The 70,675-nt window shown below is 45.4% G+C and overlaps 2 protein-coding genes across 4 annotated transcripts; both read left to right on the forward strand.

Annotated features, from left to right (window-relative positions):
* The first annotated feature begins 5,843 nt into the window (after positions 1–5,843).
* ZFX (zinc finger protein X-linked) lies at positions 5,844–29,900 on the forward strand. 3 transcript variants are annotated; one of them, XM_086477331.1, is made up of 8 exons: positions 5,844–5,877; positions 11,700–11,788; positions 12,247–12,813; positions 22,846–22,995; positions 23,190–23,333; positions 23,426–23,560; positions 26,130–26,270; positions 27,759–29,900. In XM_086477331.1, exons 2-8 carry the CDS (start codon positions 11,728–11,730, stop codon positions 28,943–28,945), a joined length of 2,385 nt encoding a protein of 794 aa, XP_086333457.1. In that variant the 5' UTR covers positions 5,844–5,877; positions 11,700–11,727; the 3' UTR covers positions 28,946–29,900. The 3 variants fall into 3 exon arrangements, with proteins under 3 accessions (XP_086333457.1, XP_086333464.1, XP_086333473.1); XM_086477338.1 differs by lacking the exon at positions 26,130–26,270; XM_086477347.1 differs by lacking the exons at positions 22,846–22,995; positions 23,190–23,333; positions 23,426–23,560.
* A 26,521-nt stretch (positions 29,901–56,421) lies between these two features.
* Positions 56,422–66,733, forward strand: LOC104340489 (organic solute transporter subunit alpha). Its single transcript, XM_086468330.1, has 8 exons — positions 56,422–56,500; positions 57,977–58,128; positions 58,245–58,318; positions 59,921–60,079; positions 63,021–63,132; positions 64,037–64,183; positions 65,963–66,068; positions 66,546–66,733. Exons 1-8 carry the CDS (start codon positions 56,422–56,424, stop codon positions 66,731–66,733), a joined length of 1,017 nt encoding a protein of 338 aa, XP_086324456.1.
* Positions 66,734–70,675: the final 3,942 nt, after the last annotated feature.

Genomic DNA, 70,675 nt, shown 5'->3' on the forward strand with positions numbered 1-70,675 from the left:
AGGTACGCGATTTGCATCCATTAATCCTAGATACGTAATTTTGCATTTGGACACATTAAGACATAACTTAAATGGTTCCCTTTACAAAGTAATCCAGCCTGTGTGATACTGTTCTGCATTATGGTCTTTTCCTCATCATCCGTACTCACTCCAGCATCTTTGTCACAGCCTCAAATAAAATCAGTGGCAATACTATGATGACTTCTAAACCACGACGGAAGCGTGGGCTGTAACTAAATCCAACTGTTTGGTTATTTTTGTAATGTTACTTGTTTCTTCTGATCTGTCAGACCATCAGCTTTTAAGCCGTTTAACATATTACACTGAAACTAAGAGAGCCACACTGGTGTGTAGCATGAAGCACATTACCAGAGTCTACTCCAACTATACAATTTTGTGCTGAAGCTTCTCACCTACTCACGTAATGAAGGCCAAGACCTTTTTTCCTTAACTCGCATTTACTGGTATTAGTTATATTCCTCTCCTTTTATTCTTTATCAAAGAAATCTTGTGTTTTCTTTTCTATTATTTTGCCGAGGACTGACTTCACCATAGTGGGCTGGCTTATTAGTACCTGACTCGTCCTGCTCAGACAAATGGGAACTGGCCCTGATAACACCCTTTCTGAAAAGGCTCAAGCCTTTTGAGATTTACATTTATTATTGTATATGGACCAGCCACCTCCTCCGCTGACAAAGGCAGGCAGGAGTCTATTTTGAGGCATGTACCACTCTACGTTCTCCTTACGCTTGTGCTTCTCACGAGGCATTTTCTACTGATTACTGTCCAGAAACAGCTTACGAGGTCTAACAGACTTTTGGTCTGACAGCCTTTCCTTTGTCACATTTACTTTTAAGACTCCAGGGTTATCTGGACCTGCAGATTAAATAGTTTCACTAGACTGACTGCTTATCCCTCATACTTCCTTCACCTTGGGGCATATTTTTACAAGGATTCCTTTTCAGTGTAACTGTCCCAAACACACTATACATGAAAAATGCTCCTAGTGGAGTAGCAGCCCATACTGCAAAACACCACTTTAGTTGACATGCTTTATGCCACTCTCCTTTCTTCCCCAGTAAATTTTAACAAAGGAACTGACCTCGCTGGCAAACCTATCCCATCAGAAGTTCACAAGTTAATCCTTGCAGAGTTGCTTGTAGACTGCAAACTGCTTTATTTAATCTTCACAAACTACCAACACATTTTGCTGGTTTTGTCACATGGAAAAGAGAAGCACTTATTCCAACACCCCTTTTTCATCCACCAATGGAAATACAACATTTGCTAAAACCTGTTGTCACTAAGATACTTCAAAGCTCTTTGTCGTCTACAATCCTTGTCAGGGGAGTTGCAGTGGTAATACAAGCAGTATGAAAACAAGCATACTAAATACTCAGGTGTTTGGGTTCTCAAGAATCCACACTTTTTAAAAAACGTGTGTAGTCTTAGATACATACCATGGGTTGCTGGGATGAATAGCTGAGATGTTACTAGTGAAGGTAATCCATTTTTCCTGGACATCACAAACGGTTTGGTGGGTATCAGCATTACAAGTGCTGCCCCAGAATCATATGTGCAAGTTTTTGTATTTAACTACACCAAACTCCAGTTCCTTGTGCAGTTAGTTTTAAAGGTGGACCACAGCCAGCTAAAATGAAAAGATGTTTTCTTCCAACTCTTCCTTACAGTAAGTCGGCAGCTACTACAGTTATGAAGTAAACCTTTTTGCCACTGTTACGCACAATCGTGCTAATGCTCCTCAGTCATTTCTTTTCCATCAAATGATTGAAGGTAAATAGTGGTGCACGTGCAATGTTATTAACCACTAAAATAGAAAGTTATGGAATACTTTAGATCCTTGGATAAGATGACAGCATTTCCTTTTTATAGACAAATCTCGAACAGAAGCTGGAAGGCAGAAAAATTATTTGTAGAATTTCCACGAACATATACTAACAGAAGACTATTCTGGGAGAAATTAGAAAACCCCCCACACACACTTTCTTTCTTACCCAGCTTCCAATTTCCCTCCATCACCACAGCTGCATAGGAAAAACATGAACAGATCACTTCAGCAGGCTCAGTAGGTTTACTGTACAGTCAAGTAACCTTGCTTCCACTCAAAGCACTCATGCCAGCTGATGGGTTCATCGAGGTTGTAAAATTGTTACTGTTAAAGGAAATGTGATAATGTATCTGGATGACAAAATAATTCAATTTCCTTGTAGATCAAGAAGCAAACGCATCTTTACTTAAAGGCCTTCAAAGCAGTCAACACAAAGCTGACGACCCTCAACTTAGCACCTTATAACCCAGGGCTGTTAGCAATAGAGGTGCTAGAGGAGCTTGAGAAATCTGGCACGCTGGTGTTTGCTAAGCATGCTGCTGATACCTGGAAAGGGATCTAAACAAGACACAAAACAAATAGGAAGGAACTGTGACTGAAAATGGCTCTTTACTAATTTTTACAATTTATTCACATGTAAATTATCAGTGAGACGGATGCAAACATTATCAGCCACACCCACTTGCAGCTGTACGGATTGTTCATGACTTGAAGGACATACTAGGTTTTTTTTAAGATCACCTACACGGAACACAATTGTAACATTGCAACAGCCAATGTGATAATTAAGTGTCCAAGTAAGACATTACCAGCATGTATCTTCAGAATTAACACCATGACTGCCAAGTACAATTTTAAGAGGATATTCAGCAAAAGCCACTAGCTTAATTTGCTTTTGTGAGGGCAAAGTCAGATACAGCACGGTACCTAATGCTGAGTGACACTAAAACAAGCTCCAGGGAAAAATATAAAGAAACACTGGATCATAGGTAAAATCAGAATTGGAAAGTAAGGGCTCTGTTCAGTGAATAATCATGCTCTACGCTTTCATATCCAAGCTACAGTCTGTCTCTGGTGTATCAAATCTGACCCAACCTAATGAAGGTTAGATATCCTATTGCTTACAATGTAATTTTACCATTTGCCTACACCACTCCAAAAAGTTCAAGTTACAAAAGCCATTGGTGCAAACAAGTTAACCCATGTTGCCACAAAGTGGTGCAAGCGTACCTGTTGTATCTGCCTCAATTAGCTGTGAGAGCAGAAGTGGCTGTGAGTATCAGTCGTAAACGTGGCTTCCTTTCTGGCAGCTCCACCGATGGGCGTTACCCTATTCCTGATCATACCAGGCTGTTTGTGGTCTATTGGAAACCATAGTGGCTGGGGACAACACTTAGGTGATGGCTGCACCAGGACAAAATGTCTCTCTAATGACTCAAAAGCTGCTGGCATCTGGCTCCCGAGTAGTAAAGGGGGGGATAAGGTGAATCTTTGAAGGTAATGTGCCCTGTATTCTGGACTTCCATTCCCTATGTGAATGACAGACTGATTACTACGTCCTGGGAACCAAAGACCTTAGAGGATATCCTGCTGTTCATTATAATTTTCTATGCTCTTTACATTTGCTAGAAAAACTGGCTTAAAAAACGTAGAATCGTTCAAGTTGGAAGGCACCTCTGCAGGTTGTCTCGCCCAACCCTCCTGCTCAGAGCAGGGTCAGCTACAGCAGGTTACTCAAGGCTGTTGGGTTTTGAGTATCTCCGAAGACACAAAGACTTCACAATTTCTCTGGGAACCCTGCTCCACTGTTTGAACAAATTCAGAGTCTTTGAATTTGAACCAATTGAATTTCCCGTGTTTGTGCCATCACCTCTTGTCCTTTCACTCAACACCACCGAGAAGAATCTGGCTCCGCCATCTTTACCTGCCCCATCAGGTATTTGCACATATGGCTAAGATCCGCCCTGAGCCTTCTCTTCTCCAGGCTGAGCAGCCCCACCTCTCTCAGCCTCTCCTTGTACGTCAGATGGCTCAGTCCCTGAACCATTTTAATGGCCTAGCTCCTATGAAAGCATTGTATAATACAAGCTATTAGAGACATGTTCCAATCAAGGCTCTTATCAATGCATAAATAAAAACAACAAATAGTTTGACCATTTTTTACATTTCTTATTAGATCTACCTTGCTGTTGATTATGAATCTACTGCCACCTTTCTCTGCTCTTGTTCTTTTGACCTCTTCCATCCTGACAGGAATATTTACTTAAGACTACTGTACATTAGTATTACACATATGTCAAGCTCAGCAATTCTTTCTAAGGCAAATATTTTAGGACCCTCTCCTGCAATCCAGATCTGGGCTGATTCTACTGAAGTTTAATTCCACAACCTTCATGGAATTAATTTTTTAAGTATTATGGTTCCTCTTCTGTTCTCAGTATCATGGTTAGAATTTGTACAGTGCAGGGTACATGTTTACCATATGCTACACTGAAATAAATAAACTACAACCATCGCCCAAACTACTTTTGAAGTCTGTGTGTTAAGATAGAAAAAGATAGTGCATAAAATTAAAGCTGAGTCAAAGCTGAACCCAAAGGCTCTTTTGCAACATAAACACAGCACATATGCTGTTCATGGCCAGATAAGTCACATTTGCATCATTTGATAAGTGCAATAGCCAATTTCCTTCCAGTTTACTTAACTGGTAAGAACAGCAGACGAAGTAGCCTCCTCAAGCCTTGACCCCACAATTATGCAAGAACTCCAACCAAACTGAATGTACCTCCTCATCTCCATGAGGTTACTCATGGTATGCAATTTCTGATGCCTCGAAAACATTAGGATGCGTCTTTCATGGATCAACAGCAACTCTCTTCTTAAAAAAAAGAATAAAATTCTGATTAATTTTCAGGACAAGTACGAGAAAATACTGCTAGCCAGGGCTTTGGTTTTGACGCCCCCCTATTTCCAATTTTCTACCGTCCACAAAAGGCGACCCCCTCGACCCCCGGTACCACCGTTCCAGGGGAGCGGTGCGGGCCGGGCGCAGCGGCAGCCCCCGACAGAAGCGCCAGCGGCCGCGGGGAGCGCCCTCCCGCCACGCGTGGGGGGGGGGGGGGGGGGCTGGCCTCCGCGGGGAAACCCGGGGCTCCGGCTGCCGGCCGCCGCCAGCCCCCAGCACCGAGCCCCGCCGCTTCGTCGGTGTTACTGTTGTGATCCACAATAATTCCCACTTGTGGCCGCGCCCCGCGCCGGGGTGACCCGAGGCCACGCAACCCCCGGCCCAAAGCCCGCGTCCGGCCCAGCGCGGAGTTTCCGCACCCTAAAAAATCCACCCCCCCGTCCCCCGGCGCGCAGACGCGACCTAAACACGCCGGCGGGAGCGCGGAGCCCACCGGCCCGCACCCTGCGCCGGGGCCGGGCCGGGCCGCAGGCCTGGCGGCGGGCGCCGCGGGATGGCGGCCGCGGGAGGCGGAGGGCGGGGGAGGGTCGCCCGGGCGGCGCCAGCATGGAGGGGCCGGGAGGGGAGGGGGGGGTCCCCGGGGCAGCCGCTCCGCTTCTGGGGCGCACGCCGAGCCCCGAGCGGCGCTTCGCGGCCGAGCTGCGGCGGAGGCGGCGGCAGGAGGAGCTGCAGGGAGCCGGGCGCCGCCGCGCCTCCCCTCCCCCCCCCCCCCCGCCCTGCCGCCACCACCACCCCTACCCGCGCCGGCTCGCCTTGCCCAGCAGCGGCCCCCGGCCCGCCCGGCGGCCCCGGCCCCGGCGGGCGGCTGGCCCGAGGCGGCGGGCAGCGGCGGCGGCGCGCTCCCTTCCGCCTTTTCCTGGGTCTCTCTCGGGCAGTGACGTGACGTGCTGACGGCGGGCCCGGCCCGGGGAGCTTGGCCGCTTCCACTCAGCTCCGAGCTCGGCCCCTCCCTCCCCTCCCGCCCGCCCGCCCCGCCGCAGCCGCCGCCGCCGCCGCCGCGCTCGGCCCAGTCGCGCTGAGAGAGGCCGCGCCGAGGCGAGCGCCGCCGCCCGCCACCCGCACGGTAAGCAGCCCCGGGGCTGGGTCCCGCCGCCCGGCCCGGCCCGGGCCTTCCTCTGCCCGCACCAGGCCGCAGCGCAGGCCCCGAGGAGGCCGCAGCTAGGCCGCGCCAGGGCTCTGGCAAAAGAGCGGGCCGCAGGGCCTGGGCCGGCGGGTTCCGCGCGCTCGGCGCGGCCCTGGGCAGCGGGGACGGCGGCGCGAGGGGAGTCCAAGTGGAGGGGGGGGGTTGTAGGCCTGGGGGGATGCGGACGAGGTCGGTGCCAGGCCCCGGGCCCGGCCGAGGGGGGTTCGGAGAGTGTCTGGAGGAGGAGACAAAATGGCGGCGCGCGGGGGGGGGGGGAGGCGGAGGGCGCCGGGCGCCATCTTGAATTAATCGCTCGCCATAGCCCGTGTCTCCGCGCAGGCCGGGCCGGGCCGGAGGGGGGAGCCCCTGGCCCCGCTCATCGCAGCGCCGGGCCGCAGGCTCCGGAGAGGGAGAGCCCGTAGCCTCCCCACCCCCGCTTCTCTCCCCCTCTACCCCGCCTTTCTCTCCTCCCCGCCTCGGCGCCTGCCAGCGAGCGAGTCGCAGGGGAGCTCGGCGCTTTCCGGCCCGTGGCGGCTTCCTGTGCGGCCGCGCCAGGGCTGCCAGCCGTGCCCCGTCCTGCCGCGGCGCGCCAGCCCCGCAAGCTCCTCTCCGTCCAGCCGGCTGGGAGTTTGGGCAGCGGTGGGGGGGGGTTTGCCCTCAGGCGCCTTCACCCAGCCGCCCCGGGAGGAGCCGGGTGTGGAGGCGCGGGGCCCCCCCTTGGTGCTGCCTTATCCTCCCCTTTGGCTATCCCCTCTCCTGCAGAAGCCCCCGACGGAGTCGAAAGTAGTTTCAAAGGGGCGCCTGGGAGTGATTATTTCCCTAATTTGGGTTTCGTTAAGAATTAGTTTAGGTGGTGTCTGATGCACGACGTCCCTATGAAATCTGGAGAAAACCCGTTTATTTAACCAGTTTCTGCAAATACCCACGCCACTGAACTACAACAAAGAGGAAAAGAGATTTTTTTACAAAATCGCAATGAAAACAGCAGTACTGATAATCCTGCCAAAACTGAGGTTGCTGCATCAAGAAAGGCTAGATTATTACTCTGTTGCATTTGTAACGTCATTTTTATTCTTTCATTTATTCACGTCATAATAATGGGGGTTATTTCCAAGATAAGAATTAGACGCTATAGGAGTATAATTTTTTTACCTTTCACATGTGTGCAATTGAGAGCGTCTGTGTACATTACATTCTCCAAAGTGGGTCACGTAGGGAGAGTTATGACACTGCAGCAATAGTGTGGACTGAACCCACAGTCGTCTCATAACCACAGTGAAGCTTCGAGTAGCTCGGGGCTCTAACCCGATTGAGACATGCAAGGCGTGCTGCAGTTTTTAATATGATGTAGCAAGGCATGATGGGAACTTGGTTGTGGTTGTACACCAAGTCATCTACGCTGGTAGGTAGGGGCTGGGGCTTGGACTTGGGGAATTTTTACTTTTCATGCCTTGATTTTTCTGGGAAGGGTCAGAGTTTTGCTGCATGGGTATTTGTTTTATGCCCTTACCACAAATAAAAGGATACACTGTTCTTTCCTTAGGAGTAGGGAAAGGACTATCTTAGTTCTTTTTCATAAGCATGGCTTTTCTGAAGTTTCCCCTTTTTATCTTTTTCCTTTTTTCCGATTGTCTTTTTTTTTTTTTTTTTGGTGAGAGCAGAGAAACTGGCAGTTTCTGTGACGTATTAAAGCTCTTCTAAGGAACTCTAAACTTGCTTTTTCTTTTAAATGTGACAGGTTGTCTATTTCTTTTTATCTTATCTTGATTACCTTGGTAGGCCTATTGAGTCAAGGATTTGTAATGTGGCAAGACTAGTGCACTGTCTGCGTTGCTTCTCTTGACTGATTGTACTCAAAATCAGATTTGCAGAAAATACCCATTTTTATTTTGGGAGGTTGTTTTATTGCTAATAGCTTAATACCATTAATATATATATTTTTATCTGTTCTTCCACTTGAAACTATTGCCTTGACTTGCATAAAACCAGAACCAGCTGAGATTCTGAATAAATAGGTAAAAATCAATTTGTAAGAACTTTATAAACGGAATTAAGTGTATTTCTGAGTTATATTAAATCTCGATCCATGTGAAGCTGGTGTAGACCCAAGCCAAGTAAAAGATGTAGATATTTAGTTCTTTTTGGAGGTATAAAACCTGGGTTTAGGTGCCTAAGCTTTTTCTGTCGTAGTGGTAAAAGAGCAGTTCCCGAATTACTGAGATGTGAACAAAGAGCCACATAGATTTGGGTGTTGAGAAGGACTAAGTGTAGGAACATGGCTGGGCACCTGCTTCTCCTTGAGAGTTTAGGTTCCCAAACCAGAACTGAAAATTGATTCTGCTTTGGTGCCAGAACCTGCTCCTGAGGTAAGCGTTGGCTGGAATGTTTTGAAAGAACTGAGAGGAGTTTATGCCCTTCTTGAAATCTTGCAGGAAAATGAACTGCTGGAATTTCTTCTTTGCCTTATGGTGCCACAGAGCTTAGGGTGCTTGCCAAAGAATTTGAAGGTGTTCGGTGTGGTGCTTGCAACAAGAAGCTCTGGTATTTCTCTTTCATCATGGAGCTGCTGGTTGGTACACAGCTATGTGGCATACCTCCCTTTATGTGGCTGAATCTTGGGCCCCCCATGCTGGCCCACTGCTCAGGACAAGAGCAAGCAGGAAGAAACACAGTGTTTTCTTATCTGCTGGTTAGAATGCTGAGACCCTGAAACGATTTCAGGAAATTTTTAGGGTTGTTTTTTTTTTTTTCTCTATCCATGGACAAATGCCTTGATGCCTTTTTGGACTGCAGATTTTGATTTAGGCACCTTTATCATTTTAGATAGTTCAGTTAAATCCTGTTTTAAATGCCTGAATCCTCTTCTGGTCCTAGCAAATTTCAGTGAAGGTGGGGTCTGTGCCTTCGTGGAGCACTTTGAAAGTCTTTATGATCCTCCTGCACAGGGCTAAGAATTTGTGTACATGAGTTTGTTGTCTGGGTCTGGGTGCAAGAGTGCATTGTGGGAAATTTTAGGAAGAAACTCATTCAGTGAAAGTTGCTGTTTTTTTTTTCTTCTTCTTTGGAACAAGTACCAGAGCATAAATCTGTGGCCTTTTTAAGACTTGGTTTAAAAACCCGTGTGCCCAGGAAACTTCTTCAGTTTGTATAGACCCTGAGTCCTCATTTTGCAGCGTATTTATGCCCTTGTAGGTGAAAAGGCCTCGCCAACACAGAAGAGGCCACACTGTTAGGCAGGGTGTGCAGCTGAAGGCCCGTTGGGCTGTCGCTGCTGGTGGCAGTGTCTTTATGAAGCTGCACCGTCGTGAGCACCACAGAGACTCGTTAATTTTAGCATCTGTCGCCTGGAATCTGGGCAGCAGTGACAGTAGCAGTAGAGATGGCGTCACTGTGGGAAGTAGTGGTGGCAGCTTCTGGGCCTCATGGGTGAAGTGGATAGACAGAAGGACAATGGAGAGCCTCACTCAGAGAGACAGTGAGGAATTTGGGGAGAGGATAGGATAGAGAAAGTACATGCATGAATCATAAGAAGTAGGAATTTGTGGTGGAGTGATGGTCAGGTGGGTGATGAAAGCAGGAAGCAGAGAAAATGAATGCCAGTTCTTCCAGTACCTAGTGGTGAACTGACACTTCGAGCTTGTTGGGTCTCCCGTCGATCAGAGGCTAATATATATGATAATACAATCCTCAAAAGCACAGGCAGAATCAGCGTGTTGACTTTTTGGAGAGAGCTGGACAGGAAGTGCCACCTTCTTCTGTGTGTGTTGCCCAAGGAGAGAGGCAATTTATTTCCGCCAACCCTTACTCCCCCGCCGCCTCCTCCAAAAAATGTCTCTGAATTGCTGATACAATCTTTGCTACAAATTGATGAGCAGCACGGTTTTGTGTGAATGATGGGAGCGTGCTGTAGTTATAAGCTGGAGTGATGAGATGGGTGGGTGAGGAGGTAATGAACGTAATAATAGGTACAGGCACACAAGAAGTTGGAGAAGAAGCCACAGAAAAGAAGAAACTGAACACTGACGACTACACAGAAAAGATGACAAGATGAATAGGAAAGACATTTGTAATAGACTGGTTAGGTGGATACTGAACAGATGGAAGTAAACCGATTTGGGTCTGCATAATTCTTGCTTAAATGTATGAAACCTTGTTTTTCTGTTCTTGTTTCTGTGACATGACAGAAATTGATTGCCATCAGTCAAGCTATGTCTTGTATCTGAGGCCGAGAAAGGCTTTTCTTCTGTTCTTGATTCAGAAAAAAAGCATTTGTGTGAAGAGCTGTTCCTGTTAGTAGTGGGTGCTTCTGACAGAAATGGTTGACAGTCAGAGTAATCGTGAGGTAATTTATGTCCAGCACAATGATTTGTTAGCACAGCTGTCTTTAAAATACATCCCACAAATATGGGACCCCTTGGAAAATTATTAGACTGCGACTGCTTTTCCTCTAGTTCAATTTCTGGCTATATTTCTCTCTCAACTTGCAAAAAATACATTTTCTGATATGTAAATTAGGTGGTTAGCTGCAAAGCATTGAGAAAAGTTGCTTTAGAAAAATGGTGAAGTCTAGAAAGTACTTGCTACAGATGATGGTTGTGGGTTTGTGTTTTGGGGTAGTTGCAGGTTTTTTTCTGTCGTATAGCAGTTTCCCCCATGAAGCCTTAATTAACAGAAATGTTAGTTGATGTAATTTGAAAAGGTTACGATTCTTACGGAAACCTTGGGCAGAATCTTAAGTTTTGCTTTAGGTCTTTTGTGAAGGTATCACAGGAATGGGGAGATTTCCATTTGGTGGAAGGAGAATTGTATCTTCCCCTTGTTCCACTGTTGCCTCTTGGGGTTTCTGCACTTAGGAAACTAGTTGGACTAAGTGCAAGGGAGTAGTACAAGTTTATGTTAGATCACATTTTACCAAGCTAGGTTTGCCTGATCCTAATTATAATGCACATATGTAAGCAGCAGAATTTAGATTGCACTTTCAGGTTTTAGTAAGTATTTTAACTTTGTGGTCTTGTTTGGTTCTTTTTTTAAGAAGATTGAAATCTGAAGTTGGTACTATGCATTGAGGAAATGTTAGCATTCTGTTCAAAGAAATTTGGTAGAATATGACACTCGGTAATTTTTGAGAACTGGTGATATTTTTTTTAATACAAAAGCAGGTAGGTACTTTGCCTTGAGGTAGGAGGTTTTAAAATATTCACACATCTGGGGTTTGAAAACATAGGATGTTATGTTCTGGAAGCAGTTTGACTCGATGATTTCGATTCATGAAGTGACATAAGAGTAACTTCCTCCTGACTGCCCAAGTATGAACACAGGGGACATCAGAAGTGGTGTGCATATCAGATATTGCTGGCTGTCTACCTTTAACTAACCGTATTGAGCTGTAGTGATTGGGCAGTGCTATGTTGCCCACCATCCACAAAAGACTCAAGTGTTGACTTGGTTTTTTCTTTGTAAGATTATAAAGAAATCACGTCTTCATATCCCTTTATCAGCTGCTTCTGGGTTTGTGGAGCTGTGGAGTTTTGAGAAATGTACCTGGAGTATCGGAGCTCAGACTTGTCTTACTCAGACCCTGGTGTTCTAGAGTAGTATTTCTGAAATCCCAAACAGAGGTGCCCTGAGTGAAATCTGGTCCATCTTAAAGTTGAGGGGTGTTACTGTTACTTCCATATGCCCAAAATTTCTGCTTTTCAGTGCACAGGCAGCCTTCATAGCAGAATACAAATTAAATAACCTCTCTTCTTTACCTTCTACAGACACTGTGACTGATGAGAGTTAAAGGCCATGGATGAAGATGGGCTTGAATTGCAGCCACATGAGCCAAACACATTTTTTGATCCAACAGGTCTGTCAGAAGATAGTATGTAGATAAGAGTGTTCACATTAGATGCAAATGACTGTTGTTTATTTTGTCTTTGCTTAAAAATGTATGCTGCATCACCGCTTTTGTATATTGAGTAGTCACTTTTGATTTTTGGTTGATTTTGTTACTCAGGGCAGTATGAATGAGCTACTGTGCTGTCAAGTAATAGCTGTTTGGATATTGGGAGAGAGTCTAGAAATGGTAACCTTTTCCAGGAGAGAAAATGTTGTTCATCTTAATTATGTTAGCACCTACTCAGGACTTGCTTTATCAGCTCCCCGTATATCTGCCTATCTTAATTGCTCACAGGCTATTATGCCTGTTTTACAAAATTGCAGAATAGTGTAAAAGTCAAAGTAAAATAGAAGTAATTTCAATTATTAACCACCTCATCTAAGTTAGTTTTACAATTTAACTGCTATTTTAATTATATTTTTCAGGAGCTGATGCAGCACATATGGATGGGGATCAGATTGTTGTGGAAGTACAGGAAACAGTATTTGTTTCAGATGTAGTTGACTCAGATATAACCGTGCATAATTTTGTTCCTGATGATCCAGATTCTGTAGTAATCCAAGATGTCATTGAGGATGTTGTTATCGAGGATGTTCAGTGCCCAGATATCATGGAGGAGCCAGATGTATCGGAAACTGTCATTATTCCTGAACAAGTGCTGGACACAGACGTAGCCGAAGAGGTTTCTTTGGCTCATTGCACTGTCCCAGATGATGTTTTAGCTTCTGACATAACAGCAGAAGCAATGTCTATACCAGAACATGTACTGACAAGTGAGTCAATGCATGTACCTGAAGTTGGACATGTAGAACATGTAGTTCATGATAACGTTGAAGAAGCAGATATTGTCACTGATACTTTGGGAACAGATGTTGTTTCTGAGGAAGTCTTGGTGGCAGACTGTGCATCAGAGGCAGTGATCGATGCCAATGGAATCCCTGTGGAACATCAAGACGAGAAGGGCAACTGTGAAGATTACCTTATGATTTCCTGTAAGTGTCTGGGTAAAGCCATCAAAATTCTTATGATATGGGCCTGGGTGGTGCTTGGAATATCTGAGGGCGGGCTTACGACGGTACCAAACCCAGATTTTCTGTATCATTTAATGAAATGCCTATCTCACAAATGTACTACTCAAGTTGAGGGTATTTTTAGGAACACGTACCAGCTAAAAATTCTGGTGAAGCTAATGGAGAGAAATACTGGCAAATGCATGTCTGATTATTAATTATTTCTGTAGCGTTTCGTAGCATATGGACAAAAGAGTAAGAATTCCAGTAGGCTAAATGTCATATACTTACTCAGAGTAAGAACTGAAGAAAGTAAATGTGACATTGTTTGAAAACACATGCATATGCAGGTTACTGAGATTACTGCCGAGACATTAAGAAAAGAAAAAACCCACCCCTATTTCATGGAAGAGGGACAGTAAAAAAACTCTATTTTTTGGAAATCCAAATGACAATTTGTTGGTCTTATTTTGTTTTTTGCTAAGCCCCCACGCCTTCCACCCCGTTTATAGTTAGATACAGGCAAAAATATCCGTTTCTTTACTGTTAGGATGTGTTTTCTTCTCTTGGTTAAGCAAAGGACAGAGGTATGCTGCTAACAAAAAGAGTAGCTGTTGTTGCTTACAGCTGAGAAGCAACCATGAATATCTTAATGTCCCTTAGGAACAGTGGCATAATCCATTTGAATCATATTTCAAAAGACTTAAAGTAGAGGGTGGAGAAAACCAGAGCATATCATCAATCCTTTTTCTACTGAGGATATCCATTTGTGTGAACTAGAGCTTACTCTAAGTATATTATTTATTGTAATGATTACTCAATGCAGCACCTAGGAACGTCAGAGTGTCACTGCTGAACATTTGTTTGTCATAGAAATAGAAAAGCTTTGTTAGGCTGGTTTGTTTAATTGCCATTTCAGGCACTTCAGTTTTGTCTAGCATTAAATGACTCCATTGATGAGGCATACTTCATGCTCTGCTTCAGTTACCTTTTTTTCTTTTCTTTTTTTTTTCCTGTTTTTTGTTTTTTTTTTTTTTAACCTTTGGACACTTTTTTTTTTTTAAATGTATGATAACTTGTTTTAATTTTATATTCTGTACTTGTGGATTTTAATGTTGCTTCTCCTTACCTAGGATCACTGCATTTCTTAATTTATCATCTCTTGAGTTCCTTGAGTAACCTTGTGCAGCCATGTTTTGAGTTAATATGAGGTACAGTTAATTCTCTATTATCTGGGAAAACAATGAAATGGGATAATGCAAAATATGGATAACACAGAATTTTGTAAAATTAAGCTGCAAGATCGTACTGAGGTGAAATAGGTCAGGGATGCTGCTCTCTGAAATAGTATTTATCCAAACTTAATAAATGCAGTATGTACAGTATGGTACAGATACGACTTTCTGATTCTGGACCCGAGTTAGATCAGATGAAAGCAGCTCAAATGCTTCTGCACCTGCTGCGTAGTTAGGCCACAAAGTGGGTAATTCACCTATGAATAATTGAGGCCTGACTGTCTAAAGACTCTGGTGGTGACCCTTACCTGTTTCTTACCCCTGACTGTAGCTCTTTAAGATGCTGTTGCTCCTGTCTCTGTGCTCACCCTTCCCCTGCAGGCTGTCATCCTGGCCTCTGGGGCTGCTCTCTTAGGAACACTTTGCAAACTGTGTCTGTGTAAATTCAAGTGAGAGGGTGGGTAGTTAAGTGTCCGATCCAACCATTGCCGGGGCTGGATGATGACAGAATGTCTTGGTAGGTGCCATGTTGCATGATCCCTAAAATACCCACCCAGCTAGGAAGTCTTCTCAGGTGTACCAGTCATCAACAGGTGGTAACTGACAAAAACCACAGGAATTTAATCGTTCAGTTGTGCTGGGATATTCTCCATTTTCAGTCATGTATTTCTGCAGTTTCATACATTATTTAATATTGAACGCCTCTTGATAGTCTTGCAGTGTACCCTGTTTAGTTTCAGAATCTTAAATAAGCCAGCATTTAAAATAATTGTTATGCTACAAAACAGTCATCCTTTCTGTTTGTGTTTAAAATGTTAAGTTCTACAGTTCTTTTTAAAGGGAAGTTCCCTATTACCACCTACTGTGTTTAAAGCCTGCGTAACAAGTTCTTCTGGTTGTGAAGTCAGTCTAGTGCTTTTCTGTCAAGTAAAGACTATCTTGCCAAATACTCTCTTTGTTGTTGTATGGAAAACATTATTTGAATTAATTTCCTTTTTTTTTTTGCATTGGCAGTACATGTGTTTATTGATCTGTTCACTGTCTTGATTCTTCAGTTGAGCTTAGTATTGGTGGTTTTTGAAAGGTAGTAACATCTGCCTAGTTCTTGATATTTTATTTTTTTTCTTCCTAACCTGTAAATTTGTACTTGATTCTGGCAAACCTCCCTGAACTGCTGGGGCAGATGTTGGAATGTAATTTTGCCTGCCATTACAGTTGCCAAATGTAGCTCCTTCCCAGATCTGGGAGCAAGACTGTGTTCTTCAGGATGCTTTTGCCTGTCTTAGCTACTTACTTGCAAAGCAGGGAATGACACTTTTTGTTCTTTCTGTCTATATTCTTCCATGGAAGTTACTGGCAAAATCTTTTTGCTGTCTTCTTGCTATCTGGTGGCTCTCTTTAAGCATTTCCATTTTTGTTCCTAATGAACTGAGTCTATGTAGATTTTCTTCAGATAATTTTCTTAGCTTTATCCTGAAAATACTTGTTTTGAAATTACTATTTTATGGGTTCTTTTTTTTAATGTTGTGTTTCTACCTCCTTTCTTGGTTACAGGCAGGTTTGTCTTTTCAAAAAGTACAGTCCCTATGGGTTTCAGTCTGTGACTTTCTTCAATAAACTCAGTATTTTAATATTATTTTCCCATTTAGATTTAGTTTAGCTTCTGCGTTGATATGCCTTTGCTTTTTTTGTTTCCAAAATAACCTTTCTTGGCACAGCTTGTATTATCACTTACCTTTTGATGTACTCACTTTTTTTCTTGGATACTTTGTCTTTGTCTTTGCCCTCAAGCTTCATTTTTGGTCCGTGGTAGATTTGGGGTGCGTACAGCAGAGCAGATATTAATTCAATGAAGAGTGCAAACTGCTACTAGTTAGTAGCTTGAAAAGGCTTCAAGGAGGTTTGATAAATCAGTTTTTCTTTCATATGTGCTATAACAAGCCAGTTCATGAGTTTAGTCAGGAAGAAATAAATTGTTTTCTGGCTCACACTAATTATTTGGTAGGAAATTTTAAGGCTTGGAAAATCATTTCTTTGTAAGTGAAACAGTAATGGTGAGATAAGCTAGTGTTTGTCAAAACAACAACAAACCCCTTCATTTACTAACCAAGGAAAGTAGTGCCTTAGACCTGGCTGTAAGATGGAAATTGAGATTTTTGCTTGTCGGATTTTTTTCAGTGTGGCAAAGTATGACACGTCCTCTGGCTCATTGAACTTGTTCCATAAGACAAAAAGTTGCACTCTGACACAATTCTATGTAATTGCAGTAAAAACGGTGAGGCACCAGGCGGGTTTGAGAAGGGGAGTCTGTGGGGAGGGAAGGGTAGCCTCACAAAATTTAAGCTGCAGTTTTAGGAAGTTACATGATGTTTGCAAATACAGGGTCTATGCTGTGTCCTTACTTTGCCCTGAGTTAGACGTGTCTTCTGTTTGTTGCGTCTGAATTAACACTTTTGATTACAAGAGTCAGAACCCAGGGTACTGGGAGACAATAATCATTGCATCTCTTCACAGGTCTAGGTGAAACCTATCTTTTCTCATCCCTGTTGGATGTCTAAGTTGAAAGCAATGGGTCTGATCAACAAACCCATAAAGTTCATGCCTTCATTAGGACCATCCAGAAGACTTCTAGTCAAAAAACCAAAATGCTTTTATTTGCTTTTTTACTGTAAATAAGTAGCTACTTTTTTTTTTTTTTTTTAAGAACCCGGTCGTTCTTAAAGATGGAGGAAGTTGTATTTTTATTTCTGTGAGGTAGAGGTTTCTGCCATGCTTCTGCCTGGCCACTGGAATGGCACCAACAGTTGTTGCAGCTGAGGCTGCTCAGGAGGTCACCATGAGAGGTGACGGAGATGAGAGTTCCCTTGGGCTGAGTGACGCCTTAGAGCTTAGTCTGATTTGTGTGCTGGGGAGAGCAGGATGAGAAGGACAAGTGTTGGATGCTTGTTTGGAGCTCAGGAAGTTCTCCTCTGCTAGACTGATGCCCTGAGGGGAGCTTCAGATCCATAGGGTGTGCTGCTGGTCGTGTGTAATGGCAACTGCGTTAACATCAAAATAGAGCAGATCTCGATTTTCTCACAGGTTAGGAAATGTGCCTTGCTGTTTAAGAAATAACTGGATGGTAGAAATAACTTCTTCAGTGGACTAGGAATTCTCTGCTATTCAGTGAAGTACAAGTGAAATGCTTCTATCACGGATAACAAAGTCTGTTTGGGGAATACAGCATGCTTTTAGTCTATTTTAGAGAAAACAGAATAGTTAGTAGTGGTCTTTTTCATTACAAATGGTTAGAGTTGTTTATTTTGTAAGCAGGCAAGTATCCCACGATTCGCATTTTTTTTAGCAGCGAAAAGAGTCATTTGGGAACATAAAGGCTGACAAAGTAGATGATTCTCATCTAAACGCTCCATAGACAGATCTTAAGATCTGTTAAACTGATGTAGAGATACTTTTTCTTAGAACATTTGTAGGAATTGTTTTGGTGTGTTATTTAGCAATAATCGCTCTGTACTTGAAAAAGATGGAAGGTTTCTTAGTGCTTAAGTGAATTTTATCTTTTACAATCCTTTTCCTCATTAATCCCGTATAGAGGAGAAATGGTAGGAAAGAATAAATGTAAACGCTTATGGAAACCATTAAAACAATAAAGACAGTTACAAGTATTTGCGTTTTTCTAGTTAGGAGTAAAAGACTGCAAGGTTATGAAGTCTGTGTCTGCTGATCCATTAAATATTTGATATAAAAAACTGAGAACAACTTCTTGCGGAAAATGTATGTGTCATGATTAAACTAAAGAGGTACCATTTAAGCAAATGCAGGATCTTGGGCTAGCATTTATGCTCCTATATGAGGAAACTGGCCTCAGCTGGGTTTTAAATACTGTTTTTATTATCAATGCACAGGAGCTTGCTTCTGTCCCCAAAATGCCATTTGACATATTTTAATAGGAGAATAAAGATCTATAATTATTCAATGGACATTATAGTTTAAGACATTATATGATTTTTTTTTTAATTAGATGTATTATTTTCTAGGAGACAAATGCTGTCATCATGATAGAATACATATTAAACAAACAATCTGTTGTTAATGTTGCCTGCATCTTTTATTTCTTTGCTTTGCTCTGTTCCTTTTTTTATCTGTTGGTCTTTTTGTTGATTTCCTTGTAATGTACATGGTAACTAGACAGGCTTTAAATATGCCACATCTTTTATCTTGTGTGATGCCTTTCTCATCTGTTTGTGCTTTTAATAAAAATTCCAGCATTATCTTTATATGGAAGCAATTATTGCAACATTAGAGAAGCGCATACGTTTTTTTAGCTGTTTCTCATAGTGTGCGAAGAACAGGCTGCTCTAATCAGTGAAGTCTCTGAAGAATGTCAGCAAAGAATTCATTCTTGCAATTTATGTAAAATAATGTTGTGTCTAGTAGGTTTTTTCTCCTTTTTTTTTTATTTTTTAACTTGGAGAATTAGTCTGAATCTACATGTTTATGGAAGTAAAGCTACCAGCTAGTAAAGGGAAAAAAAAATAAAAATCATACATTTACAGTTTTTAGTGCTGAGTTAATATCTAATTAAATGGAGGCACGAGGTATGACAGCATTGGAATAATGCTAGTCTGAGTGTTTTTCTAGCGTGTGACTTGTGATTAGTTTAGTGACTGCCCAGCATCTCTGCTTGAAAGGACGTGGTTTCTTATAAGCTTAACTTACACTTTTAGGTAATTTATTATTTATTTCTTTTTGTAATTGCAAAAAGGAACAATGTGAGAAGATCGGTTGTGTATGGTATTTGTGAAATCCCTTGATGGGGCTGTGAATTCGAATGAAAAATTCAAACATCATCAGAGTTCCAACTTCAAACATTGATCTTTGACATTATGAATGTTGTTTTCTCCGATTATGAGACTGAGATATGTGGAGAATGCAGAAATATAGGGAGAGTGTTAAATAGAAACCAAACTTCATAAATGCTGCCAGAGCATCAAGGAATCGGTATAGATAAATGCTTATGTAGCCATAGGACAAAATGCCATGGAAATGGTAGTTTGTGTGATGGATACCCGTTCTCTTTCACCTTGTTTGTCTCCTTTGGTTTGTTTTTTTTTTTTTCCCCTACCTTTTTTTTTCCACCACACTTTTCTTCCTGTACCTGTTTGCTACTGTACTACAAATCCTATTACTTTTCAAGCCCTTCAGGGACTTACCTTTTTCAAGTATTACCACCTGTCAAGAGCAAATTTTCTTCCTTTTGGAGGAGAAAAGTTGGCCTAATATTCCTACACATCGTTTTCCTTACAGTTTAATGGCACTGTTAAAAAAATACTAAACCAGTTGTTATATTTTTTTAAACACCGGTGACTGTAGAGGGAAATTGGGGATAAACAAACTCGAAGTTGTGTTACAAATATTTTTAATCGTGTTGTTTAAAGGATGACTTTGAACCTATTTCAAAGAGTAAATGGAGCATATTTTTAAGATCTAGAATTCTTTTCTTATGTGAATGCTATCAATGGATACTTCCATATATGTACGGAAGTAAAAAGCTCCGTTTTGGTTAAAAGCAACCAGCCTGTTTCACATGGTGCATGTAAGTTTGCTTTTTTTCTGATTGCTTCAGCTATAATTTTCCTTTCTTGAGTATGTTCCAGCGTCAGTTGAGCTTGGTGGCAGACTTCCCCTTTGGCTTCAGCGGTGTAAAATCAGTCTACGCTGATTTGAAAGCCTTCCAAGTACACGTGCGTGACACTGGAAACAGCCAAGTTAAAGGAGAACAGCTACATAAATCTAGTGTAGGAACGAAAGCAAGTTTTCTTTTTGCCACAGTTCCAGTGACGTTTGGTGTTTCATGCTTATGCCAAAGAATTTATGAAAGCCTGCTCAGTAACTGGATGTACATACTGTGGAGCTACATTGTTAACATGATTCAAAAGAACGTCTTAAGGTTTTTACTTTTGAAATGCTTTGGGGTTTCAGCTACAAGATGTTACGTTGTCCTGTGACACAAAGAAATTTTTTAAACTTCTTACTGCTTGAAACATTCTGTGCAGTGGCCATTGATCATTGTAACGGGTTTGTGTGGCAAGGTTTTGGTAGCAGGGGGGGTTACAGGGGTGGCTTCTGTGAGAAGCTGCCAGAAGTTTCCCCCATGTCCGATATAGCCAATGCCAGCCAGCTCCAAGATGGACCCACCGCTGGCCAAGGCCGAGCCCGTCAGCGATGGTGGCAGCGCCTCTGGGATAACGTGTTTAAGAAAGGGAAAAAGTTAATGCGCAGCAGTAATTGCAGTGAGAGAGAGGAGCAAGGATATGTGAGAGAAACATTTCTGCAGACACCAAGGTCAGTGAAGAAGGAGGGGGAGGAGATGCTCCGGGCGCCGGAGCAGAGATTCCCTTGCAGCCTGTGGTGAAGACCACAGTGAGGCAGAGGCAGGGTGTCCCCCTGCAGCCCATGGGCGGTGGAGCAGATGACTGCCTACACCCTGTGGAGGACCCCCACGCCGGAGTAGGTGGGTGCCTGAAGGAAGCTGTGACCCTGTGGGAAGGCTGCACCAGAGCAGGCTCCTGGCAGGACCTGTGGCCCGTGGAGAGAGAGAAGCCCACGCTGGAGCAGTCTGTTCCTGAAGGACTGCACCCCATGAAGGAGACCCACGCTGGAGCAGTTCATGAAGAACTGTAGCCCGTGGGAAGGACTCGTGCTGGAGAGGTCATGGAGGACTGTCTCCTGTGAGAGGGACCCCACATTGGTGCAGGGGAAGTGTGTGAGGAGTCTTCCCCCTGAGGGGGAAGGAGTGACAGGAACAACAGTGTGATGAACTGACCCCAAACCCATTCCCTGTCCCCCTGTGCTGCTCAGCGGGGAGGAGGGAGAGAAATTGGGAATAAAGTTAAGCCCGGGGAAGAAGGGACGGATGCGGGGAAGGTGTTTCAAGATTTGGTTTTATTTCTCATTACTCGTTACTCCCCTCTGAGTTAATTGGTAATAAATTTTTTTTCTCCCAAGTTGAGTCTGTTTTGCCGGAGACGGTAAACGCTGAGTGATCTCCCTGTCCTTATCTCAACCCCACAAGCCTGTTGTATTTTTCTCTCCCCTGTCCAGTTGAGGAGAAGGGGGTGATAGTGCGTCTTTGGTGGGCACCTGGCATCCAGCCTGGGTCAAACCACCAGAATCATTAACTTGTCATAAGAGTATTTAGGGGCTTTTTGCTGCTCCTTTTGGTAAGGAGATAAACTGATTTATTTTAGTGCTTCATAATTTAATGTTATTTGTATTTTTTTAATGAATAATGCCTGATTGAGAAATTGTACTTAAGAGCTGTGTTTGATATATGAGACAAAACACGTGCTGGTTTAGTTTAAAGTCTAGTTTATTGTCTTCATACATGGCAGGAAATTAATAGTAATCATTTTGAGCTTTTTTTTTTAAAGTAGATCTTAAGGTAAATGGAGGAGTTGCAGTTACTGAGTAGTAAAGCTATGATTTAGTTATGAGGGTTGTTTAGTGAGTGCCAGCAAAATGAGCACACTTTATTAAGTATTTTTCATATGCTGGGCGTGGTAGTTAAAAATTCTACAGCATTTATGGGAGAGTTCTTACACTTCCTTTAGTATAAAATTCCTGTCTTGTTGTCATGAATTGAAGTTACGCATGGCTCTGAGGGAGCCATGTCAGCCTCCAAAAGTGACTTTAGGAGCAATAAAGTCACAAGTTACAAAAGTATGTTGTCATGTTAAGAATTTTTTTAAAATTTCAACACTCGAGAAACTTCTGCAGCTTCTCAAATTGGGAGATTCTCTGAAGGTCTTGAGATGCTGGATTTGATTTTTGTGAATGCATATTTGGTATTTTTTTTCTTGAAAACCCTTGCTCGGTACAGTAAGATGGGGGGGAGGTGTGTGCGTGCCTATGTAGAGTGTGATTTAAAAGTCAGAAATGTGTTCCTCATAAAGCTGGCCGTGAGCCACGGTTATGTGGGAGGCCTAGGCAAGTTATGGCAATTCAAACTGGAGCGTGGGGTCGGTGCGCTTCTGAACGGGCGAGAGCAACATCTGAGACGACAGCAAGGAGAGCACGCAGGGCCCCAGCGTGGAATCCCGTGCAAGTCCCTTTCCGAAAGGGCACCGGGAGCCATCAGTGGAACAGGTTCAGCAGTGCTGTAGCGTCGGGGAGCGCTTCGACTCTGTGTTCGGTCCCTCAGCTGTTGAGCGGATGAGAGATGTGGAGGGGCTTCTTCCTGTAGTTTTCATGAAGGTTTCCTCCCTGAGCGGCTGAGGAAGCGTCAGTCACACCGCTTTACAAGGTGCCAGGTCCGATGGCAGCGGTAGTACCGCTCGCATTAGAGACAGGGTTGAGCCACAGATGATGCTTTTGAAAAAAACAGTTGATAGCTTATTAGTTGTGAAGGAGAAAGCGATTAAAACTGAGAGTACGTGAAGTTATGCCACAGAGTAAGTACTAACGTGCAGTTTCTTCCTACCATCATCTTGCTGCAGATCAGTGTTTCCCTATTAGCATTGCCCAGTGTGGTGCTCGTGCTTCTAGTCATGTCACTGCAGCACTCCTTACTTCCTCCTTGACTAGAAGATATGGCTTGAATTTATTTTTGTGTTTGTTGTCGTTGTTTTCAAGGATATGAAAAAAAAATATTTATGGGTACGTTCTTTATCACAACTTTTTAATTTTAAATTGCTTCCAAATTTGGGTAATGAAGTAATAAAATCTTTCATATATGTCTGTCTGTATATGCCTGGGTAATTGTAATAACTTGTTTTTGTAGTGGATGATGCTGGTAAGATAGAACACGAAGGTTCTGCTGAAATTACCATGGAAGCAGAGTCAGAAAGTGGCTCTTGTAAAGTGGATGGCATTTGTCCAGAAGTCATCAAGGTCTATATATTCAAAGCAGATCCTGGAGAAGATGATTTAGGTAAAATATGCTCGTTCTAGAATATTCTAACCTGACATTTGAAATTTTGCGTAGAGGCTGTGGTTTCTCTCAAGTCACCTGTAAAGAGCTGTGGGTCTAATGTGAAAGCGTGACAAACTTTCAATTTTCTGCTCTTTAGCGTAGAATTTGGACAAAGTGTGTTTAAAATATTTTGCTTTGGTCTTCCTAATTAGGGGGCACAGTAGACATTGTGGAGAGCGAGCCAGAGAATGACCACGCAGTTGGATTACTTGATCAAAATAGCAGTATTCGTATTCCAAGGGAGAAAATGGTTTACATGACTGTAAATGATTCTCAGCATGAAGATGAAGACTTAAGTAAGTAGGTGGCTTTCATTTGGGAGCAGGGATTTTCACTTTCAGCAGTGCAGTGTTCCTATTAATTTTTTCTTGACTTCTTTTTCTCTTAGATGTTGCAGAAATAGCTGACGAGGTTTATATGGAAGTGATTGTAGGAGAGGAGGATGCAGCAGCAGCCCATGAACAGCAAATTGATGACACTGAAATTAAAACTTTCATGCCCATAGCTTGGGCGGCAGCTTATGGTAGGTAATACTCAAAGAATTCTTCCTGGTGACACGGTCTGTAGCAAATTGTCGGGGATTGTTTTTTGGAGGGTAGTGGAGTATTTGTGCTTTTGTGCTTGTTTTTTTTAAGTTTTGGCTTAAGAATGGTTTCTTAGCCTAATGAGCCTTAAAAAGAGAAGAAGAGGGGAGCTGTAAGGCAGGCTGCTGCTTACTCCTGTTTCAACAAGTGTTGTCCTTCATATTTTCATGATGTAGAAGGGGAAGTACACGAGCTTTCAGCTGAAAAAATGAGTCTCAAGTACACCTGTCCTTTGCAGTTTTAGGACACAGTAAAAGCTGGCTCGGGAACAGAACTGAGTATTTTTATTTGGGCGGGTGGGGGAGGGTGGAAAGCGGGTGGGAATATATGAGATTTAGTGTAACAGTGAAAAGCAGCGCTGACCTCTAGCTTGATTTAAATGCTTTCTACAAGGAACATGTAAATACATGATTTCACTAATGGAAATAATTAATTGGTTAACAAAAAAGAAGCTGGAGGGAGACATCTTAAAATTACAGCAGAACGTTGAAAACATTTCCAGCCTGCAGAACCATTTGTCTCGATCGTTGGTATCTGAGCACCAACTGGTGCACAAACTGATTTCCAAAACTTATGTGAGCTGGTAGACCAAAATCTCATCTTAGAAACGACCCCTTTATCCTTCTAAGCGAAGCAGAAGAAATGGTGGAGTAGAGGACAAAACATATGTTATATATCTGCGTGATGTGGATTGCGGTGCCGGTGCCGGCAGACGAATGGCAGGGAAGTGCTGAGAATGCGATGGAGGCTGGGATCGCTGGAGGCTGGGATCGCAGGCGCTAAGTCAAGGGAGGGCAAGCTTTCAGGGAGCAGCGGGTGTTAAAAGTTGGTAGGAGATGGACGGTAGTGCGCCGAGAGCCTCGTCTTTGGCTGTGTACTGGCGAGCACAGTTTCAGCAGACAGGAAAAGGTAGAAGCCAGGTTGAGTGGGAATTAAAAATGAAGTTAAGTGAACTCGAAACAACAGTTGTAGATTGAACGTTCAGTGATTTTGGAGAAGGAGAAGATTGGGCAGAGTGTATTAAGAACAGAGAGATAGAATCAAAAGAAGAATTTAAGAATGTAGGGAACAGCGGAGCGATTGCATTGTCAGCAGTGAGCAACCTATGCATGCAAGGTGAGAGGTGGTGGGGAGGGAAGAAATAATGAAGCATGGAGACATGAAAATGGCAGAGGTTCCTCATGTGCACTTCTTGGAACTCTCCTCCACTCAAAGCGGGTTTACGAGCCGCTAACAATGGTGTCTTAAAATGTTAAGTTTGTTCTGTTGCCTGTATTGTAGCAAAGCCCAGTCCCACTGTGCTTTGTATTCCAGCAAGCTTTTTTGATTTTATCCCAGTATTAGAAAGTGTTTGGGGCCTGTTTTGTGTTATACTCTAGAAGGACTCTTCACACACCTGTTGCAAACTGTGCTTTCTGCGTGTGAGATGTGAAATGGGCTTTTTCTGTCGGTGTTTGTCACTTGCCCCATTTGCTGTTCAACACTTGAGCTAGCATATAGATCGGAGTCTTCAGACCCCGCACATGCCTCTTCCTGGCTCTGAGTCTTCTTACATGAATCATGAACGTTCATTCTCGGCACTCTGTGAAGGGAACACCTATTGAGCATCTTGCACTGTCTTCCACTTCAATATTCCTGTCCTATTTGTGTGCTTTGCTTTCACCAGAAGCTGTTGCCTTCTGTTGATTCAAGTAAATGCCTAACCACAAAAGTTGTTATTAAAGTTTACTTATGCCCTTAAATCACCGGTGTTAACCTGATTGCCAATAAATACCTTCCCGGATATATAGATATATTTACTTGTAATTTTCATGTTTGTTTTACATCCAGTGATACCATTTGTGTATTAAACACGAAGCTCTGTGAGGCAAAGAGTGTTTCCTTCTTTCTGTTATACTGAGCATGCTCTTTCTTCCCAGTAGAAAGAATTTGTAAGTGTTAAAGCATCAGGTGTGCAAATAGTAAGTAGTGTCCTTTGTGTGCAAGTTTATGGCTGTTCAGAATGGTTCTTTGGTTGCAGTTCCAGTTCTGAAACTTGGTGTGTGAGAAACTTGAGTCAGGTGAATTCAGACGCCCCGAAGTGACTGGGAGCTCACACAGGGACGTGTTTCAGGACTGAGAGGAAAATCGTGCCCAGTAAATACTGAGACATGCTGTTGTTTACTGATGTTCAACATTTTGGGCATCATTAGCAACCAAAGAAATGCAAAAAAAAACCCCTGCATTTAAAGGAGAACTCTTTGTGAAATGGAAACCCCTTAATTCCTGTAAATTGTGTCCTCCTGTGAAGTTAGGTTGACCAAGCCAATGCTTCCAGGTTCGTAACACCACATGTAAAATTTGGAAGTTACGTACAGAGAAGTTTTGCAGCTCATCCTGTGCATTGTTACGGTTTGGTTAAATGTCCAGGTCATAGTTGGTAACTTCTTGTATTATCACTGTACGGTTTGTTGCTCGAATCGTCTGTAGAGTGATGACGGTGGGTAACTTTCGAACTTCTCTTGTTAGGTAATAACAACGATGGCATCGAAAGTCGGAATGGCACTGCGAGTGCTCTTTTGCACATAGATGAGTCAGCTGGACTTGGGAGACTGGCTAAGCAAAAACCAAAGAAAAAAAGGAGACCCGAGTCCAGGCAGTATCAGACAGGTGAGTGTCTGGTGCCTGCCTGTACTCTCATTCCTTAACTTACCCACCGTAAGCGGGTGTGCTTCCCTGACAGCACGTGCAGTGCCGCGTAAACAAAACAGCGGTGATTTGGGGAATTACTTTGTTTGACACCACTTGTACGTCATAAATGAGTGCATAGTTTATTTTAAGGTTTTTAAAAACATGATGGGTTTGGATCGTGGGGGGTGTTTTGAAGGAGACCATCTCTGACACAGGAAAAAATCAGTACGGTAGCAGAAGGTTAAAAACCTGTGTACTTAACTTGCCACGCCAATTCTGATGTTTAATGTGACTTTTTTAAAAGTGGTGTTAGCTAAACAGTGTTGTGTAACAGTGCTTTTAAAAAACCCTTTCTGTCTTTATTGGAAATAGATAGAACAGTACATTTCGTTATACCAGCTCAGTAAGCAACTGGAAAACCCGAGCATTATATGTTAACGTTTGATAGTGTGACTTCTAAACCCTTTTCTGTTTCAATTGTGAAATAAATTGCTTCGATGTTCTCACCACTGTTCTTACTTGCATCTCTAAGAACAGATGCGCTGCTCTGGTGTTACTTGGTTTCTGTGGTTACTGTGTCATCGTCTGAAGGGTTTATTTGGTCTGACAGAGTTGAAAAAGCACACGGCTGTTTTCTCTAGTAGCCTTGCCTTAAATGATGCTAAAAGTTTCTTTCCAAATTGTGACTTCACTGTAGGAGTCCTGTTTTGTCTAGCACTGAATCAGTAAACCAGGCAAATTTTAGTCTTAAAGTTTGCTTTTTCTGTGTCCAGCTACCTAGTCAGTTCTCCTACTAAAACAGGTTTGGAAAAGAGAGCTTTTTAGCATGCCTAGGCAAATTCAGGGTAAACAAATCAGGCCGAGGGATGAGTGCAAATAAGTTCCAAAGCTTTGAGGTGTCCGTGTGTGAAATGGGCTCCCGTTGATTCCTGCTCGATACCTCCTCAGACTGTGACGGTGACAGATGGCACAAGAAGGAGGCGTTAGCGTGGGGACGTGTGGATTGTAGTCAGCAGTAGGCGCCTTAACCGCTGGATTAAACTTGATCTGCAGCTGCGCGGAAAGCCAGAGCAGCTCGTGTGCCGTGCGTGCCATGCGGTGCTCGGTTGGACGAGCCGGCCGCCGCTCTTTGCACCAGTGCCGGTTTCTGCCCGTAGTTAACGCGAGAGCTGGGTCAGAGCCCTTCCGAGTAGGGTTGTGTGAGGTGACGAGCGGCTGGGCCATGCTTTGGTTGCCTCCATCAAAAAACAGTTTTTCCTTTCTCCTGCTAATAAAAATGAGAAAAAGTAGTAGTTCCCACAATTCCTCCTACCTAACCCAGTAACAAGCCTGCTTATTGTACAGTAAAGTGTATGTGTCTGGTCTTGTTTAACAATTCAGTTTATCGTTAAGGTTGAGATACGACATTTATTGCAGTGTAACGTTGTCGTATGATATTGATGAAGGGTGTTTTTTGTTGTTTTTCAGCAATAATCATTGGCCCTGACGGTCACCCGTTGACAGTGTACCCCTGCATGATTTGTGGAAAGAAATTTAAATCTAGAGGTTTCTTGAAAAGGCACATGAAAAACCACCCGGAGCACCTTCTTACCAAGAAGAAATATAGATGCACAGACTGTGATTACACTACGAATAAAAAAATAAGTTTACACAACCACTTGGAGAGTCATAAGCTGACCAACAAAACAGAAAAGCTTATTGAGTGCGATGAGTGCGGGAAAAGCTTCTCTCATGCAGGAACTTTGTTTACTCACAAGATGGTGCACAGGGACAAAGGCGTTAATAAAATGCACAAGTGCAAATTCTGCGATTATGAGACGGCGGAACAAGGATTGCTGAGTCATCACCTTCTAGCTGTCCACAGCAAGAACTTTCCTCACATTTGCGTGGAGTGTGGCAAAGGATTTCGCCATCCGTCGGAGCTCAAGAAGCACATGCGAATCCACACTGGGGAAAAGCCGTACCAGTGCCAATATTGTGAATACCGATCCGCCGACTCTTCTAACTTGAAAACTCACGTAAAGACTAAACACAGTAAGGAAACGTCGTTAAAGTGCGATATTTGTTTCCAGACTTTTTCAGATACCAAAGAGCTACAGCAGCATACGCTTATGCATCAAGAAAGTAAAACACACCAGTGTTTGCATTGTGACCACAAGAGCTCAAACTCGAGTGATCTGAAACGACACATAATTTCAGTCCACACGAAAGACTACCCTCACAAGTGTGACATGTGTGATAAAGGCTTTCACAGGCCTTCGGAACTGAAAAAACACGTGGCGGCTCACAAGGGTAAAAAACTGCACCAGTGCAGACACTGTGACTTTAAGATCGCAGATCCGTTCATCCTGAGTCGCCACATACTCTCAGTGCACACAAAGGATCTTCCGTTCAGGTGCAAGAGGTGTAGAAAGGGCTTTAGGCAACAAAACGAGCTGAAAAAACACATGAAAACACACAGTGGCAGGAAAGTTTATCAATGTGAGTACTGTGAGTATAGCACTACAGACGCCTCAGGCTTCAAACGGCATGTGATTTCCATTCACACAAAAGACTACCCTCACCGTTGTGAGTATTGCAAGAAAGGTTTCCGAAGGCCTTCAGAGAAGAACCAGCACATTATGCGGCATCATAAAGATGTTGGGCTGCCTTAAAGTCTCTCTCTCAGACTCTTGCGGCTGGAATCAGAAAGGAATTTTGCCTTTCAGGCAGTTAGCTTATTTTAAAGCCAATCACCTGCGATCACACACACACACACACACAAAAAAAAAAAAAACCAACAAAAAAAAAAACATACTGTGCATTTGATTTGTTGCTGTATAAAAATAGGATTATTGCTTCTAGTTGACTTTTATACCTTTTGTTCAATAGCGTGTTCTGAATTCTATTCAGTTTGTTTAATAAATGAAGAAAAGATGGCAACAATAAAGTTGCATTTAATAAAGTCGACCCTGTCTCTTACTGAATTTTTCAACCGTAATAGTTTATTTAAGTATATTTATCTTACTGACCTCGTTGATACTCACAGTGTCCATGTTAATGCAGTTTTGTCGTGAATTTTAAAACTATGAAACTTCTCTTGATGCAGTTGTCAGAGGTGTGTATAAAATGGGGAGTTATGACGTGGAAGATGAAGTCCCTAGGGCGCACCCGATTGTCTTGTTTTGACTCTACAGACTTTGTGGCAGGTGAACTGTGTTCCATTTGAGGAGTTACACATCTGACTTCATTGCGGAAAACTATTCTGCGTTTTAATTCAGGTTTCAGAGAGAAAAACTTTTCACAAGTGGTTTGGGGCATTTGTTACCTTTCTTTGGCGAATTTAAAAGTACGCTCAAATATTACGTTTGTTGTTCTGTGCTTCTTTGAAAGGTTTTGCGTGTTACAAATGACTTGGGTTTTTTTCCGATTTACTGCTGTCTTAATGTTGGAAACGTGAAATATCTTTGTTCCGTTTGCAGAGTTAATAGATCACAACTGTCTGTACGTGCTGGTAAACGTACCTCAAAGTTAATGCTTTTATGTATATTAGTATTTCTTTGAAAGAACTGTTTGTGGTTCAAGTCACATTTTTATTGTGAGTTGTTTTAGAATAAAATTTAAGACCGAGAGGTGCCTCGATTTTGGAAATGAGATATTTACAGTGAGAGTTTCAGAGGGGGATGGAGCGGAGCAGGGGCGTCCATAAGCAGTAGAGCCGTTTCAGCGTAGATACCCTTAGTAAGAAAAGTAACCCATGGTAGTAACGGAACCGTTCCTAAATTGAATGTTTTTCCTGAGCCATTCGCAGCTGTGTTAAGCTGCTGTTTATTAATCAGTACAGTATCCAGAATTAACCCAGTTCTTTTAATCTGTTTATAAACAGCGCAGAGAACATTACAATTATTATATGCAATTTTGCCACCTGAAGACCATTAGAACGTAGCGCCCTGTCGTTTGCTGATTGCAGCATAAACGTCCCGAGCGCGAAGCCGCGTACCTTAACAGCAACCGTGGAGGGAAAAACCCAAACCGCTTAATTCCGTGCCAGGTTTTAGGAGCCGGCCCTGCTCCCCTTGCTCAGGCAAAGTCCCGCCAAAGGCACCGGCTGGCGATGGGCTGCAGAGCTGGGCCCCGGCTGCCTGCTGGGTCAGGGTGGGTTTGTGACTGACGGAAAGGGCTCGGAGCCTGGCCCGGCGCTGGCCCTTGTTCCTGGGCAGGCAAGCTTGCTGTTGCAGTCCAGTGGGAGCGTTAGCGAGGATTTCAGGTTTGGGGTGATAAAGGGGCGTAGGTTTCCTTTCGGATGTGCATCTTGTGAGCCTCCGGTGTTGTGTTTTGTTAGCGAGCCCTGCTCCTGCTGCTCAGCCCTTGTGTTTCACTGTCAGCCGAAATATTCGCGTGTAGTTTGCAGCTCAGGGGAGCCGAACGCCACGTCGCTACCTTTATTGTACAATGGTTTGTTCTGCTGATGCCTGCTTGGCAGTGGTCCCCAGGCCTGTCCGGGGGGCTCTTGTATAGTATCGCTGCTCCCGGGCCGTGAACCCGCGGTGTGTCGTACCTAGGTGTGCTGCGCTGTGCCTTCAATGAAATCCCCGGCGCAGGCGGTGGGTTTCGTGCGCGGCCGTAGCCGTCGATCTCTTGCCCGCCGACTGCCAAACCAGATGCAGTAAAACCCAGTAGAGATTTTTCCATCCGCGCCTTGCGAACCACCCTCCTGCGGCTTCATTTTTTTTTTTTTCCTCCCTCTCTTATGTTCAAGCGTTTTCTAACTGGAAACCTGAGAAGTGTACAAAATCTGCATAAATTCCCGTAGCGTTGCTGAGGATTTTAGCCATTTTGAACTTTATTTTTTTAAATAAGCTGAAAGACAAAGAACACAATTTTACACATTTTCTCTCTCTTACGTAGCCTGGAATCATACACACTTCTTTTTTTTTTTTTTTTTTTTTTTTTTTTAAAGCACAATGTTGAAACTTTTTTTTTAATAATTAAGGGTTTGTCAAGTGGATTTTGTAAAATGTATTTGTCTGTATAAAGAGAAAATGAAATTATAGTTATTGTTAATGTACTGACATTAGTTACAGGTTAGTTTTAATTCTTAAATAATTTGCTTAGCAAATGCTATAAAAATGGATGTTTCAGTTTAATGTTTAAAAAAGGTACAGATTTTTACAAGGACATAATATAAATTATTGTTCTGTAGAAAATACCCTGTTAAATATTGTATACGTCCTTCCCTCTGTACACTTTGTAAAAAAGACAAAAGAAAAAAACAAAATACATAGAATCATATAGGGATGTGTGACATTATTGTAATTGTGTACTTGATAATAACGTGAAAAAATAAAATTCAAAATATTTTCCTGTTAACGGACGTTTAGTCTATTTGATGTCAGTACCGAGAGCAAGCGTTGTTCTGAGGGACACGGTCATCTGTAACTCCTGCTGCGCTTCAGCTGGTTCTCCTGCTCCCCGTTTTTCATCTTGTTCTGTGTAGCACTGGGGGGCGGGTGATTCAGTCCCTCGTTTGGTTGAAACGTGCCTTTCCCAGAAAATCCTCAAAAGTGAAAGGCAGGTGTCAGGTCTTTGAAATCCAGTTTAATGCCTCCTTTTGGACTAAGGGATTCCTGTCTGTCAAACTTCTTACAACGCCTTAATGTTTTCAGCAAGGGGGTTACCTATGAAGTGCTCCTACACTGTCCCAAAAAGCCCCCCCCAAACCCCGAGTCGAATGAAACTAAATTAATTAAAGGTGTTTCCCGGTGCCTCTTCTCTCGGCACGTGATCCCCCCGCAGGTGCCGTCGGGAGCCTGGCTCCTTTCCCTTCCCCTCCCGCCGGGCTGGGTGGCCCGGGCAGGGAGACGCCCGGGCTGGGTCTCTGCCCCGTCCTGTCTGCCCTGCCCCAGCTCCTCCACCCGCTGCTCCCTGGGGGCTGGCACTGGCCGGCGGTGGGGATGGAGAGGGCTCGTGGCTGGTTTTCCCACTGCTCTGGTGGGAAATGCTTTGGCCCAGTTCAGTTAAACTGTGCGCGCAGGGACTATTTTGGTAAGAGTTCGTCGGGCGCGGGCCATCCCCCGTCGATGGCGCGTGTGACCGAATGTCAGCCCCTGCCCCCACTAACCTAGGGACAGGCGCGTTGGGCGTCGCTGCCCTCTGCACCGGCCTGAGAAGGCGGGAGGTGGGACGTGGAGGTGGCGTGTCCGCTGGCCCGGGCACCGCCCGCATGGGTGCTCCCGTTAGCGTGCTCTCACTGGGTACCTTTAGGGAACGCTGACTCATTCACTCCTCGCCTTGATCCATCGTGCAGCCAGACTGGCATCGGGCAACTCTTCCCAGTCAGAAGCGGTCACGCCGCGTTGCCGGCAATCTGCTTTCGATTGGATTTGTTTTGTTGTTTTCTCCATCTACCCGAAGTTCCTCAGCTGCTCGTCACGAAACTGCACGCTGAGTTCCAGAGGCGTTTGGGGCGCTGGAGAATAAACACACTGTCTTGGTTTGAAAGACAGGTGTCTGCGGAGGAAGGCAGGAGCCTCCCTTGAAATGGAAAGTGCAACCCCCTTCCCTCCAAATTATTATAATTTTGAAATTAATGAGCCTTCAGACAAAGATATGGGGAATAGGAATAGCAGTTCTTTACTTATATATATATATATATATATAACACAAGGCAGGGAAAAAACAAGCAACCCACTGGTTTCCACTGACAGAGTCAGAAATACAACCTGACACCCTGTTAGGGTGGCAGTAGCAGTCCGATAAGATGCTGGCTGCAGTCCTCCTGAAGTGATGGATGTAGTTCTGTGGAAGCAGCGATCAGGTAAAAGAGTCTGGTCTTCCTCCGAAGGTCCAGTGGTAGGTAGGTAGCTCTTGTCCTCTGGAACTCCAGTGGGGGAAAAGCTCCTCTGGGAATCCAGTGGAAGAAGGCTGCTAGGGTGTTCGAGATCTCCATTTTTATTTGGCATGGACTGCTTGGCTCCTTCCCCCCGGGCAGAGCATCTCACAATGGGATGGTGAGTCGTGAGGCAGTTCCTTGATGGGCCATTAACAGGAGATAGTCCAGGAGCGAGTTATCGCTGGGTCAGGCGATAAGGCATTGTTGTGCCCAATAACAGGAGATAGTCCAGAGGGGGGAGGCAGGGAGCACCGCCCCACCTGGTCTCAACAGCTCCTGAAGATGGTAATAGAATACTTTTATTTTTTCCTTTTGGCACGTTTTACACTGTAACCCAGGACACACACCCATTTCTGGCTGCCGTGAGGAAGAGCCAGGAGCAGTCACTAGTTCAGTTCCAGCTCCCGCAGACTGGCAAATCCCATCCACCTCCCCCTTCCTCTTGGATTTCCTTGGCTGTGACAGCCCCGCTGCTTCGCTGCCAGGCTCTGCTGGAGGCTCCCCGGCTTGCCCAGGTGCCTGCAGCCCGCACAGGTGACGTCCCCCTCGCCGGGACGCGGCAGCAAAGGCACCCAGAGCCTGGACGCCAGCCTCGGAGCTCTCTGACAGCCGTATTTGCGAGCCAAAAGGCTGTGTCACTCATTAGGAAAAGAAGCAGCTGGCTAACAGCTCACTGCAGTTTGCTGGCTTATTAAAGGTAGTAATTAAAATTAAATAATGTATCATTAATAGGAAACACAATTAATAAATTAACAATTATGACAGGTAGAAAACTGACCAAGGAGTGGCTGACGGGAACCAATGAGCAGGTCAGCAGAGGGGTCAGGAGCAAAGCAGTCATTGATAAAACATAAAAGGCAGGCATGCCAAAAGCCTTTCACTAGGTGGAGAGGTTTGAAGGGAGGGTTGGTTGGCTTGGTTTCTTTGAAATGCTGATGCAGAAAAAGCGGGGTTTTTTATTTTCTAAAAGCAGCAGAGGTATCACATGGGGATGCCTTTTCCAGACCCGTGGCAATCAAGAATACCATTAGTTTCTACAGGCGATGAGCACTCTATAAACAGCAAGCACAGCTGGTTCAGAGGCCACGTAACATACAGACTTTTTGTAGCATTTGCCGGAATCCCATAGAAACTCCACAAATCTGGAAAAACGTAACTGTTCCATTGAAGACAAAACTTAGTGGGTCATCTCGGCGTGAGCCCAGGGAAAATACCGGGATAAAGAATTGCTGCCATTAGGACCAAGTAAAGGACCTGAAGGGAACAGAAAAAGAGGTAAACACCACGGGTGCACCCTACGTTACAGATACAGGGCAGTTATATACAGCCGGGCTCTGAACAAGCTCACTGAACACCTCGGTACCATGGAACCTGTCTGCTGAGGTGTCCCTGGTGCGACAGCACGCAGCCCTGCACCCCAGCCCCACGGGCCACCACGCCGGCTCGCCCCTGCTCTGTCTCTCACCGTAGTTTCTGCTGTGGTTCAGCCACTGATTGAGGCTGACTTCAAGCAGCTCGCCCGTGGACCCAAGGGTGGGGTGTCACGAGCTTCAGGCCAGGTCAATCCCATGGTGGTGCCTGTCTCCGCTTGCCTCCTTGGCTGGGGGACGCCTGTCCATCCCACTGCCTCGAGATGACAACGCGCCCGTGCTGGCCAGGGGCTGACTGAGCGTCTGAGAGTCTATTTTGAGGAGCCAAGTGCTTGAAATCAGGTTTTTGATTGAAAAATTTAAGGTCCATAATCAAAGCCCAAACCAGCTCACCAGAGAGCGCCAGCCCTGATGAGGGCATTTCCAGCAGGGACCACAGAGGTGTTCGTGCCTCAGGAAACAGAGTGCCACGCAAAAAAAATTCTGAGAATTTTTAAACCAGAGTCTAGCAGGTTGGCTAGAAGCTCGGAGGACAACCTATGAGCACAGCGGCACCGGCACGGGTCTGAAAGTCCTGCCTCGGGCTATTGAGACTTCCTGGCCTCAGTTCTGTCGCTCACATCAGGCACCCAAAGCCACCTGTGATCGTCTTGGGATGAGCCAAGTGCTACGCAGGCCCCGGGAGGACCCGTGCCTGGTGGTGTGGTGCCCAGAGCATGTCCCACAGCGCTTGGAGCCCACAGAGGGGCAGCAACATCCCCCGGGGATGTTTCCTACTTGCATCCAATGGACAAGATGAGTCCTTTGAAACAAATACAGGTGAAAACATGCTTTGGTGACATGCAAATAAAAGGGGATAACACAGACCTGATTTTTCTCTTGCACTAGCATGAATGGCTGATCCTGTAAAGTTGTCTTTAAGAAGATTGGGGTATGTTTTGTCTGACACAGCCCAGGAAACCAAGGAATTCCAGGACTGTATTCATTTGAAAGGATGAATCACCACTAACAAGCACTCACAGGTATGGGACCTGGGATGTTACAGCAGGTCAAATGACTGGCAGATGCAGAGAGAGCCAAAAATAAAGAAGTACTTGACACTGAGAAAATTAATACATACTTTATATATTTACCATATTTTTAAATGTAATTATAGTATCATTAATACCATTTTGCCTATCTGTCAAGGACCTGCTAAGAGAGTGCTTCAGTTTCCTTACTCATTAGGCTTTCGATGCAGCGGTTGTGCTAGTAAGCCTCTGCCAAGGAGCAGCCTGCATTCTCTGCGGGCAGTCAGAGCAATGCTCACGCTTGACCAGACCCACTGAGCTCCTTTGCAGCAGTACCCAAAGCTGTCACCTCACTGGACAGTTGTCCAGTATCCCAGTAAACCTAACATGGATGCAGGACCCCCCCCACACCCAACCCTATATTGCCACATATATCCCACAACAGACCTTTCCATAGCGCAACATACAGCTTGCAAAAGGACACCAGCAAGCCAGGGTGGCGATACCACCTCGTGGTAGCTGCAGAGCAAGGGGAGCCCCATCCCTCCTCTTTTTTAGAGTTCCGGGGCTTGGGGCTGTCGCCGCAAATTCAGGCGCTTCACGCGCGCAAGCACAAAGCCAGGGAAGCACCAGGAGAAGCTGGCTGCCGCAGAAAGGCAAACGGCCTGCGCTCCAAGCGCCCCATGCCGGGATTTCCATGCAAACCTAAAGAGAACCACGGAAGGCGGGCAGGATCGGCTCCCGCCCGTGGCAGGCGGGAGGGTGGAGCCGTACCGCTGAAGGCCAGGTAGCTCTTACCTACAAACGCGGACTAAAACCTGCCCCGTAACGTGGGCATGAAGCGTCCGCTCCAGCAGGGCTGGCAAGCGGCACCCCTGTTTGGCTGTCTTCTCAGGAGGCCGGGCCGCTTGTGCTGGGTCGTGGGGCCTCCTGACGGCTGCGCGTGGGGAAGGAGCTAACCCCTCTCCTCCTCTGGCTGCGGCTGGAGGGAGGGATGGCCGCTGGGCCAGCAAGAGCGGCCGAGGAGCAACTCCTTGTCTTACTCAAGGTCCCTTTTCGCAGTTGAGAGCTTTTGAAACCGGCTGCAGACAACCAAATGCAACCCAAGTATCCGCTTGGCCACTCATGGGGGAGTCAGTTACAGAAAGGACTGGCTAAGAAGAGATTTCCTTCCTGCTGCAGGGAGACAAGGAGGCTGGGAAGGGGGCACCAGCAGTTAGGCACGGGCTGCATTGCATTTCCCAGTGCAGAAGACCCATTCCCAGCAAAAATAAACCCCCTGTACTTGCAGGACCATCCCTGACTTCTCAGGGAGGGGAAGGACGCGATTTACCATCTCTGTTTAAATAAATACAAGCGGGAGAAGGTAAGAGATGTCCCCCAGAACATACACCCACCCGTGAAACACACCAGTGCTTGAGAGGTAAAAATATTTGGTGAGTGCTGTCTGTTCAGCGTGTCACAGGTCTTACTTAAAAGAAAACTACACTAACTTGATCTTGACTCTGAAACTTGAAAGCAATTCCAGATTACAGAGGAGTCTCTTAGAGTTGAGCTCTGAGTGCCTAAAAATAGGGTGTTTTTTTCCCCCCTTTCTATTTATTTATTTCTATTTTCAGAAGAACATCCAATGAGCTGTAATGCAAATGGCAGGTGTCTAGTGGCAAACTAGTCCTGAAGGCTCTGCCTACATTAACCAGCAGGCTGGATCACTAGAAGAGGAGCTGTAGAGGAAGACGGTCAATGCTGAGGGCACCAAGTCCATCCTTTAGTCATCTCGGTGGGTTTTGTATGGTTTGGATGCCAGGGCTGCTCCTGGGCTGCAAGAGCACCCCTGTGGTGCTGGGGGCACCATATCAACCCCTGAGCCACACGGCGCATTCTGTGCCCCCCGGCCAAGCACTTGGCTTCCCCACAGGTGGGTTTTTCTTCCCCATCACAGGATTAAGTAAATTCTTGTATCCAAAGCCTCATCAGCCCTGCCGGTGCTTAGCTCGTTAGCACTAAGAGGCTTGTGAGCCTTAAATCAGTGATCTCATTAATGGGACCAGCAGTAGGAACCTGTAGGAGTCCTATTCCCTCTTGAGGCTGCTCACTTCAAGGGACAGAAATCACAGGAGTTTCTTGTGGTTTTCAGTTGGCTGGGCGTGCTGGTTTTGGCTGGGGTAGAGTTAATTTTCTTCTTACTGGCTGGTATGGGGCTGTGTTTTGGATTCGTGCTGGAAACAGTGCTGATAACACAGGGGTGTTTTTGTTACTGCTGAGCAGGGCTTGCACAGAGTCAAGGCTTTTCTGCTTCTCACACCACCCCACCAGCGAGCAGGCTAGGGGCGCACAAGGAGTTGGGAGGGGACACAGCCAGGACAGCTGACCCTGACTGACCAAAGGGATATCCCACATCACAGAACATCATGCTCAGCATATAAAGCTGGGGGAGGAAGAAGGTAGCAGGGGACGTTCAGTGTGATGGCTTTTGTCTTCCCAAGTCACCGCCGGGGGTGATGGAGCCCTGCTTTCCTGGAGATGGCTGAACATCTGCCTATGGGTAGTGGTGACTGAATTCCTTGTTTTGCTCTGCTTGTGTGCTCGGCTTTTGCTTTACCTATTGAACTGTCATCTTTATCTCAACCCAGGAGTTTTCTCACTTTTACTCTTCCGATTCTCTTCCTCACCCCACTGGGGGAGGAGTGAGCAAGTTGCTGTGTGGGGCTGAGCTGCTGGCTGGGGTTAAACCATGACACCTGGCCAAGATCAAGTTAAACCCTGCTGGCCAACCAAACGATGGCACAGCTCAGGAGCACGTGGCTTTTCCTCCGTCACCACAGAAGAGGCTCCCCAGCATCTGATACTCCCAGCTGCAGAGGCTGGGTTTGAACACCAACTCAACTCTGAAACGCAGCCCAACACTTTGAGTGCTTAGGGGAGAGGTGATGAGGGGTATCTCAAAATGAAGTGAAGACCGTGTAGCTTTCCTGGCCGATGTGTGCTCAGAAAAGCTTGTTGTCCCGCTGCTGGGACCCTTTCTGTTTTGGAGCCATTACGAGCAAGAGGCAGAAGAGGCAAGAAGTGGGAATTGGTCGGGTGGAGCTGGAAAGCCCCCTTGCATGCCATGCTTGCCCTAACTTCTGCACCCCTCGCTGACTTACCAGCAGCAGCCCCTCTGTGATAGTGCCGTGCCCTTCCACGGCAAACGCCCCGCGCTCGCCAGCTTGCCAACGTCAAAATGATCTGCCGAGGGGCTGCTGCTCCCGGGGAGGGGGGTGAGTGGCCATTTGCGTCCCTAGGGACAAGGGCAATCTCGCCAGGATGCCCCATGGCTGCAGTGCTGGGTCCTGAGGCCCTTCCTCACCTCCAGCCGAGGCCGCAGCTCCCCCGGCCGGCCAAGCCACCGCCCAGCCAACCCTGTCGCCCCGGCAGCCCCTCATCTCCACCTCCCTCGCCCATCGCCTCTGCTCTTCATCAGCCTCCGGCCACCCTGCCCCCGGCCCAGGCGGCTGCCCGGGCGGGCCCCGGGCCAGGCCCCGCGGCGGCCAGGGCGCCATGTCGCTAGGTGGCGGTGCCGGGTAAGGCCGGCGGCCGCGGGCCTCCCGCCGCCGCCCGCTGGCAGGGAGCTCCTCCGGGAGCAGGGACACCCCGGCCCCGAGCCCTCGTCCTCTCCCAGAGGGCTCTTCAGCTGCCCCCGCCGCGCTGCGGGAGCCCCCATCGCCCCCGCGGGGGCCGGGCAGAGCGCCGCAAGGGCGGCTGTTCAACCCGCTTTAGGGGGGCCCGGGGGTGTCAGACCGAGACCTCCCTGCAGAGGTACCGACCCGCGGGGAACTGGAGCGTCGGCCTTATTCCCATTACCTGCCTTATTCCCAGGCAGAAGTTAAACACCTGGCTCTTCCGCACCAGCAATGAAGGGAGGTGGGCCTTACCCCAAACCTCTTGCTCATATGTAACCGGTGCCCCGCCGAGCCCCCCAAGAGAGGGACAAAACGAAGGTGCCCACCCTATGGGTCATGGCAGCGGGCAAGGAGACTGGGACCCCATCCCATGAGAAAGCACACCCAAATCAGTGCTGCCGATTCACTAGCGAGGGATGCTGGTTAATGCAAAGCGAGGATGGGATTATACGTTGTCTCCATCACACAGGCAAATACGTTCATCGCAGCTATTGTTGTTACAGCGAGTACCAAAGGAATTAATGATTCATCACTTAATTTCCTCTTCCCCTACTCCCTCTACCTTTCTTTTCTTTAATAAACTGGTCTGAAGCCAACAGCAGCATCAGGTTGGTAATGACTTTAAGCACCATTTATGCCGCTATCATGGCAATTTAAATTGTCACTTTCTATTAAAAGGTCTAACTCCAAATGGTTTTAGCTGAAAGCATTGGCACTGGCAGTGCAATTAAATAAAGAAACTCTTTTCTCGGGATGTCAGTGCAAACACGTTTTAAATAAGGGTTCAGAAGCACCTTGCTAATTTAAACTACAGTATAGCTTTCTAGTGAAGAATAATACCTGATGCAGGGATTTTTTTCCATGCTGTGTGACAGTTTTCATTGTCATTGTAAGACACTTAAAGCAGTGATGTGCCAAAGGAGTCCAGCAGCCTTTGAAAACCTCTTCTCTTCACAATAAACGTGGGCAGTGCTGCATAAGCAAAATCCATCATTTCTCAGCAGATGCCCATGAAAAGATATTCACACCATGTTCCTAAAGGACTCTGATTTACAGTCTTGCTTTCCAAATCGCTTTACTGGGCATCCATCTGATTCTTTGTCTCTGGCTATATTGGTTATCTTTCAGAAACCTACTCTGTATGGCACGCTTTGCATCTCTCACGTTCCTTTTATCTATGGTTCTTAAGTCATTTATAAGCCGTATTGTTCTGCAGGAAAAGAGACTCCATCTGTGTTGTAGCTCACCTGTAAAAATCGTATCCAGTTCCTCAACTGGCTGACAAAAAAAAAAAAAAACCCAAACACTTTTTTGCAAGCTCTGTGCAGCAGCTGCAGTGCCCGTGCCACGCTAGCCAGGCAACTCTTCCTTCCCCACCTGCTCTGCCTCAGTATCGCCTTCCCTCTAGGTCTGGCCCTTTCCTTCTGCGCTGGGCAAAGGCTGGTTGTCCTTTAGCAAACACCTGTGAGCTCCTGATCTTCAACTCTACCCCGCATGTTACGCTGTTTATCTTTTGGTGTCAAATAAAAGTCCTTTTGCTGCAAGAGGGAAGAATGTGCTACTGTTTCACACGTAAAAATTGTTTGACATCTTAACTGAATTACCTAGCATGAGTATTATAAATCATAGCACCACGAAAATACGTTTGCTCAGCTTGGGTTGATTTTCCCTATTCCTATGGAAGAGGCAGCCTGACAGCACGGCCTTTTTAGTTTTTAAAGAGTTACTAGACATCAGACAGAATAACACAACTGCAATCTTCAGTGTTTGTGCCTTAAATAAGCAGTTGAAAAATACCCAAACAGTTTTAACGGTTTGTATTTTATTTGAATGGCTTTAAAGCTTCCCCAGGACATGAGAGTGTTCCTTATGTTATGACCACTATGGTTTCTCTGGAGTGTATTACATCTGCCGGAAATAAATGAGTCACAACATTTAAGCTCCCCCTGTCCCATTCTCAGTTGCTAGAGTTATTGTTCTGAAGGACACAGAGACACATCTTGAGATAAGTATCTGTAAGATGGTTATGGATATGATTTTTGTGTCTACACAATTACATTCCTAGCTACAGAGCACTCCACATTTTACCATTTCACTGCAAAGAAAAGATGTGGCAAGAGAGATTGATTTATGCCTGACCCTTACAAAAATAATATGCAAGGGAATAGGATTGAAAGCAATTTTCTTTACAGAATTATGAATATTATTCTGCTTCATTTCTTTTTAAGAAATGAAGAAAAAGAAAATATGCTGGTATTCTGAGGAGAAATGAAAGAAAGGTACTGCATAGTTGTAGAAGAAGGGAATTGGCAGTACATGTGGTTAGGACCTTTTACTTAATAATTTTGTCATCATAAAAGTGGCATATTTGTTAAAATGAAAACTTTTCATGAGAACAACCCTGTTTTCCAGCTTCAGTGGAGCTCTTGCTTTGTGCTAAGCCTGCACATTGCCTCTCCCCAACATTTGCCTTTTAGATAGTTTTTCTGTCTTCAACCTTGCTTTCAAAGACCTCCATTACCCAAAGCTTAAAAACAGCCTTCTTTTTTTTTTTTAATATCAAAAGATTTTTATGAGGCAGAAGAAATAATTTACTGTCCAGGTCTAATTTTGGATTAGAAAAGAAATAGATCTGGGAAATGCGACCAGAAAGAAGCACTCTTCAGGGATGAAGAGTATATACAGGATGGCTGTGGGAACATGAAATGCCAACATGCTCAAACATTAGTCAAAGCAGGTGAGGGAAAATGAAAGAAATTTGCAAAAAAATAAGCTACCCTCTTCACTCTGCAAATACCCACATGGGTCTGAAACTGGGAGGCAGAGTGTGATAATGTATGGCGGAGCAAGGTGCTACCTTTGATGGTACCTCAATAGCACCAGATGTTACCCCTTTACTGGGGCGTACAGCTTCATCCAAGCCCTGGGCAGGTTGAAAGGTGTTCCTATTTTCACAGATATGGTAGTAAATGAGGAAAATGGACCTGGGTTTTCCAAGGAGATCTTCTAGTGACAAGTTTTGTGTAGCAATTTCTTGGGCTTCACTGTGGTTAGATGGAGCAAGCCCCTCCTCTCTCTGCATTTCTGCTCCTAAGAAGAGCCCCCAGGGCCTTTCCACCAGTGAAAAGTAAGTGAGGCCCCTGGTGTTGGGCCCTCAGAGAGGGACGGAGGCTAGGAGAGGAAGGAGAGGAGGAGAAGGGGCTTCCTGGCAGTTCGTGTGTGTGCACGTGTGTGTGCGAACTAGCCAGGAACGGCAGGGCGCCAAATTCCCCAGCTCCATCCCTCCCCACCCCATTCATGCTGCCAGCGGATGATGATCACTGTGATGATGATGGATCACCATGACAGATGATAATCACTGTGATGATGGTGATGATCACCACAACGAGTGCCCTTTGTGGGAGGAGGTCCAGCCTTGCCTGCATGCATGTGGTGGCTGCCGTGTTGCAAGGCCGGGGTGTGGAGGTGTCCCTGTGCTGCCTCCACTATGGCAGAAATGTACCTATGGCACGGCCTCGGCTTCCTGGTGTCATGTCTCCTTCAGCAGTGGGGTCACAGCAGAGCCCTACAACCTGGACGTGGGCTTAAGGGCATGTGTAACTCCATCCTGGCTCAGCCAGGTTCATCTGGAGGGGCTTCTTTTTTACCCAGCTTTAATCCCACTGGGCCAGGCAGAGGTTCATGTGTGGCTGGCAAGGAGCTTGCTCTGGTTTTGAGCCTCTCTGCCCTTTACAGAGCACCTTCATTTCGGGACTTTACCCAGGTTACACCACCTATAGGAAAAATTTATTCATGGGCTCTTGGTGCAGTGAAATAACACTCCCAAAGAAGCAGATAGACAGGATTGTACAATTAATGGTTTTACAATGATTTTGTCAGAACAACCCTGACTGTAGGGAGTGGTTCTGCCCTGTAATGCCCAAGGAATCTGCCAAAATTAAACCAAGCCAATAGCTGCAGATAGGCAATCTAAAGGTGCCTCCTTTTCCTGCCTAACCCTTCTGCCAAGGGCTTGGCTGGGAGGACAAAGTGCCATATTTAAATGGGGTCATTTGGCTCCCTTCCTCCGCGAGAAAATGACACCTAGCCACCCTCGTGCTCAGGGAGTTCATTTTCCCAACTTGTTCTCGGACATAAATCAATTGCCTTCACAACATTATTTTAGCTGAGGATAAAAAAGAAAACATTTGCAAGGTCAACAAAAAGGACAACGTAAGTTATCTAAGTTTATCTATAGCTTTTTTAACCTCTTCTGTCCTCTGATGGGGCAACTGTCACCGTGCCCTCCAGAGCAACCCTAGCCTGGGTGTTTGGGACCATTAGGTGCTGTGGCTTAGGCTGGCACCCCAGCTGTGCGAAGGCACCTTCTCTCGGCCCTTGTGCCATCAGCCACACTTTGCTCCTGCTCGCCCCAACAGGCAGGAGCCCCCTCGTCTCTGCTCTTGTTTTTCAGATCAGAAGAAGCAGCTCCAGCAGGCATTTTCCCACAGGTGACAGGGACACTCAGGGCTTCCTCAACTCCTCCTTCCTTGGGGCAGGCTGTACTGCTGTGCCCAGTGCTGGGGCTCTTCTCCCCATCCATTTATTGCCAGACGTTTCGGCAGGCCAGCTGTCCCCGGCTCCTAGGTTCTGTTGCCATTCAAAGCTTTGCTTCACTTTAAGGGATGACTCTTAACAGAAACACTTAGACCTAATGAAGGAGCATCAGCCACACTCACAGGTTTCAGACCTGCTCACTAGTCTTTTCTTATAATCTCCCCTCTTTCCCATGAGGTATCGATAGAGTTTCCCTCCTTTTTTAGGTTTCCCTTCCACTCTGAAATCCTTGCAGGGAATGGGGAGGGGTGGGGGTTCGCTTTTGCTTTAGAACTTTGCCACTGAGGTTGTATCAAATACACAAAATATAATGTGCGTCATTTTTCTTGACTTTCTCAGGTATATGGGAAGACTCTGCTAGTGTAGTTTACTTCTTGTTGACCAGTATGTATCTGCTGCAGATGCAGAGGTAAGAACATAATGGCATTTTAAAATTATTTGAGCATACAAAACATACACAGGTACATTCATAAATCAGAGAAATAACCATGCTCTAGAAACAAGCATCTAGAAACCAGAATATCCCAGGGATGCAGCTGAGCACATAAAATGGTTGCTGGTATACATTACAGTGCATATACAAGGAAAGCCCAAGACAGCTGGGACTGTTCAGCCTGGAGCAGACTCAGTGGGATCTTCTCCATGTATAAAAATACCTGACAGTATTTATGTATGGTGGTGGTGGTGTGTATATATCCATATAAATACCTTACAGAGGAGTAAAGATTATGGGGCCAGACCCTTCTCAGCGGTGCCCAGTGACAGGACAAGAGGCAACAGGCACAAACTGAAACACGGGAGGTTCCACTGAACATAACGAGACACTTCTTTACTGTGAGACTGATCAAGCCCTGGCACGGGCTGCCCAGAGAGGTTGTGGAGTCTCTTTCCACAGACATATTAAAAATCCATCTGGACGTGGCCGGGAGCAAGTTGCTCTCACTGACCCTGCCCTGAGCAGAGAGGCAGAACAGATGATCTCTGAAGGTGTGATCCCTCCTCAGCTCATCTGCAATCCCACGTAATCCAGCAAGACAGCATGGTGTTTCTCTAAGACAACATCACTTGCTGTTTCCTGGGTGTCCTGCACATGGGTGATAGGGGTGGATGGAGAACTGGTGCTGGAACACAGCTGAGAGGGATGCTGTCCACTGGCACACGGGAGCAGTGGGTTGCTTGGGCACAGGCATATCTTTAATCTCCTGAAATGGTTACTGATTTTGCTGCATCATGGCTTCTCAGGGACACTCTCAGCTCCACATGGTTTTATACAGGTCAATAACTTTCCAGTGGGATAGAACTAGTTTCCACAAAGGCCACTACAGGCAGTGGGAACGGCAGGCAGAAAGCAAGGGAAGGCAAGGGAACACTCCCTCTTCCAGAACTGCAAGAACCAGAAGCACATGAATGCATTTGGGAGTCATACTGAGCATGTAACAATGCTGTGCTTTATGTCTATCTGTTTTTAAACACCAGAGGCATTATACCTGACTTTTAAAAAGGGAACAGGTTCATCAGGTGTTGCAAAAATAGCCTAAGAATCATTAAAAGCATGCTTTTAGTTTGAATACATTTTCTTCCGTATTCTAGCTTATTGAGCTAAGCCGTTACAAGCCTTGTTCACAGAATGATGAGATTTAAAGAGATATATACCTTTTATTGTATTCTGTTGGGGTTTTTTGTTTTGTTTTGTTTGTTTGGGTGGGTTTTTTTTTAATCTTTAGGAGATAGATCACATTTTCAATATTTTTTTTCTGATAAAAATATCTTCAAAAATGGACTTTTATTTTGGGCAAAAGCTGAGATTCTTGCAGAAAATGAGACTTCAAGAAAAATACTAAGTATTATAAAGTTTCCATTCTTTCTAGAGAGATAACAATGTGGCTTTTTGCAAACATTTCTCTGAATTAGTTTTACTGATGTGAACATTTTCAGCAATAGTAAATTCCAAGCGATTGTTGTCAAATGCTTATATAAATTACTTTCAGGCCATGCAAATGTCTGCGTTGCAGAAATTAGGCCCTAGGTATTACCTGTCAGTTGGACAAGGTAACAATTTTCTATCCTGAGACTTGAACGCCTCCCCCCGCCCCCCCCCCCCCAAAAAAAAAAAAATACACAGCTCAGCATTCGGGTGGAACTTACTCAGCTTCTTGCTTCCACTTACAAAGTCAGAATGAATAGCTGGGGAGTAAATATTGGAGAAACAGTAGACTGACTATGTAGAATTGGGAGACAGAGGAAAAAGAAACAAAGGGCATAAGAGAAATTATTTTCTGAAAATTATTACGTGGGAAAACCAGTTCTGAAACAGGACAGATACCATATTATTCAGCTGTCAGAAAGGGCTGAAAGATGCTGGGGAAGCTGTGACAGTTGCTATATGAAGGTGCTAGTCAACTTTGGCAGATGCTAGGAAAGAGGAGATTGGTGGCAAGAGGAAATAATAGAAGAGGCAGGTGGAGGTAAATCAGAAAGATGTTAGACTAAGGGAGAGCTAACAGATGCTGCCATGGGAACTGCCAAGCGAGAGTAGGAAAGCTTTCTTGGGTCTCAGACAGACCACGCACCCTGCAACTTACACATTAACACAAACAATTTACCCTGCAAAACAAAAAGATATTCTAATAAAGCAACAAAAAGACGAAGGAAAGAGAGAAGGAGGCTATTGGGAACGTAAGCAGGATCTGAAAATATTTAGTGAATTCATCAAACCAAGAGAAAGATGTGCAGAAAAGGTCTCTCTAGGGGCTAGCTCATAGTATGTTAAAATTGCTTCTGCCTTTTGAGCCTAGTTGCAGTTAAAAAGCTGCCTAAGGTTACTGTATTTCAGCCATAAATTTCCTTGGGGAAGCAAATATATCTATTAAAATGTCACTGACACAATGCTGTCTCTGATGGTTCCTCACATCTGAAAGCTTTCCTGTTTTTTTTTTTTTTCCCAGCTTACCCAAGCCAGGCTAATAAAATTATCTTTTCCTATGGATTTGTCTCACTAGCATGCAAAACATCTGGTTTTCTTTTCTTTCTTACTCTTTTTTTTTTTTTTTTTTTAGCAATCTTTTTGTAATGATCTTTGCCCATTCAGGAACTCTGGAATATGTCTATTACGTGTCCTGAGATGAGATGATGAAATGTAAGAGGAATATGTAACAGCTGTTTTGAAATGGTTCAAGGAATAAAAAAAAAGTGGCCAGTACAGTTCCTAGTTGCTCTAAAGCATCTCCTTCCTTCCTGAAACAGATGCTGATGAAATTCACCTTGATAAAGTGTGTGCATGTACATTGACAGGTTTGTCTGGGAGAATAGTGTCCTGGGGTCAGCATTAAAAGAGGCTTCGCCGATACTAAACCAAGGTGGACATCTGAGACATGCTGCTGCAGCTAGCCTCAGTCATACAGTAACGCCACAGAAATCATCTTGCTAACTTCAGAGCAGCCTGACAGTGGGGAAACTCCTTTGGAGAGATGTTGCTGGTCTACTAAATCTCAGCTGTTGGGTGGGAGCCCAAAGCAAGTCCTGTACCCTCAAGGTCCCAGCCCTCACCAGAAACATTGCAGGCATCTCTCTTTCTGCTCTTCAGCCCCAGCCTTCCTCCCCCTCCCGAGTTTGCTGTGAAAGTGCCAGAGTAACTGTTCATATAATTATGAGCACGGAGTGCTGCCTTGCGCGAGCACTTCTCTCAGGTTACAGGCCAGCTGATGCCACTCTGCCGCCGTGTGTGCCACATGCAGCACGGGCAGTTGGGCCACAATGGGCGGCCGGGCTGTGCCTGGGGCGGCTCAGCCTACCCTTCTGCAAGCTGCAGGGTGTACCCTACCCAAAGGTGAGTCACCTCAATGCATCCTTTTTGCCCCAGTCTCCCACCAGGACAGATGTGTAAATGCAGGAGTACCAAAACTCTGACATTCGGAGAATAAATTTCTATCTTGGTGTGAAAGACACCATCAGGAACTTCCAACCTGCCTACTGGCAGGTACTACTCTCACTTCGTTATGGAAAGACAGGCTCTGAGTTCCACTTAATGAAACAGGTATTGAGCCTTTGCCAAAGAAACTCCTCCTGAGTTAAGCCAGATATGATGTCCTGAAAGTCCTGCTCTGCAGTTTTCTGGCTCTGCAAACTGGAGCCCTAATTCACAATCACTCAGGAGCCTGTGTCTCAGTTCAGGACGACTATGATGTGCGCCTATGTCCTCTGTGTGTATTTACTCCAGATGGAAGAGGATGACAAATGAACACTTTGAACTACGTAGGATGAATGCGTGCAAGGAGTGGAAGGAAACTACATTCAGATAAAATCCAGATACGTACACAGTACATGACAATACTCACTACACCTATTCTGCTTCAAATTGCTTTTCATTTCTGGCAGGTCTTTGCAAATTTGCTTAATGTATAATCTTCCATATCAATGGATTGTGAGAGTTAATGCTGTCAGGAGTATGTCACTGTTGCTTAGGCAGAACTGCATTAGGAGAAGGCGGCATTTTTACAGCATATTTGTTTAAAGCACCAGAAATGAAATTGTGGCTATCGGATTCCATTCAAAAGTCTGAGAGGGCAGAAGCGCACAGAAAAATAAACTTCTAAAAATAAATATATGCTCACTACAGTGATGGCTGTTTGTTTACTTTTTTAAGGCTGGTATGAACCTATTCTTTCAATTATCTAGTGATGACTTTTTACATTACTTCAGACTCCATTTTGCTCTTTGGACAGTCATGGATTTCTAGCTGTACTCCCTGACAACTGCTAAGATGATGTGACAGCTACTGATAGGATGTGAATATCTGTAGTCATTTGTGGTTCATTATGCTCAAGGAGCAAGCTGATCTGAACCTGTCTTTTGGCTAACGCAAATACCAGCGAATACAACTATACAGTGTCTCTCTCTCTCTGTAAATGGGGCCTTTAACCCTATACTTTGGAATAAACCGTATCAGCTCTGCTCAGCAAAGCTGAACATTTGAATTTGGTGACTACATTTTAAAGAATCATTGAAAGATGATACATTTCCGAATATGAAAAGTATCAGAAGAATTCACTTCTCTACTTGTATGGTGAGCAAGAAACACTATAATGTTTCTTGTCCTTCTGCAGCCGTCACCAGAGGGGCCCTTCCACCGCTCTGCTCCCCAGGCAAGTGCAGTTTTGCCATTGCACAGGCAGAAGAGCTGAGACTCAGACAGGTTGTTTGGCTTCTACAATAGGATGAAAGAAATCCCTGCCAAAACCAAAAAGATACCACAGCTTTTGTGAATCTCCTTCATTGTATTCACAAGACCCCTTGTTTCTGTCCAAATGCAGATACAAGGGAAACAAAACATTTGGACTTTTACAAGAACAATACCACTACACCCAAGAATGGTACAGGTTACTCATTATCAAGGCAATACTAACACAACGTGACTATTTAGCTGTTATATACTGGAAAACACAAAAAAAAGGCCATCCCCTTGGGAAAGACCTCATAGCTTTCTCCAATGCCCCCCTTCCCTCTGGCAGCCTGAGCTTCTACTGCCCATCTCTGTGAGCTGGAGGAGAGTCAGTGAACCCCCGGGGGTGATGGTGCAGGCACGCCAAACACACCAACTCCCTAAGGTGAAACCCGTCACAGGTTACTACAAGTTGTAAAAACATCCAGGGGTGCGCAGAAGAAAGCTACAGGGTGTTTTGCAAGATAGCGTTTCGGGTATTTTTTCTCCTCTGCAGAACCACAAACATTTTAGCAAGGTCTGTGAGTCCTGGAGGGGATGGACACCCCCAGCCCCAAGAGAAGAACAGCCCTTGGCTTAGCAGCTGTGTGCCTGGAGCACATTTGTCCGACACACATGGATCAGAGGTGCAGACACCGTTTGCACAAAGAAAGGGAGACGTTCTAGAGGCAGCCATACAGTCTCTCGCTCTTGCTAACAGTTTCATAGGGTGTTTTTTTCTGGTTTACTCTGACCTGTATATCATTTCACAGTGTCTCAGACCATCCAGCTATTGCTGCCCAGTTTGGTACTTGTGTGAAGCCTAACTTCCAGATTACATCTGCAGACAGTGTGTCTTTCAGCTATTACAAACGCGTGCCTAATGCTTATTTGAAGAGGTTTGCTTTTCCTTTCCAGTCAAACTGTGCTCCAGATGGTCTCGCTTCTCTACCAAAATCTCTTCATTGCTCCTTTTGGCTCTGTTTGTGCATGAACTGCAGGACAAAAATTCATAATTGACTGCCATTTGCAGGATGCTTTGTGCTCTTCTTTCACCTTCACAGCTCAGTGTCAACTCAGCGCCAACTCAGCCATTGCCTATGGCTTTTCAATATGTTTTTAAAACTATGAATTACTCATGCATGTAGGGAAAGCTATAGAATTGAGGTAGCTTTCAAATAACACCAAACTAAAAACAGCATTTTTTTTTTCCTGACTGTAACTTTCTTAATCTAATTTCTACTGCTTACAGGAAACAACCTTGGGAGTGCATGTCCAGCCAGAAACAAGGTTCATTTGGGAGGAAGAAGAAACAGATAACATAAACATACAACCTAAGCTCCTCAGCCTTTACTTGAGAGATTACTTGCAAACTGACCTTCAGAATTTCACAAGCTGGGTTTATATCAAGGTAAAAAAGTACAGTTTCAGGCTGTAGCACTGATTTTGTAGGCAGACAGTCCAGGATTTCACCTGTGTCCAGGCTACTGGCACAGGCAGTCTCACTGCTATGGTGACTAAAATCGGCGCTGACAATGTTTTGCATTCATACGTGTATGCTCTTTTCTCCTCGCTTGCTCAGAGAAGCTTGCTACAGAAAACAACATACTTCTAGTTTTGGAGGGTGTTCCGTTTTGGTTTTTTTATTGCATTGTTATATTACAGTTTTACTGTTGTGTGTGCATGTTCTGGTTTGGTTTGTTGGGGTTTTTTTCCTTCCCAATACTAGCAACACAGAAGGAGTAAACCCCATTTCTGTCGTGTTACGACTTGTGGGAAGAAATGCACGATCTGTCTTGCCCAGCACCTGACTGCTGTGGCAGGCTCAGTCGTTAACGGCAGTGTGCCTGAGATGCCCTGTTCCAGTCAGAATAACATCAGTAACATCTAACAAGGCTCCTGCTTTCCCCTCCAGGAAACAGCTATAAAACATGATCTCAAGCATAGTCGTCTTGGCTTGACATATACTATTCCATAAAGAGGTCCTTAGCTTTTGTTTATCCTACTCCCTAAAGAGGTCCTTAGCTTTTCTTAAGGTCTGGTGTCCTGAATTAAGACGAAAAGCAGAAACTTCTATAAATAAAAAATAAATAAATCAATTTGTGCACAATTTCCTGATTTTGAAACATTGTGGGTTTATTTCCATCACTTTTTTTTAATTATTATTTTAATGAGTTTCAAAATGTTTCAGATTTCAAAATCTGCTTTGAACAGCAGATCCAGAACAGTTCATGTAGGAAATGTCAAAAATATTTCCACATCATAAACTAAAGTTTAAAAACTGTTACCTGTCAGTAAATTTTTTAAAAACCACCCCTCTTATCAGAAGCTTTGGCTCATAGGAACTGGCATTTTTGAGAAAAGAACTTCTCAAAATTCTTGACAGCCCTCCTCTAGAAGCTGGGGATTATAAATCAAGACTGGGAAGGAAAAATCTACAGAAATTCACCCCAGGGAAGGAACTTCTTAATCCTAATCTAGGCTTTTTGATGCTGAAGATCTGTGAGGTTTGCCTTTGCCCATCAGTGACCTTGGACATATATGAGATGCTCACAAAGTGGCATTTACTTGGTCCTTAAGACGTATTTGTCTTACTGCTCATCAATACTCCTTTGGGGAAAAACTTCTTCCGTTGCTGAAAAGCTCTGCAATCAAATATGTGTACTTTATCACCTCAATGGCAGAGAAAATGCACTACCTGCTTCTCTTCTCCCTCGGATGCTGATTGTTGGCTACTCTCCCTACTACCAATCGGGGGTCCTAATTTTATAAGGTTCTTTCAGCTCTTTGTTCTACGATGAAGTACTGTGAATTTCCTTTCTGTTGTTCTACTGCCACATCCAATTGCTCATAAGTTACTCTAAAAAGGTAAGACAAGGCAAATAATTACTTGTATCTGGATGAAAGTGCAACAATATATTACAAAAATAATAGTTTGATTCTGCCTCTTTATATTTCTCTCCTATATTGACTGCCAGAAACTGATTTGCTACTTTGGAAGTGAGATAAAATCAAACTCGTTAGCTTCTGATTTAATGAAAGCTTCTCCCTTTTCTCTTTTATTGCTTCTCTACTGATAAGTCTTTGTCTAAGCTTGCCTTTTAAAAGCACAGATGTAAAGCTTCTGGCACACCTGATATTCTTTTTCATGTTGAAATTTGTTCATCTGAATAGGCATGAAAATTACAATTCAGTTTTGTTATCTTAATTTATTTCATTGTAGTCACTGTATTTCTTTATTTTTACAGCTGCTGCCAGGATCCACATAACAAGCAAAACCCATCATTAATTTCTTTAACAGTGATAGAGATGTTCCTTCTCGCACATTAATGAACCACCTTTTCTGAAATGGTAGTTTATTACTGGCAGTAGGTGAAAAGTCAACAGCTTTACAGTGGAAAAGGCCAAGTTGCATCTAAGTTCAACTGTATAATATGCTGTAGCTGAGAAACAGGTTTTAATAATTTCACTATTAAACCCGTACGTGCCTTTGGAAGCTGGCCAGTTTTAGCTGACTTAGCTCCTTGGGTATCCAAACTTGTGAGAAACCTGATGTACAATCCTACGACACTGAAAATTGTGGACATATTTTTCTAACACAAATTTTTCTTGTTAGCTTGAACTTACCTGAACATAATTTGCCCCCCGCCCCCCCCCCGGAAAGGTCTTTGTGTTTCCCATCTGCACTGATGATGATGATGTCTGCTAGACTTCCCTACAACCAAAATACATTAGCCTATCCCATACACCCGATGGAAATGGAGCTTTCAGTCTGTCCTGTGAGATAGCCTGAAGGATCTCCTGCCCTTCGGTGCCTGAGCCAGGGCTGACATCAGGATTTCTGTCTACAGGCTTGGCCCACCAACATGGGATAGAGGGGTTGTGCCACCTTCTGAAGGCCAGTGTGCCTCCTTCAGGGAGAAACCACAGATGGCATCAGCTCCTCCGGACCGCTCGCCATGGGGGCAGTGATCACAATGGGCAACCTCTTCACCAGAGCTCAGGGGATCCAGTTATTCCTGCGGTGAGGCAGGTGAAAATGAAAGTCATCATCAAAATAGAAGAAAGATAAACATCTGCAGTGCTCTTTTTAAAAAGAAGAGCACACTGGTAGAAGCAAAGGGGCATGTTCCATGAGAAGAAACCAATCTGAGCAGTACAGTGTCTGGAAGGGGGCTGAGCCACAAAGTACTCCAAAGGCCCTGGTAAACAGAGGCAGGTAACCGCCTTCACAGGTGGTTTTTGTTCTGAGGAACTGTGAAAATCTCTTCATGCATCTGAATGGGTAGGTGATCCATTTACAAACGCTTTTCTACTGCTGAAGATTTTTTTGTGTTAAATACCACTTATTAAACTAAAAGCTTAAACCAGAAACTGGAATAGTGAAGCTGGGAGGGAAACATATTTAGGCTCCTGGGGATTTAAAGGGTTTGCTGTTGGTGTAGAGACCTGGCATTTGGCTTAGAGGCCAGTGCAGAGAGGACACTGCCAAAGAGCCTGGGCTAAGGGAGTGTGCACAGAGCAGCAGATGTCCAGCTGTGGTAGCTGAGAGGTCATGGCATGTTCTTTAGTTTGATTTATTAAATTTAAGGACTGTCAGGCCAATATTGTTGCCAAGAAACAGCCCAGAAATGAGGAAGAGGTGATGTGTGCTCCCCCAAGACGTATGGCAGCTTTCAAGCAAGTAGATCTAGTATTTGACCCGAAGATGGCAAATGGTGTTTCTAACAAAAAGGAATTGCAGTAGGTTTGTAGGGCTTTTTAAAAACTCTATTCTGCACAAGAGACTCCAATAGAAGAGAGAGAAGGATGGATCTCTACAACAGCAGATGACAATTAATCCTTAACCTCTGAACTTCAGCCTGTTAATTTTCTATAGGTTTAAGACAGGAAATTCTCTAATGCCATGCCTAGTGTATGCTGCAGTACTTGCTCCAAACCGGTATTGCAGAATGACTAAAATATGACTGTCAAACCCAAAATTGTTACCGTGTGGATTCTTCAAGGAATTCTTAAGTCAAAGCAGACTCTGTGTTTCTTTTAAATACGGTAAAATAGCCATAAGTTTTGTCACTCCTAGACTTAGCGAATTTCTTTAACAAAAGCATTGACAAACCTGCCTCATTCAAAAAATGGATTCACAGGAAAGGTCTTTTTATTTTTGGCTTTCAGGGAATACAAGTAGCTGGCAACCAAAATAGCAGCAGATGGGAATTCCTGCTCAGGAAGAACCTTCAAAGGCCTTGGGCCATCTTTCCATCTCAGCAAATCCTAACTTGAGCTTTCAGTCACATTTTGGAATATGTGATCACCTTCAAAGAGTTTGATCAAAAATCAAGCAAGCTGGGTAGAAAATGCACAGTGTATTAAGGCTATTTTGCCCTCTACTAGCAACTGTTTCTTCAGGATGAGTAAACAGACTTCCAAATAGAAAACTAGCCGGAACGATATTTCAAGAATTTTGCCCGTATCTTTCTGCAGCTGGGCAGCAGAAGATGAGCACATCTTGGGTGAAGGATGCCCTGGGCAGCCTGCGAAGACTGGGTGGATGGCACGTGCTAACAGCCAGTCACTGCCACATCCCTCCCGGTGCAACTGTAAAGCTCCCCTCTTCACCTTCCAATGCAGTGAAAACAATGACAGCAATGCCAAGGAGGACTCAAAATAAACGGCTTCCATCTGCAACCAAGCCATCCTGATAGTTACAGAACAGGCTCCCAGTGGCCTCATCCGTCTTGCTCCCAAATCCTGCTGCACTGGAAGGCGCCTGCATTTTCTCAATCGAGTACCTGCTGCTGTTAGCCACTGAGCAGTTCAGTTCTCCTCTGCATCCCTGGGTTCTTGCTGGCAGCGTTTCAGTGCCCAGTCTGTCCCTCCCATAAAACCTTTGAGAGTCCTGTGAAAATTGCAAGACGGCAGTTTTACCACAAGGGCTCGCAGTGCCTACAACCATCCCACAGTCCCTGAACTCCCCACCTCCCCTCAATTTGTTCAAGTTCCTGGAACACCACCTTGATGAAGGGAGGCCTTCGTGTGTGTTTTAGCTCTTTTCTGCCTTCCCTTCTTTATCCACTAATTCCTGGCATTCCTTGGCATTTTCTCCCATGCTGATTCCTCAGCTGTCATTTCTGAGGACTATCCACTGTGGCCCCAAGATCTTTTTCCTGAGTGGCAATGCAATAGCTCATTGTTCCATCGGTATTTAGGGCTGTCCTCCTCCCCCTGAACACTGCTTTGCATTTATTGGTACAGCGTGTCACCTGCTGTTCTGTCGCTCGGCGCTGTAACTGTCCCTCTGCTGCTTCTTGCAGCCAGCTTTTTTTTTTCTGCAATGTTTTTAGGTCTCACTATGGATGCCTGACCAAATGTATCATTATGCAAGTGTTAATATAACCCCAGACAAAATCAGTGGGTTTTTCAGCCCTTCCCCCTCCCTCGCCCCCCAAACAATTTAGTTCAACTTCCAATTATCTTCTGTGCTCTCTTTCCAACCTCCTGTTTCCTGGCTACTTACTGTCTTTTAGCCTTCTGTCCTTCCTTTGGATTTCTCTGACTAACCAGAACAACTTGGTGGGTCGCCAAACTCCATAATGTTATTGCTCATTCCCTTTTTCTGGAAACAGCCTGAAGAGGCTCAGGCTGCAGGAAGGATCCTTCCAGCAGGTGAAACATGTGGGAAAGCAGAGAGTCCCTCCGTGTACTCCCACCCTCGACGCCGTCCTCTCCAGCCAGTGCAGAGGATGGAGCACTTTTCACCTCATTGCAGCCAAGATTATCGGCAAGCCTTTGCTGGAGGGCTCCAAGGAAGGTCCTTTGAACACCTGCTGCACTCACCCAGCAACTTTCCGGCTCCACAGGCCCCTGCAGAGAGCCCAGTGCCCCGGCCTGCTCACAGCGGGCTGGGCTGAAGGCGGACATGGCACTGGGGAAATCCAGCCGGCTCCTCGGCTCATTCCCCATCCCTCCCCGGCTGGCAGCCCCAGCCCCTGTGCGGGACCCGGCTCCAGGTGCTCCGACCCCCCGGGCCTGTGAAGGAAGGGGACGGGGGCCGCTCGCTGCCTTCCGCAAGAGCACCTCCACGGAGGCCGAGCGGAGCCGCCGGCAGCAGGCGGGACACGGCTCCCCGCAGGTGGAGCGCGGGCGAGGCGAGCCCGCCGGGCTCGGCTCTGTCCGCCCCGCCGCTGCCCGGGGCCGCTGGGCGTCAGGCGGCAGCGCGGAGGCCGGGCCCTGCGAGCCGCCCGCCCGGCCCCGGCTCCCGGGCTAATCATTAACCGCCCCTCCGCGGCCCCGAGGAGCCGGGCTGCGCATCGCGGCTCCCGCCTTCGCCGGGGACCAGCGGGCGGGCACCGACCCCGCCGCTCGCCCGTCCCCCGTCCCCTCGGCACTGCCAGGGCACCGCGGCGGGGGCCGGCGGCCGCGCCGCCATGGAGGGCGAGGCAAACGGGACCCTCCACCCGTCCTGCGGTGCCAGCCAGCCGCCCTACTCGCACGAACTTCTTCAGAGTAAGTCCCGCCGCCCACCCGGCAGCGGTGCGAGGGGGAGAGGGGTGAGGGAGAGGGGGCTGCCCGCTGCCAGGCGGCCCCTCCGCCCGCCGGCCCTTAACAGCCAGCTGCCCCGCCGCGCCCGCCCTCAGCGCCCACCGGCGGCGGCTGCCCCTGCCCCAGCCCCATCGCCAGCCGCTGCCCCATCCCCTGCCCTGTCCCCAGCCCCTGCCCCGCCGCCGTTCATCCCCGGCGAGGAAATCCCCCGGGCGGAGGCAGGCGGCCGTCCGTCCCTGCCGGACCTTCGACTGGCCGGGGGCCGAGCTGCCTCTAGCTTCGGGGAAGGGGGAGAGGACCGCACGGCTCCCCCAGCCCAGAGCTGCGGGTGGGGGGGCGAGAGAACAGGGTGGTCGGTGCGGGGAAGGCTGGTCGGCGGGGAACGCCGGGGCCTCCCGGTACCTGCCGAACCGAGCACCGCACCAGCCCACAGACCTGCGGCTGCTCTCAGGCTGCCCCGTGGTGAGATCTGCCGTGTGGAGATGTCCCCTGAGATGTGGAGTGAGCCAAGTCTAGAAGCGCTGGGGTGTTTTGAAGCAGGCTAGGTTAAAGAGGCCGGAGCAGAGTCTCGCCTTTGCAGGCACTGCTCGGTATGCCTTTGGATGGGCTATGGCCACGGCGGGAGTTAGTACCCGTGGTGAGCGTGAACTCCTCCTAAGTTAAGCATGGCTCCACTGCAGTGCTTTCTTCTGTCTCCAGGAGCACCTTTCTTGGGAGAAAATATACCTCAGCCGTCAGCTGTGGGTAACAGTTGACATCCATACCCAGTGTCAGGGGAGACATAAACCCCATCACCCGTGGGTAAATGTTTATATCCATATCCAGCTTTGAGGGAAAAATAATTTGGTGAAGCCATCAAGTTTTATCTCAGGCTAGATATGTCAGGGGCTTATCCTTCATTGCTCACGTGCCCCACAAACTTCCACCGAGCCTCTAAAAAGTTTGCATGCCTAAGGGAGCTAGGCATAAACATGCCTATGAACATACAACAGAAGCAAAGTAGTTCTTTGTAATACCAAGTAAATACATTTTTGCTTGTAATCTGCCTGGAAAAGTTCCCAGAATATGTATTTACTGTATTTATCTATATTATGTATTATGTATTAATTTATATTCTGTTACATATTTACATTCATCTAAGGACATTTGTCCCAGAACTCCACCTTTCTGAAGGGGACTTTTGCATAATGCTTTGAGAACGTGGAATCATGTTCTTCCCATATGCTGTCTGTGGATCCTGGCAAGATTTAGTCATGAACTTAAGTTTAAGTATTTGAAACATCCTGTGGAGTCAATGGTCTATCTATGTAGCTAAGGATGAGTGCAAGTCTTTGCAGGCATAGGGCTGAAAAGCCCCTTAGAGATGATGTTTTTACATTAAATGTTTGGAATGCTTATGAAATAAATCAGAACTGTCTGTTTTCTTTTCTCTCTCTGCAGGCCTTGACCTAACAGGGAGATTTCTCTTTGCAATCTTGACTCTGATGGTGCTAATTGCCAATCTGGTGTTTATAGAGGAAGCTGTCTACATCCACAGGAAAATCCCCTCCTCTAAAAGATCGGTCATTATTTGGATTAATGCTGCAGCTCCAGTAAGTTACCATGGAAAAGAGATAAAATTGAATGTTGAAAATAGGGTTTCCCCGAAAATCCACATGAACCTGCTTTATCTCTGCCCTTTGTACAACCTCCCTCCCTTTCTCTGTAGGTGATCGCTACTACTTCATGCGTTGGCATGTGGATTCCTCGCTCAACAATGTTTACAGATTTCACAGCAGCAGTGTGAGTATTCTGCTTGTTTCTAGACATTGTCCCAAACCCTGAATTTCTTCCCTTTAAACATCTGCTGCTCTTGGTAAACACAGTCATTTTGTAAATTTAACAATTTAGTAATTTTTGGTTTGAGTTGAAATCTCTTGGCAGCTCTTTTCTGGGAGGTGGAAAATGCTGAAGCAGTTCCCAGTGCTACGGTCTCCTAGTGTGGGAACCTCAGTATGAAAGATCTGTGACTCGCATGTAATTGATCCCTCGGATTGGCAGTAGCTTTGAAGCAGTTCTCTTTCTTTCCTCTCTCTGCGTGTCATGTGGAATGAGATTCTGACCTGTGACTTCTTCTCTGTGCTTTTACTATTGATGAGCCGTGGAGGTCTATTATTAACGGTGGCAAGCGAACCTCCGATGATTGTATCAATGTAAAAATGATCCACAGTTGTCCTGATAAAAGCACTTTCTGTATGAGCATGACGGCTGTGACATGCACAGAGAAGGGAGAAATGAGGTCCTTGTTTTCTGGGGGTGATGGCACAGCCCTGGTAGGCAGAGCCAGGTGGGGGGATGCCGTGGCCTTGGACACTCCACAGTTGATTTTGGGATGATTTTGGAACCCACTGCAGGACGGTGTCACAGACTCTCATGAATAGGCTCATCCCATGTCATACTACATTTACTAGGAGAGCAGAGTAAAATAGGAGGGAAAACACAGTAGCAGGGAACACTGCTAGTGTGCAGCAATTTGTACAGGTAGTGCAGATTTTTGCCAGAAACTTCCAAGGATCCAGTCCTATGGCACTTCAAGCCTGTCTGAATCCCCCTTCTCCTTTGCCCAAGCTGCAGGTTCCCGCCCCCTCACTTGCATCCACTACCACTCAGTCTCCAGCTGCACAGCAACCTCCTTCAAGGAGGCAGCACTGATGAAGTGCTGAAGTGAAGAGGAACTCTTTTGTTTGGCAGGGTTGGCTTTCAGTGAATCAGTGCCCTAAATCTGTTTGGGACAGGGAGGAAAGGGTGCTTGCACAATCTGTAGTTCCTGAGAAAGGTTGAGAACGTGCACCTGGTGAAGGAGGGAGAGGTGGGGTTGCAGCAGTCAGTGCTTGGATCAGTTTTGGCTGCAGAGGAACCGCACCCTGACTTGGGCCAGCATGTTTGATGATAGATATACAGGTATATATGAACCTAGCCATGTTTGTTGTTGTACTGGTTTGATTTTGTGGTGTATTTTGATTTTTTTTTTAAGAGGAGGAAGAGGACTTGTTCTGAAAAGTTTAGACCAGTCAGGACTAGATAACTGATGGAAAAATATGTCCACAACGACTTCGGCCAGAAAAGCCTGCGCTTTAATACTGACTCTGCCACCAGCCACCAGTGCGGCTTTGGGAGATTCCACAGCTGCTCTGTGCCTCAGTTTATTCCTCTTTCGGTGAGGTTAGGGCAGTTCTGGTCCTCCAGGGTGAAGAAAGGCAGAAGGTTTTTCACAGCCAGTGCTGGAATTTTTATTGATTGCAAAGCACAAGGTGTAAAAACCCCGGACAGAAGGCGGCACTGGCCTGCACAGGCATACGAGAGACACACGGGCAAGTTCAAGCTGGCATTTTCTCCCTCTCCTAGATTTTTTGCCATAGTTATCCACAAGTTCCTGATGATGATGATTAAAGAGTGCGGAGGTCAAAAGCTGCTCCTCAGGCGGTTTGAAAATGATCGCTTCAAGATCAGCACCGGTCCCTGCTGCTGCTGCTGCCTTTGCCTCCCTCGTGTGCGCATCACTAGGTGAGTTGCCCTTTAAGATTTCCCAGCTGGAAAACGGCTGCTGGAATTCAGCCAACTTGGCAAGGCCAGGCTTACAGCAAAGGGCCTCCCCCGGCTTCCCGAAAGTCAGTCTCAAGCCATCTCTTTTAAACAGTGCCGTCACTTTGGGGCTGAACACCACCACTAATTTATTTAGTTTTTATAATGCAGAATTTTGCATAGGAGTTGAGAGCACGAGTGCTCTCAGTTTAACCCAGTGCAGCGTTCCCACTCATAGTAATGTTGAGCACTGAGGTATCTCCACAGCTAATCCCATTCTCCTCCAAGAAACCATTTCTATAGTACACAGTGGTGTGTGGGAGGAGGAATTTCTACTCTAGAAAACCTAGTACTTGAGATTTCAGTTTCTTTTCATTCCAGAAGGGAGCAAATGTTTCTAAATTGGGTATTTTTCACAAGCAGAATTCTCAAATTGAGGCTGTCTTGAAAGAAAATTTCTCTTACTTCGATGAAATCGCGATGTTTCATTCTGATTTCGACTTTAAAACTACTTCAGATTAAAGCAATTTTTAGAACAAAAAAATTGCTGTAATTCCTGGAAAGCTTTGATCTCAATGAAATGGCAGTCTGTTGAGACAAAAGCAAATATTTTCTTCCACTAAACTTAGTATTAAGGCACCTTTGAGAAGTGGGGTGAGGATGGAGAGCTGCACCTATGGGAGACAATATACCCTAACGTAAACCCTGCCTCTTTGAGCACTGCCTGGTGGGGCTCCTCCTCTGGCTAGTGTCACCTTGTCATTTACACGCAGCTCCACAGCCTGGAAGCCTCATGTATTTCCCAGGGCTTTCCTACTGGCACAGAGTATGAGAACGTTTCTCTCATTAGAGAGAAAGCTGAAGGACTGAATGTGCACGACAGAGATTTTTCTGTGAGGGTCTGGACACTGGTGTCAGAGGGACCTTAGGGACTTTATGGTCTGGTTAAATGAAAGCGGCAACCGGAACGCAGCACAGCGGTTTGTGATACATTTGCAAAAATTCTTATTTTTTGTTGTAATAATTCTTCCTTAAACTGCCTCATTTGGTATTAGAACTTAAACTCATTTCCATCATTTTATTTTAATGGAATAACACTAATTATTTACATGGAGGGGGCACTGAGAAGACCAGGTAGTAAACCAACGGAAAAATGTACCTCCGAAAACGGATGACATACAATGGCATAAGATCAGCAACTACCGGTATGGATCTAAATGACTCCTGCTAATTTTCATGGGCATTGGTTCAGGCTCATTTCAGCAGTCAGAGCTGAAGAAGCCATGGGACAGAGCTGTGCTATAGATCTAACATGTCACCGGTATATTTATTCTTCTTTCTGTGTCTGTCACCCTCTGTATAGGGTGTAGTACCTGGGAGCTTGGGAGAGGATCCTCTGCTGTGCCCTCTTGTTGGTCAGTCCAGTGACAGCTTACACAGGATGATATTGGCTAACATTAACTCGTTTCAGGAGCTAGGTAATGCCTACTTCTTCAGGTGGAAGGAGAGCTGTCTGTTTGAAGAAAAAAGGCTTTTAGAGGGCTTAGGGCACCTTCTATGGTGTCTGTAGCGCTGGGAAACCCATCTGCTGTCTCTGCTTCTGACTTCTAGCCTTTTCGCATTAGAGGGTACAATGTTTTTGAAATATGAGCAAGCTATACCAGAGAAAGGTCAGACTTAGATCCTTATCATAGGAGTCTTCTGGGGCAACAGGGAGCTACTTCAAGTGAGGGATTCATTCTTTTAAAAAAACCATGTACCCTTAAGCAGACCTGGGGAAGCTAACAAGGTGCAGTAGACAGATGAGGCAAAGTAACAAGCCATACAATGGGGAAGAGATGTGGCAGAAGAGGCCTGACGGTCGAGAAAGATAGACCTGTGTTGACAAGGGAAACAACTCATGGCCTTGCAGCGACTGCACTGTTTTTATTCTTTAAAGCCCTTTGGGAATAATAAATCTTTGAAAAGGCACACACACTAAGTGGCTGGGCAGTTGCAGGCCTTTCCACATGTGCTTGTGCTGTTCATAATCCTGTGTTTATTAGCTATATATGATTCCTGGCTCGTGGCTGTACCGTGTAGTGTACTAAATGCCAGCCCGTTGTCTGCTGAGGCACCTCTGATGGCAGTCTCAAGGGCCTGAGGAGCTACAGTGAAGACGATGTTGACAGTATGGGAAATAACACACAGTAATAGACTAAAACATGAGGCAGCCGTAGGAGCCACAGCTTGTCCTGTGAAGACTGAAGCAGAGTTCAGGTCAGTCGGGTTTCATGCCCTCTGTTAGAAAGTGCATCTCCCTCTTTCCTGGTGGCCTTTAATGCTGGCTGGCCAGGTTACTGTGGGTGGGCTGTGTTCTGGACCCAGTTTATGCTGACAGAAGTAAGGAAATCCTGAGCTGTCCTGCTGGCCTTGTGCAGTTTGCCCAGTGAAAGATAGTTCCTTTATTTTGTTAGAGCACAGGGGAGAAAAACCAGATGCTTACACGGCAGTATTCGTGATGCATTGAAAAACGACCAGTCCTTCCACCTAGGTCTGTGTGATTCCCTTCCTTGATCTGCCACGGCACTAGGCAGTGTCTGAATGGAAAGGCCGAGTTGCCCACTTTCATCAGAGAACTGAAATAACTGGTGCTCTGGTTAGCTTCAGGGTAGAGAAAGACATCATGTTTTGCCCAGCTTTGGTTAGTATGCAATTGCTGCAGAACAGAGCAAGTGCTATTTTTGTAGAGATTTTGCTAAATAAACAGTGGGTAATTTTTGGAAAGATTTTCTGATCTCGAGCTGTTCCTCCCGAGATTTTAGCCACATGCTACAGGAGTGGAAAAGTTTTGCATTTGATGGTATCAAAAATTGTTATTAAAGTTGCTGATAAGATCTTGGCCTGTGTGATTTTTGTGGTTTGTTGTTTTTTTTTTGGCCAGGCGAACTCTCTTCTGGCTGAAGCTGGGCACCCTTCAGTTTGCTTTCCTTCGACCCGTGCTTATGTTTTTATCAATAGTGCTTTGGACTAATGACAATTACACCCTTTACGATGTAAGTAAGTATTTTAATCAGAAATGGTCCACAAAATCTGTAGGTTTTAGAGCTGATGTTAGTATTTTAGCCTACAACTAAACCGTGAAATCTGGGAGCACTTTCAAGTGAGTCCTTACTGTATTCTTTTGAGACCCTGAAGCATATAATTTCTGCCTTCCCCCACACTCTCCATTACCTGGCTTCTCTTCGAAAGGAACTGGCATCAGGGTGGGTTGGGCATCAGATTATGCTCCAATATGTTTCCCAGCTTGTATGGTTAGGATAACAGGACTGCAAGTTGCTCTGTGGGATGTACCTGCCCTATGTTTTGTAAGGTGCAGCCTTAAGAAACAAGTGTGTGTACTGGCATGTAAACAGGAAGCCTAATTCTATGTTTTTCTGCAAATCATGGTGATTTTTATATCTGCGTAAAGGAGGAAAGATAGTACTGTACTTCTGCTTTGTGCCATGTAAGCTGCAAGATGATGGAGAAGTCTGTATCTGCTGATAATTTCGCACCTCTTGGATGACTCATATTAAAAGGAATAAATTTCTTTTGTTGTTCCACGGTATAAAATAAATGACCCCTCTGAGATGACATGCTGAATATGCTCTCAGGAGCTGCTGAGCGTTCCCAGGTGCTGCTGGGGTCAGATTGAGGGGCCCTGTCACTTGTTACCTTCCCAGGCTGAACAGATTTACATGTCCGTGCCTGCTGGGGGAGAGCACTGTGCTAACACTCCAGTTGCTACCGTGCGGTTTCCCCATGCAAACCCCAGCAACTGCTGCTGCCATCAGCCTTCATGGAGACAGAAACAAGCATCTTAACATCGGCATCATGCTGTCGTTCATAGCTCCTTCCTGGAAACAGTGAAATGCACTGTGAAGTTTTATAGGTACGCTTGTTTGATTTGCTTCTCAGTTATCTCCCAAAGGAGCTGCAATATGGATTAGCTGCTTCGTTGGTGTCCTCACCATTATTGCGCTGTGGCCAGTTGGCATCATGTTCCAACAAGTTAGGACTCTCCTTAGCTGTCAGAGGATCATCCCAAAATTTGCTCTTTATCAGGTGAGAAGTTTGATATTTCTGATAAGAATTCCTCTTCACTGCGGATATAACGCTGTCTTTCTGGTTCTTGGTCCTTTGTTGAAAAGTTGTAGTATTTTTTTTCTCATCAAATGCACTGTGCAAAGGCATATTTTTACCTGATGAAAGCGACATCCCTTTGAAGCACTCTCCTTGGCTGCTGTTCAGTTTCATCTTGAGCCAATTTACCTCTAGTCTCTCAGGAGTGCTGGAGATGTAAAAGCAGTGTAAAATCCATTTATCTTTAGGCAACTGAAATCAAAACAGGACCTTCTGCAGGGCTCAAAGGAAGCTCTGTAGATGCAGTGTCCTGCAACACAGTGTTAAACTGGTGATGTCTGCTTCTAGAAACTCGGAGAGGATGTGGAGCATTGTGTGGGTGGCTGTTGTTTGAACTGTTCCAGCATGTTACAATGTTCTGTTTTGACAATATTTTTCTTGGCCATTCTGCACTGCAGAGTTAGATAGTAATGAAAATACTGGCTGGGAATCATTAAATAGTAAGGAACAGAACCAGATGGGTTAGAGTGAAAAAGCCCAGGGAGAGGGCCACCCTCTTCCACATCACCCTGAAGAGAGTACCTCAGAGTCCTTGGACATGCATACTTCTTGAACAGGACCTGCAGGAAGGCCGGTGCTCTAGGGTCTCTGTTAAGTAAATTATTAAGCACTTACAAATGCAACAAACAGGATGGTGACACTGCAAAGCTGCATTATGGGGGATCCAGGTTTAGGACGGCAAACTTAATACGAGGGTTTATACTCGGGCAGTTACACCAGCAGCTAGAGAGACACTTTGATATCTCCAAGGCGGTGAAGGCCTAGCTCAGCGAGTAGCAGGTAGTATGGTGCGTAAGTGACTGTTACTGAACCCAAGCTGCCAAGAGTCCTTCATCCCTTCTGGTGAAGAAGCCAGTCTCAGATAACTTGGGGAGTACCACAAATCCCTGCTGTGGCGGAGAGGAGAGGAGAGGAGAGGAGAGGAGAGGAGAGGAGAGGAGAGGAGAGGAGAGGAGAGGAGAGGAGAGGAGAGGAGAGGAGAGGAGAGGAGAGGAGAGGAGAGGAGAGGAGAGGAGAGGAGAGGAGAGGAGAGGAGAGGAGAGGAGAGGAGAGGAGAGGAGAGGAGAGGAGAGGAGAGGAGAGGAGAGGAGAGGAGAGGAGAGGAGAGGAGAGGAGAGGAGAGGAGAGGAGAGGAGAGGAGAGGAGAGGAGAGGAGAGGAGGGGAGAGGAGAGGAGGGGAGAGGAGAGGAGGGGAGGGGAGAGGAGGGGAGGGGAGAGGAGGGGAGGGGAGAGGAGGGGAGGGGAGAGGAGAGGAGGGGAGGGGAGAGGAGAGGAGGGGAGAGGAGAGGAGGGGAGAGGAGAGGAAAAAATGTCCTCTGAGTCCTTCTTCCACTAAGGGAGAACATAAGCTCATAGGTCAGATTAACAGGAAGATTTAAAACATTGTTACCTATTATTCAGAGCTCAGTATTGTTTAAAATCCCAGCTGGGAGGTCTGTGTATATTGTACCTCCCAAACGAAGGGCTGAGAAGAAACACTTTTCAAACAGAGGTTTAATTTAATACATTCAGACCAATATCACCCTGACCTCAAGATGAATTCTGCAGAACGGCAGGCAGCCTGCTGGTAGATGGGAGGAGAAGGAGGGCAAGTAAGGAGGAAGGAGGCAAAAGAGGGTCTGTTATGAAAGCAGAATTGTTGTGTGAACTATACACCTTTTTTCTGGTAGCTAAGGCATCTGTTTTCTCTTTCTGGTGCAGTTTATTCTCATTCTGAACCACTTGCAGACAGCTATTATCAACATCTTGGCCATGAGAAGAATCATTCCCTGTGCTCCACCGCTCTCCTCTTCAGCAAGAGGAGCATGTAAGTTCTTTTTGGGAAGGATGTTCTTCGTTTACTTACAAAGGTGCCAGTTTGGCGTTGCTAACTGTGATAGCTGGTGTATTCCCAAAATACTAATTTTCTGGGATCATGTAGCTTTTGGAGAATCTCAGCTTTTACTTAGAAAACAGTAACAGAAGTTTTACAGCTGTCGTAGTCGCAGAGAAACTTGATAGTGAGAAGAGCTGGAATCAGAAATGCGAAAAAAATAGATCAACGTGCATAATTACTGTTAAATCTCTGGAGCTTTGGATGCATAACTGACTGCATGCTCATTGATGGGCAATACTGTAATTCTGTAACTGATTTTATTGCCGAGTATGAGAGACACTCTGTTATGGGGACACGAGGGTAAAGTTTTTTTGCACAGATGAAAATTAATAAGCCAGGTATTCATTTTGTGTCTGATAGTAATGTCTTCCTTTTGGGGGTTATTCGTTGCCTCCCTTTTTTTGGCAGATATGACCCAGCAGCTCCTCATCATGGAAATGTTTCTGATAACCCTGATCTCAAGGGTGGTCTATCGGAGAAGGTACAATGACCTAGAGCCTCTGGAGTGTACGGCTGAAGAAGCTGGGGACAACAAGCAGACTCCTAAGACTATCCTGAATGGTGCAGTTAGTGAAGACAGCTTGCCAAGGGTTTAGAAGCCCTCTGTGCTCCTGTTTTGCAGGAGCTGGAAGCTCGCCTTTGGGATCTGGTATATTGTTGCACCACAAATAGCCACTGTCCATGTTGGAGCAACTTCTGACACAAATGCTTGTGAACTGTAGGACTGAAAGGACCACTAGTGGAAAGATAACTCCGTTTGTTCTGCAGTGATACATACACGGTGTGAGTGTTGCCTTACTATGTAATTTAGTAAGATTTCACACTGTGTGCTTTTATGCTGTTACTGAGCACTTGATGGTAGCCAAACTGTCTCACAATGTGATTTGGGTTTTTTTTTTAATTTTTATTTTTCAGCTATTAGAATGGGTATGATTTTGAGTTAATTCAAAATCATTCCTGTTCATCTGTTTTGACTTCTTAAAATCTAATTTCACTCTGGACTGCTGTCATATGTTCAATACAGCATTTTCCCATCCTTCTTCTATTAAAATTCTTCACCTCTCACTCTCTGCCACAAACTCACCATAGCTAATTCTGATCAGTAAATACATTTGCATATGTTTGTTCTGAAATCCTCAAACCTGTCTCAGCTCTCCACCTACAGATCTCTTTAGCACGAGACTTTTTACATTCCTTGGCAATTCACTTCCTAACTTGGTAAATACACAGTTGCTGTTTGTAAATATGTCACTGGCAGATGTTCTTCATAGAGGATGGCAGATTATCTGTCACTGGCCTGGAAGAAGTCAGAGTTTGAGTCTGAGATGTCTGCTGCTACTGATCCATGATGTTACGTGGTGCTTTGGTTCTCTGCTTGGAAAATGGGAATAATGATACTCGGGATCCTTGTGCTAACAGCATCCGTGGGGATAAGAGCGATTGAAAGGGTTATTGTGGTGCTGGTCGACAGCCGGCTGGGCATGAGCCAGCAGTGTGCCCAGGTGGCCAAGAAGGCCAACAACATCCTGGCCTGTATCAGCAGTAGTGTGGCCAGCAGGAGTAGGGAGGTGATCGTGCCCCTGTACTCGGCACTGGTGAGGCCGCACCTTGAATACTGTGTGCGGTTTTGGGCCCCTCACTACAAGAAGGACCCTGAGGTGCTGGAGCGTGTCCAGAGAAGGGCACCGAAGCTGGTGAAGGGCCTGGAGAACAGGTCTGATGAGGAGCGGCTGAGGGAACTGGGGTTGTTCAGCCTGGGGAAGAGGAGGCTGAGGGGAGACCTTATTGCTCTCTACAGTTACCTGAGAGGAGGTTGTAGTGAGGTGGGGGTCGGTCTCTTCTCCCAAGTAACAAGTGATAGGACAAGAGGAAATGGCCTCAAGTTGCGCCAGGGGAGGTTTAGATTGGATATTGGGAAGAATTTCTTCACTGAAAGAGTGGTCAAGCACTGGAACAGGCTGACCAGGGAAGTGGTGGAGTCACCATCCGTGGAGGTAGATGTGGTGCTTAGGGACATGGTTTAGTGCTGGACTTGGCAGTGCTGGGTTAACAGTTGGACTCGATAATCTTAAAGGTCCTTTCCAACCTAAATGGTTCTGTGATTCTGTGGAATCTCTTTCAAAAAATTCTTACCTCCCCAGCTTCTTCACCACAAGTCTGACCTGCCCAGGTGTCCAGTAGGACTTCAAGTATTACAGGATATTTTCACTTCACAGCCGTTGCTCTGTTTTGTGTAAACATTGTTTTGCTTTTTGCAAATGATCCTGATATTCTTGGATGAACCCAATTGCTTTGGTTTAGCTCACTGTAATTTATAAAATGATACTTTGTTTAGTAAGCATTTGGATATTCTCTTTGTTGGGATGGGAGGTGCAGTGTCATATACTAGCGCTTATCTATCCTCATCTAGTCTGATCCCTAGAACCAAATACCCAATCCATGCAGCAAGAATGCTTTTTCCATGTGTAGGCTGGGAAAATGTTTCATGTTAATAACATCTTTTACCTATAATGTACCAAATACAACTTACCGTCAGAGCAAAGCTAGACAGATAGAATCATAGCACAGTTTGGGTTGGAAGGGACCTTTAGAGGCCATCTAGTCCAACCCCCTGCAGTGAGCAGGGACACCTTTAGCTGGGTCAGGTTGCTCAGAGCCCCGTCCAGCCTGACCTTGAGTGTTTCCAGGGATGGGGCTTCTACCACCTCTCTGGGCAGCCTGTGCCAGGGTTTCACCACCCTCATTGTAAAAAATTTCTTCCTTAGATCTTGTCTAAATCTCCCCTCTTTCAGTTTAAAACCATTACCCCTCATCCTATCACTACCCTCCCTGATCAAGAGTCCCTCCCCACCTCCCCTGCAGGCCCCCTTCAAGCACTGGAAGGCCGCTGTAAGGTCTCCTCGGAGCCTTCTCTTCTCCAGGCTGAACAACCCCAACTCTCTCAGCCTGTCCTCATAGGGGAGGGTGCTCCAGCCCCCTGGTCATCTTCGTGTCCCTCCTCTGGACCCACTCCAACAGATAGTGGGGCTTTATTTTTAGTTTACATTGAATTAAAAAAATGTTTTCAGATTGGGAGTTGGTGGAAAATGAAATATTCTCAAAACAGCTAGTGAACCATCTGGAAGTAGAAAAGGGGGCTGAATTAAACAAAATGTTTTTTTCTTTCTGATTGAGATCAGAAATAATATTTTCTTTAACAATTGAAGGATCCCATTATAGTAGAAAAATCAAATTGTTTTGAAGTGGTTGAAACTGTTTTTATATTTAATCTTTTTTTCTAAGCAGGAAGTCTGGGAAATTAATACGGGTTCTTGAACTGCATTAATGTGACAGAATCTGCACTTTTCCCTTGAAAAATAATTTAGGCAAAAATTTTCATTCTGCGTTAGAGTGTGTCAGTAGAATTAACTGGTATCAGCTAATGCATTCTTAACATGAGAAAGGTTAATTTAAATTCTTAAGGTATTTTAACATTATGGCTATTATCATATTCGTAATGTTGCTTTGTATCAGTGTAGTCTAGGCCACAGGTACATAAGTAGTCTTGCAGAGCAGTACTGAATTTCATAATGGCATTGGGAACGGTTGGCTGTGAGTTCAAGCAGCTTCAAAATTGGAAAATAAAATATTTTGAGTTGGTAAGGAGCCTTTGTGAATTGCTGTGGAAGAGACTTTAATTACTAATTACTTCAATTACTAATAATTTAAAATGAGACAAATGAGCATTACTGGAAAACCTTTTCTGTTGCGATTCTGCGAGGGGCATGCCTTGGCGGGTGGGGGCTGTGGCATGGAAGAGCAGAACCGTGCGCTGCAGCACGGACAGCGTGTTCAAAACCAGACGGAGCATATGGAGAAGCGGTGGTCTCCAGAGGCCCAGCGAAGGCAGCTGCTGGGGCACAGCAGGAGTCTTCACTCATCGCTCTTGGTCTGGTGTCTGTCGTGTCTCTGAAGTGCCTGTGAAGTGTATCTTGTAAAACATCAGCGTGGGCCCGATTTAGCCACAGGTACCCCTAGCTGTTATGCTTTTGGACAGACGTTTAGTATTTGCTGTGATCTTCATCTGGCATATTTCAGCAATAAAATGTACCATCATGATTGTCAAACGGACTCAGATTTGGCAGCGAAGACATTTCTTTTTACTATGTACAGTCATGGAGGTCTCGTTCCAAAAAATCGCTTGCTTACACAAGAGCCTTTTTCAGGACATACTTTATCTTAAATATGTGCCGAAGAGCTTTCCTGCAGCTTAAGTGAATGCAGCAGAATGTATGGGTCTTATTGTTACAAATTTCTTTTTCCTTTTTTTTTTTTTTTGGGGGTGTGTGTGTGTGTGTGTGTGTGTGTGTTAAATTAAGAATTTCTTCCCCACTTGTGGCTCAGACCAATAGCTGTAGGCTGCCTAATTGAGGTGTGCTGGCTGGGTAGGTGCCTGGGAGCTAGCAGCCGGGGCAGCAGGTGGCCTGCATTGCGTTCAGGCGCTCTTGAAATTAAAACATTGCAAATCACAACCTCCAGGTTGGACCTTAGGCAGTCTG

Source organism: Leptosomus discolor, chromosome 1 (assembly GCF_034619465.1).
Source record: "Leptosomus discolor isolate bLepDis1 chromosome 1, bLepDis1.hap2, whole genome shotgun sequence".
Classification (NCBI taxonomy): domain Eukaryota; kingdom Metazoa; phylum Chordata; class Aves; order Leptosomiformes; family Leptosomidae; genus Leptosomus; species Leptosomus discolor.

Coding starts and splice junctions, on each gene's coding strand:
- ZFX (XM_086477331.1), top strand. CDS start 11,728: ATGGATGAAGATGGGCTTGAATTGCAGCCACATGAGCCAAACACATTT. Junction 22,996..23,189: donor TCCTGGAGAAGATGATTTAG/GTAAAATATGCT, acceptor CTTCCTAATTAG/GGGGCACAGTAGACATTGTG. Junction 26,271..27,758: donor GTCCAGGCAGTATCAGACAG/GTGAGTGTCTGG, acceptor GTTGTTTTTCAG/CAATAATCATTGGCCCTGAC.
- LOC104340489 (XM_086468330.1), top strand. CDS start 56,422: ATGGAGGGCGAGGCAAACGGGACCCTCCACCCGTCCTGCGGTGCCAGC. Junction 58,319..59,920: donor ACAGATTTCACAGCAGCAGT/GTGAGTATTCTG, acceptor TCCCTCTCCTAG/ATTTTTTGCCATAGTTATCC. Junction 60,080..63,020: donor CCTCGTGTGCGCATCACTAG/GTGAGTTGCCCT, acceptor TTTTTTGGCCAG/GCGAACTCTCTTCTGGCTGA.